Source organism: Ammodytes marinus (assembly GCF_949987685.1).
Source record: "Ammodytes marinus genome assembly, chromosome: 4".
NCBI classification, from domain to species: domain Eukaryota; kingdom Metazoa; phylum Chordata; class Actinopteri; order Uranoscopiformes; family Ammodytidae; genus Ammodytes; species Ammodytes marinus.
In genome coordinates, this window is record NC_137233.1 from 23,971,475 (window position 1) to 24,030,583 (window position 59,109).

Below are 59,109 nucleotides of genomic sequence, written 5' to 3' on the forward strand. Positions count from 1 at the left end.
TGCTGCATTATACTGTATGGGTCCAGCTTTTTCTCCATCGGCCTTGATGCTAATGAGCCGCTGCTATGATAAGCTCAGTGAACATATGTTCTGATCCCCGTGTCACTGTAATATTTCAAAAGGTGCTTGGCTGGTGTTGCTTATTATGGTAATGCACACATTCAACCTCATCATGGGTACTTTGGATCAACATACAGTGGAGGAAATAAGTTTTTGACCCCTCACTGATTTTGTAAGTTTGATTTTGTTCTAATCTGACCACATCACCTACTCCCAAGCATTCCCTGAGTCGTTCAGGTGTTCATTGGCAAACTTCAGACGGTTCTGTACATGTCCCTTCTTGAGCAGGGGGACCTTACGGGCACTACAGGATTTCAATCCATTGCGGCATAGTGTGTTACCAATGGTTTTCTTGGTGACTGTGGTCCCAGCTACCTTGGGATCATAAACAAGCTCCTCCTGTGTAGATCTGGGCTGATCCCTCACCTTCCTTATGATCATTGATACCCCACAAGGTGAGATCTTGCATGGAGCCCCAGACCGAGGGAGATTGATGGTCATTTTGTGTTTCTTTCATTTTCGAATAATCACACCAACAGTTGTCTCCTTCTCACCCAGCTTCTCGCCAATGGTCTTGTAGTCTATTCCGGCCTCGTGAGGGTCTACAATCTTGTCCCTGATGTCCTTAGACAGCTCTTTGGTCTTGCCCATGATGGAGATGTTGGAGTTTGATTTATTGACTCTGTGGACAGGTGTATTTTATAGAGGTAACAAGTTGAGACAGGTGTGTTTTATACAGGAAACTAGTTGAGATTAGGAATGCTTTTTTTAAAGCACAAGGACTAATCTGTGGGAGCCAGAATTCTTTATGGTTGGTAGGGGATCAAATACTTATTTCACTCAATGAAATGCAAAATCATTTATATCTTTTTTTTTATGTGATTTTCTGGGTTTTCTTTTTGATATTCTGTCTATCACTGTTAAAATAAACCTAGCTTTAAAATTATAGACCGCTCATTTCTTTGTAAGTGGGCAAACTTACAAAATCGGTGAGGGATCAAATACTTATTTCCTCCACTGTATATAGAAGATTCAGAGCTGCTGCTGAAAGTCAACTGACAGTTGGCAACACAAGTTGATATGGTATGTACTCTATATGATAAATTAAGTATGTATTTCTCTGTCCGTCTGTGTGTGTGTGTGTGTGTGTGTGTGTGTGTGTGTGTGTGTGTGTGTGTGTGTGTGTGTGTGTGTGTGTGTGTGTGTGTGTGCATGTGCGTGCTCACATCACAGGTACTCCAAGCTGTCAGACCCCGCTAATTGGCTGAAGATCAACAGGACCAATGGTCAGATCACCACCATGGCCCTGCTGGACAGAGAGTCCATGTACGTAAAGAACAACGTATACGAGGCCACGTTCCTGGCGTTCGACAATGGTAAGTCTGGTAAGTCAGGATTCTGTTTGTGTCGTGATTATACACAGTAGAGCACATACAGGACAATCGAAGACTTTTTTAGTCACATTACCAGCATGAGTCCACCACTTTGGTCTAGACTGAAATAGCTGAACAAGTAGGTCACGACCCAGCTTGGTGAAACTGTAGTATCATATAACCAGTTGTATATGGTTAAATTAATGTATTTATTAACAAGGTAATGAGATTATTCATACAACTAAAATATAAGAATTGAACAAAACAAAACAAATCGGGCCTGCGGATGCTGTTCAAGTCAAATAAACAAAAATAACCTAAAGAGGACTCTTAAAGTGAGAGCTACACTCTTTTCTTAGAGGGAGCAAAGAATGAAAATCTTTATGCAAAATCCAAACCGAGGAAACAGCCCCCATGAACCTGGTGAAAGTAACAAGTCAATTCTAAAAGTTGTTGGCCAAATGTCCAAATCGCTCCCTGCCCTGTCCCTAAGTGGGTAACTAGTACCTCACTGAGAGTCGCAGTGACTACAACAACAATCTATCAGCTATAACAAAGTCACACTGAGAGGCACAGTGGTGAGCAGTTCAATGAAAAGCCGTCTCAATTGTGAGGTTAATCATGCACTTGTAGGATTTCAGTCCCCAATTTCATTCTCCAGATTGGAGCACTGGACTAGGTGCCACTCCAGTCAGTCACTGGGAGTCAACTAAGATCTTAGATCTTGTTTATGTGTTGTTTTTTTTACTGGACCACAGAGTGACCCAGCCCTACTGTCTGCAGCTGCAGCCTGACAGAACAGTGGAGGGTTACATCTGAGAACATTCGACAAAGGCTAATGCTAATTTGATATGACGACATAGGTTAGCTCAATTTAACTTGTTAAGACAAAACTAATGAAGACTTCCTGCTTTACTTGGTATAACAATGATCTCATGGACAAAAGCTATACAAAACCAGATCTAAACAGAGACAGTTCCACAAATGAAAGGCAAGGCAAGGCAAGTTTATTTATATAGCACAATTCAGACACAAGGCCATTCAAAGTGCTTTACAGGGGCAATATTAAAATACACAATACACATTGGAAAAGCGAATGAATAAAAGTCTGTTCCAGAGATTTGGTGCATAAAAACTAAACGCTGCTTCTCCTTGTTTAGTCCTAACTCTGGGGACTGTAAGTAGACCTGTCCCAGACGACCTAAGGGCTCTGGACGGCTCATAACGTATGTTAAAGTTAAACATTAAATAGGGCATACCCTTGCTACTATCCTGCCAGATAACTTATAGTGTGGGTGAATTGTGAACAAATGGGATGGTCTGTACACTCAACCATATACACTGTAAATTATTATGCACTGACCTTCATGCCCTGTCACTGATAGAAAAAAAGAAGAAGAATATAAGTCAATGAAGGCCTTGGCAATCAACCCTCGGGTGCTGCAACAATGTACAGCGCTAAAGAACTAAACACTTCAAATAGAGCTACTTGCTCTCTTTGTAAGTACTGGGACCCAGGTGTTTTTACTCCAGTCAGAAATGAGGGATCGGTTGCCCCGAAGCACACCAACTTAAGCTTAAAGTGTTGACTACCTATTGATTCTGGAGCCCAGCGTCAACAAGGGGATATATTCCACTTTGATTCTCTTTACTTATTCTACTCAAGCGAAGCGTAAGAGGCAACATAGCACCAAGCCAATCATAACCGACAAGACGTTCAATGGGCATTGGGGCCTGGGGCAACAGACCTTTACATAGTTGATGCACCAACTTATTGTCTGCTAGAGGGGAAAAAAGTTGAAAAACTACACTGATGAGCTACTGGGGTAAACTCTATCCATCAGGAATTTTGATCCGCTTGCTGACAGTCTATATGCAGGGGGCTGTCAGCAGAATATCAAGTCCACAATCTAACACTGCAGTCTGTTCAACAGAGCAGTGCACATACATCTGTTGTTTGGGGTTGTAATGTTATGATCAGAAGTGGTATCAGTAAAGGGTGGTATTTATACAGAAGTACTGTGGGATTATCCAGAATGACTCTTTCAAGACCGGTATATATGTATTGTGTATTATATTATTGGCACTGGTGATTGTTAATAATTATCTGATTGAATCATTTCAAAGATTCTTTCACGATTGCGGAAAAATCTCCAACTGTGTGCTGTGTCTTTGAAAGCATCAATATTGATTTAATTTTTTTCAGTAATTTGAACCGCATCGCAGTGAAAACAAAGCACTTTAAGAATGAGAGCGATATGCTGATTTGTTCTGCGTAATGAGCAGCACTGCATGCGCCTCCATTTATGCAAGGGCTTGAACAACTCAAAGCCAAGGAAAATGCTTTTTGTTCATTTCACCGTGACATTAAATGTTGATGACTTAATACGCAACAAATTAATATTAAGTTGTCTATATTATTCAACATAAGAGTTAATCACTCAATAGGTAGCATCTTCAGTGGGACTGTTTGGTTGTGCTTCTATCAGATTTGACAGTGTAAATAAAACCAGCGCCTTACTGACGCATTTTGATTCAATTGTCGAAATGTGAGGACTCCAAAAGTGTGACAAACAATCTTGTGTTTCTGTAGGACACAATTGCCCAAAGCAACACACTGATTGAAAACCTGAAACCTCACAAAACCATTACAAATGTTTCCACTGTTTTCGTGTTGCACCGGCTTGCGACAGATCAGCGACACAACTTCACAAGGTCAAAAACAAGTTCACTTTGCTTTTTTTTAAAGAAAGTAGTGCACTCCAAAACAATGAACATCTTATTCCCAGAACCGCGCTGTTAAAGCACCAAGAGTAAGAGAAACCGTGTGGCAGAAAAACAACATTTCAGTTAAAGTGCATATCGGTTACAGCCTGTGCCGTAATCTAGGCACATTAGAGGATTTGCTGTTAATGCATAAAACATAAAAAAAATGTGTCTCCCAAACCTGATGGTTTTTCTTCTGTTCTGACAGTAGTGAGAAACCCTGAATAAGTTATGATGAGCTAGTGTTGCTGCTTGCAGTGAAGGCTTCCCGTATGAATCATTTCCCAGCGGGCTGTGCAGAGTGCAGATAACAGCAATCTTTATGTAAGCCTTTACAGAAAAGCAGCCGCTTCTAAACACAATGACTAAAAAATGTATGTGTCCTTTCATTTGTTCTGGCTCTTTTTGTGTGGCTGCTCCGCCACAAATGTACACAGTATTGTCCCTCCACTTCCAATCCCTCCGTAAACAAAACCTCTGTCTTCCATATTGTTCTCTTTTTTGTTGCCTGAAAGCCTCTTTTTCTCACTGAGAAAAACCAGCGAGAAATATGTAATTGAAATGGAAGGATGGTTTCTTAGTCTTTTGTAGCTTTCTCATCACACTCTCTCAACTCCGCTTTCCCGCTTTTTGCTCTCTCTCCAATCATTTCATCTTCACTCTTATGCCTTAGCGCCGTTTGCTCCTCTCTTGATTGCCACGTTATTGCACTAACAATAATAATACATATTTATTTGTATAGCACCCTTCATACATCAAATGCAGCTCAAAGTGCTTTACAAGGACAACATGAAAACAATACAATACAAGCACCTAAAAATCATAATGCATAAAATAAAACTATCAACTGATGTTGCTGTACTTATTTGTATATAAGGGCAGTCTGTTCCAGGCCATTGGTGCCTAAAGACGCATAAGAACGCTGCTTCACCATACATTTTGCAGTTCTTTTTTGGTGCATAAAGCAGACGTGCTTAACCCCCCATCTCAACCTCTGATCTCTTTGCCTCCTCTCTTTCTCTTCAGGCTCTCCTCAGGCCAGTGGGACAGGAACCCTCCAGATCTACCTGATCGATGTCAATGACAACCCTCCGGTGCTGGTGCCGCGGGAGGCCCAGGTGTGTGAGCGAGCGCGCCCCAACTCCAGGGTCAACATCACGGCCTCCGACGCTGATGCAGACCCCAACGTGGGGCCCTTTGTCTTCGAGCTGGCTTCTTTCCCTGCCAGCGTCCGCCGCAACTGGACCATCTCCAGACTCAGCGGTAAATTAAAGTCTTTACCAGCAGCTACCATTCATATTGCAAATATTTAACCCGTCCTCTTGATGTAACAATCGGGGGAGATGGTATGATATATGGGCATTCTGGTTCGCCCGGCTGAATTAAACCATAAACTTAACAGATGGAATGCAAAAAGCCCCTCTGCAGAATAACTGCCGACATCAATCAAGGGGCCGGGGCTTTGCTGTAAGCTGGTGAGAGAAGTCCGAGTTTAACAAAATGTCTCGCAAAGCTCACAGTGAGCGACGCGGTTGCCATCCCAGTGTTGACGTACGATCCATCGTTTGTGACAAATGAGCTCCATTCATCTCTCTGTCCCCCGAGCAACCCATCTGTCACCTAATCCACCCGGATGGATGTATCACAGCCAGTCGTCTTGAGGACAAAATCTGATCACATACCTTGATTCTCTACTCCCACCGAGGCTCTCGTCTCAGCTTGACTGAGTGATAGATGCCGAAGGTTATGCGTTCTGCGGTCTCTTTGCATCTGTAAAGCTTTCTCTGGCACACACACACACACACACACACACACACACACACACATATGTCAGAATGATCGCTGTGCAGTTTGTGTTTGGTGGCGGCTTTTTATTTGGTATGCCATTCACTGGTACCTACGCATAAGATGACATGATGTCGTGCGGTGGACAAAATGTAATTTCTCTGCAGTACACTGTCTGATCTAATTTTCCCCCTCTCTTCTCCTTCTTTCCCTCCCACTCACTCCCCTCCTTCTCTTAATGTTTCCCCTCTCCCACTGTTTATCAACACTATCTCACTGCCACGCTCTAGGCGACTACGCTCAGCTGAGGCTCAGGATCCCTTACCTGGAGGCTGCGGTGTATGAGATCCCCATCTTTGTGTCCGACTCGGGGAACCCTCCTCTGTCCAACCGCTCCATGATCAGAGTCAAAGTCTGTCCCTGTGACGATAACGGGGACTGCAGCGCCACAGGGGCCGTGGCAGCCGCCGGCCTGGGCACCGGGGCCATCATCGCTATACTCATCTGCATCATCATACTGCTCAGTGAGTACACAACATCCGATCGGTTATATCAGTTATGTATCCTACAAAGGGTTGCAAAATTCTGGGAATTTTGGGAATTAACAGGAATACATTTTTTCCTACATGTAAAGCAACCCAAATGCACTAAATCCTTCTCACTATCTTATTTCAGTCCTGGCCACCGTTCTAGACAGTAAAACACATTTTTCAACTAAGTGTTATAATATTTATGAACATTACATTTCAAATCAGATTTTTTTAAAAGCTTATTGAGACACCCAACTTGATATCATATATTGATTTTTACTAGACCAGGTTTACAAAGGCTTAAACAGTGATTTTAAATATAGTTGGGGAAAATATATTTTGGCATTGTCTAATCAAAACTTAATACATTTCTACTTACAAATAAATCTGTTCAAATGTAATGTTTTTTAATTGTATTAATTTGCATGGATGTCTGCCTATGACAAAACATAGTGTTTTTATGTTTAGATTTATGTTTGGATGTGGAAAAAAAATCTTTCAAATTACCGTCATTTAGTTAATTCCTATAATTCCCAATTTTTAATATTCCTAAAATTTTAGAGCAAAAGTTCCGGTGGAGAGTTTCTGGAAAGTTTCCGGAAATTGACTGGAAACTTTCCACCCCTTTGCAACCCTCATCTTACATCATGAGAATGGCTAAATGTGGTTGGATGTGTCTACTTAAATGCCTCTGGAAGCCTGGTCTAAAATAGCCTAGTAAAAATCAATATATGATATTAAAGTTGGGTGGCCCAATGAACTCTTACAAAAATCTGGTTGAAAGTTGATGTTCATTAATATAATAAGAATGTATTGTAAAAAAAAAAAAATGCTTGTTTACTGTCTAGAGACAGTTTCACAGGATTGTGTGGGCATGGCTGTATCAAACGTCTCCATGGCAACAGTCATTGTTTTTATAGAATTTTGGTTAAGTAGCCTATATCAAACTTAAAGGTGCAGTGTGTAATATGACATCATCAAGTAAATTCTAGAAAGTTCTAGAATGCAACACTCCCTGGGTAACCCCACCCCTTTCGAATAATAACAGAAGCTACAGTGGCCTTCAAGGACAAGAACAATTCTACATTTTAAACAATGCACCTGATGACATTCCAACTATGACACTTTCAAGATGGCGGCACTAGGCCTTGGTCCAAAATAGGCAGAAATATGGACATATATGAGACCCTTTCTAAGGGAAAAAATAATAATTCAAAAAACAAAATTCAGCTATTATGCACTAGATTAAATGTACTTATGGATATTATAATTACTTTCTACAAAATCTGCTAGGAAATACAACCCAAAATTCTACACACTGCAGGTTGAAATGACAGTATCTTTAATTGGAATTTATAAATAGGCCTAAATCTTTTCAGATGCTCACTATCATGCAACTAACACCCCAAATTACACAGTTAGACGGATTTGGGTTTACATAGGCCTTAACTGCTTCTACTGTGTATGTTTTCTTCACAGGCATGGTCCTGCTCTTTGTGGTGTGGATGAAGCGCAGAGAGAAGGAGCGTCAGGCCAAGCCTCTGCTGATCGACCCTGAGGACGATGTCAGGGACAACATCCTCAAGTATGACGAGGAGGGAGGAGGAGAGGAGGACCAGGTAGCGTTTGAAGATCGTTCATATATTAATAATTAACAAAAGTCATGAAATCTGTAGTGGGAGACTAGCTATGTCACCCATGCCTAGTGTCAAATGAACACATATTCCAACAGTACATTAGCATTGTTCAGGAGTCACTGAGTTAAAAAGCAATGCATCAGTAAAATGTATTTAATAGTTATGGCTGCAGTAAATTATTATTTTAATTATCAATTATATCTGCCTCTACATATAATTCTCCCCCGGATCAAGATGTTGTATTTGTGTTGCTTGTTTTATCAGTCCAAAACCCCCAAATATTGAGTTTACAGTCATACATTTATAGGGGTGGAACTCTGTACAAGCCCATTGGGCTTCGTTCCCTCCTTGCACCATTAATGTTAATGTGTGCTAAATAAATAAACTAAACTAAACTAAACATGACCATAATGATGCACATGAAAACACCACCAACAACAGGCAATTAATATAACTTTCAAAAGAAACTGTTACAATTATGTCAAAAATGTACTCAAACTCAAAATACAAGGAATTGTCTCATGTCATGGAATAGCAGCAGGCTCATAGCACCTTCCAACTTGCATCTGTTGTACACCTAATAGTCACTCCCAATCCTTCTTGGAGTATACTAAAACCTTCAAAATTAGGTACAGTTTGAACTCTTTTCCTGGTTCCAAAAACTTTTTGTAATGAGTCTTATGTCAAACCAATTACAGTGCCAGCCTTTATCATACATGTGTTGTTTGTTTGTGTACCTATTTTTGGCAGCAATGCTTCAAAACTAAAGCCAGGCAGAAACACTCTGATGGAAGCCTTTCATAAGCTTCCTGCTGAGCTCAAACATAACCTGGCCTTTGCCTTTAACTGCACACAGAATTAACATAATCTGGCCTTTGCCTTTTAAAGCACACACCGAATTAACATTTTCTGACCAGTTCAATTTCATATCAAAAGGGTTCCATCTGCTGACTTTTGATTTAAGTTGCATTGGCAATTTGTCAACTATAAACTATTTGGCCTTACTCAAAAATGCATTCAACTGAAGCGAGAGAACACAGAAAATTAGTTCCCTTCGAAGAGAATTGTTAAATTAACTATGAACAAGATAGGTTAAGCCTTGTACTGCTGCACTGCAGATAGAGTCCATAGAGAACGAAATGTACTTTTCTAAACACTGAGTAAAGCTTTAGTCTTACAGAGAAGTGCTGGAGCTGAAAATATTGCTTGGCTTTGTGTCCATGTACAGTCCTCTGTTCAACTCTCTCTATATGAGGAGCCCTTTTTTTAATCAGTCATACACCCACACCATCTCTTATTTTTTAATTATGTTTTTCTAGATAAATGACAACCTTCAACAGTGTTGATCTCCGACAGCTTTGATGAACTCAGAAATGTCTGATTTATTATGCATTTATGATACTTTATATTTTCCATCACCCACACACCAGATATCTATAGTGCATAACCACACACTCTGAGATCAGATAGGAATATTTTTTTCATTATCAGGCTCCTGCATGAGGTAATAGAAGGTTCAGTTATTTATCAGCCTCCGGAGAGCAGTTAACTCAATGACTTGCTCTATTTGCAACACATAGTTAGACTTTTTAAATTCACTCGTTTATTTTGTTCCGGTTAATGTAGACGAATTGAAATCAGCAATGAATAGAAATTGAATAGAAAGGCATGTTAAAATAAATAGCATCTCAATTAAAGTTTAATAAGATTGTGTGTGTTTCTCAGAGAGAAAGAGAGAGATAGGGAGAGAGAGAGAGAAATAAATATGCTGTGAGAGGAATTGCAGTTGTTTGTATCATGAATTTAACAATGATTTACCGTACGTATTATCAGTAATGATCAACCCACAGCTGCTATCCGAATGTTACCGTGTTCTTGCAAGCACTTTCATTATTTTGTAACATGTCAGACTTCCCCTAACAATCCTGTTTCTATCATTAGAACACTGTGAATTGTGGGTAATTCCCCCAAGCAAAGATTGCAGCACTGCAGTCTTACAAAAGGTGCTCAAAAAGCGGAGATTTCTCTGCAGGTCAGACAAGAGCCCTTGCAGCCTTAAGAGGAAAGCACATCGAAGTTTGAGAGTCTGTGAGAGCGGATGGTGGGCCAAAGTATATCTACCAATTTGAGCTCCATTCAAAAAAACAATGCATGAACTACATTTATAGAATATCTTGATAGGAAATAGGTTAATCATTTGAGCCCAAGTGTTAATTGAGTCCAACAAAACATGAAAACCTTCAGGAAAAAAAATGAAAGAAAATAGCACCAATGAAATAGCAAGAAGCTACGAATGACGTGTTCCTAATTCTTCCCTCTCTGGCCTTCGTCCAGGACTATGACCTGAGCCAGCTGCAGCAGCCCGAGTCTTTAGACCACATCATCAATAAGCCGGTGGGGGTGCGCAGGGTCGACGAGAGGCCTGTGATCGCCGAGTCGCAGTATCCAGTCAGACCCAGTCTGCCCCACCCCGGAGATATAGGAGACTTCATTCATGATGTAAGTTCAAGAATGCAGGAAAAAAAAATTGGTGTGATGTTGCTGAAAAATAAATTCTACAGTATAAGCTGGACAGGCTACCCGTTTGCTGAGACTCATACAAAGGTGTACAGACAACTATGTTTTGTAGTCTGAAACATTCCCCATTTAGAGGATATTTCAAAACAGAACACAGGGATTGACTTTCTCGTTGTTTTGCTCCCCCAGAACTGTATTCCAGTCAGCAGTTATATGCTGCTAAAAAATGTTTGGCCCCTGTTCACAGCTCAATGTCTGGCTCGGAACCAGCATCCAGACCATGATTAAAAACCTAATGGCTGTGTGAGCAGATGAGACAAGGTTTATTGCAACTTTTACAGTCTGGCCGTCTGCACCTGTTACTGTGTGAAAAATCATTTCCTCCATTTTACTGTTGATGAACAACAATGACTGGCTTCGATCCAGTTATGCTAACGATGGAGTCAGTGATTCAGTGATGAAGGCTTGCTGTCCAAATCACTTTTTTGTTAAAAACAGTGAATATCTCCATATCTCCATACGATTCGCTACCTGTAAATAGGCCTACTACTATACAGTACAGTACACAGCCTAGGCTCTGTCAACGGGCATGTTGCTTGCTACGGTGGGCCCCATTTGTTTACATACCAGTTTAAGGGCCTTGGCTGTGTATTAACACTGGATTTATTTTTCTTTGTGTACAAACAGTACTGATAGGTAGCGGATCATGAGGAGATACTCACTCATTTTGACAAAAAGCTTTTTTGACAACAAGCGTTCTCCAGAATCAATGACTACACCTTTAACAGACCACCTGAATACAGTGCACAGGCCTGGCCACACTGAACAGAAAACACTGTCACTGTCACAAGATCTTACATTTCTTGTCTTTTCTTATCTTTGCCTCTCCGCCAGGGTCTGAGGGCAGCAGACAACGACCCCACCGCCCCTCCCTACGACTCCCTGCTGGTGTTTGACTACGAAGGCAGTGGCTCCACCGCCGGCTCTGTCAGCTCCCTCAACTCCCTCAGCTCAGGGGACCAGGACTACGACTACCTCAACGACTGGGGCCCGCGCTTCAAGAAGCTGGCCGACCTCTACGGAGGAGGGGACGACGACTGAGAGCGGAGAAGGGGCATGAGGGGTGCTGGGTGGGGCTATGGCGGGGGCTATACACAGTGGTTCAAAATAAACCACGGGCAAAGGGCGCCAAAAACATGACGCAGGCTCTATGGTACTCGAGTGAGGAAACAGACCCTCGCAATGGGCTGCGTTCGTTTTTCTCACATCAGCGACCGAGGCCCCGCCAAAGTATGAGTTCCCTGCTGCAACGCAACTGTATTCTGGCTTTATACTTTTTAGTGGCGAGTTCGTAAAGTGATGTTCTTCTTTTTTCTTCTTTTTTTTTCTTCTCTCACCACGCTGCACCCCGGAGCTCTCTGGGGGGATGAATCAAGGCGTTTTCGTGAGAGAGACACCGATAGTGAATTTTGTGCTTTAATTGATTGTTGAAACGAAAAAACCATCTCTTGCTTTAGTCTCACACTGAAGAGAATGTTTTTTTTTGATGGGAGGAAGATTGCTCTCTGACTCTCTCTCTCTCTCTCTCTTTCACTCTGTCGACTTGAATTTTCCTTAGAACAGAAGCACTGTCATTTTATAAAGTGCCTTTTGTGGTGTGTTTTTGTATATCAGACTCCTGCTATCTCAGGATCGGTTGCCATTCGTGCAGTGCAGTGGAGGCGGGTGTTCTCTCGTCGCAACCACCCCCTCCCCCCCACCACCCTGCGCTCCTCAAACCAAGCCCTGCCTGTCACACTCTCTGTGCCCCTACACAGTGGTTCCAATGAATAACCCAGTCCCAGGAGGGAAGGACACAACTATAGGGCAGACTATCGGATATCATAACCCACTGAATTATGGTCTAAAAGAAGCCAATCAAAAGTTGTTGTGGGGGGAAGACGTCCCTCTTCTGCTCAGTCTGACTTTCACAACCATCACCTGTTGTCGACACGCTGACATTGTGCAAGACCACTTTTCTACATGTATGGGGTTTTTCTACTCTAGTGGAGAATGCCTGCCTTTTTTTCCTCTGTGGACTCATGAGTATAGGAGCCTTTATGTTGAGACGCTTGCCTGCCTCTGTACGGTTTTGTGTTGCTTTCTCCACAGTGTAAAGCTTATATTGTAGGCATGTTCTGATTAGTCAGACCGGTGTAAGAAAGCAGAACTTGAAGGGGACTTGGAAAACAAAGGCATCTGAGAACGTTTTTGTTTCTTCCTCTTTTTTTTGTCGCCTTGAACATTCCCGTTTTCTATAGGCCAAACAAAACTATTAAAAGGTGCATGATTCTTTTTTTTCTCCAAAATGTTTTACTTAAAGCACTTGTTACTATGTGGTGAGAATGTGAAAATAGTCAGCGGAAACTATATGAATATACTCTGTATAAAGACACTGAGAAAATAAAAATACCTGTAAGATACCTATTTTTGAAGTATTGATGACATAAAAGTTGCTGCTCTTTCTCTAGCTCTTCGTTGGACTTAGTGGGATTTCGGGCCAGTTCATTTCTTAATATGTGGATAATTTTTCTTTCTTTGTCTTCTGTCGAAGCATAATTCCATTTTCTTAAAGACGCCTGCTTATACATGTTTTGCTCTGTCTTTTTTTCTTTCTTTTGGGATTGTTTTCTATAAAGGCTTTGTTATACTCCTTTTCTATGTGAAAACACAGCCTGTCCCTTTCACTATGTATTGTCTCTGACAGACGTGTTCCTCCCGTTGGCCTCTCTGGCCTCGGGACAGTGTAAGGTTCATTAGCCATGCCTGCTGATAGTTGTTCTATTATTCAGTGTCCTGGAATTCTTTTATTCATTCATCTAGAAACTGGATGTGTGCTACAGAAAATAAACAAGACATGTTTTGGAGATGTGCCAACTTTTTGAATATTCTCTGCATGCATCATCGTCAGGTGTATGCTGAAACTGTTAAACATGGTCCGGGCTGGTTCCGATATAACGTCACGTAAAGCTTTAACATATACCAGGCCTCTATGTTAGAGTATTTATCACAGCTATTACATCTCGACTACAGCCTAGACTCAAAGCCGCCATGTGTTGGATCTGAACATTGAGTTGTTGTGCCCTACAGTGGTGTTATTAAAGAAGATACCGTGGCAGACAGCAATGCATGCCTCTGGCCACCACCCACTCACCCACACGGATCAGCCAGGGAATACTGATGATGAATGGGCTGAAAGCAGCAGTGAGACTGCATTGGTTCTCTCTACGATTGTCTAATTTTTTTTCAAACACTTACACTATCAAAATCATTTAAAACACGCTATATTATCATATAAATTCAACACGGTAGCTTAAAATTCACCAGTTTTCCTCTTAAATTTGCTCATGAAATGATCGGTTTGTAATTGCATACTTACCTTACCTCGCATACATACAAACTGTATATCCCTTCTTTATTTCTTTACAGCGTGTTCATGCTTTTTTTAAGTGTTCAAAAGAGGCATGAAGCGTAACAGACTCCCTTTTGCAATTACGCCGTTAATCCTTGACCCTATTGTTTTGGATGTGGCTTCATTTTCTAATAAAACACTTCGCTATTCGCCCCTTTATTGCACCTCGGTAGAGGAAGAAGAAGTGGGAGTGTAGTGTGTATGGGGTCAGGAAGTATATTTGTGTCCATTCCTGTGATTTCAATTAGTCAGCTGAAGCGCCAAAAAGACCCACTGGGGATTTAAAGGGATTTAATCCTCTCCCGGCTGTGTGTCTATCAATTAGCCACACCATTAATCCCCACGGCGTAATCTCATTAGATAGAGCGCCTTTAATGAGACACCCAGAGAGAGAGAGAGCAGAGAGGCAGGCGGTGAGAGGGAGAAAAATGAGGATGTGGCGAGATGCAGGTAGACCGTGTGGAGAGGTGATTAGTGGGATGGAAGGGAGGGTCAGCACAAAGGAAGTGAGTCTCCAGCACAGCAGGGACAATTCATAACATTTAGAAAATTGGTTTTAGGGGAAAAAAGGTTAACTATGAGGCAGAGAACAAGTGAAAATTAAATAGTGAGTAACTTCTGTCGCCCCCATGAGTAATTCTGAGTAATTACAACAACACTGTTGGTGATCGCGCATGGATTTAATATCATCCGCTGTACATCCAGGTTTTTCCGTAGCCGATGAATCAACAACTGAATTTTTTGGGGGGAATTTCTTGGGATTTTTCTGAGCTCCTGTGTTAGGGGGTTACGCCAGTTTGTAAACGCTGCTATAGAGAGATAGTTTTGTGGAGCTGATAGGCTGAATCAACTTTGTATCAACTCGTTTGGAGATGACTTGAAAGTAACCAAACATTAATTTATATGAAAAAGTTAAGCACTGTTTAATCGTATGTTGTTCACCATGGCCAGAAATCCAAGGAGTATTTAACTGATAAAGGTGAAGAAGAATAGACGGTTAGAAGCAGATGGTGCATCCTGCACTGTTTAATAAGATGTGTTTTGATTCCTCATCTACACTGGAGTATACCAGTAATGAGAACATCTTGTAATAAACCGGGGTTAACATTAACTGTAGTACAACAGTGATTTGGGATACTTGCTCTTCGGGATTGTGGAACTATGTTAATAAGGGAGCCAAAGGAGGTCTGCTGCACCGCTCTGAAAATATAATAATGATGATTTAAGGTCATCTTTGTCATAGCCAGTTGGCAGATAAGGAGATTCATTTCAGGGAGGGTTTCTTTGATGAGCTAAGCTGAAGTTCCCTTAGTTTCCCTGTGGCAGATCGGCAGAGTTAAAGAAGAAAGCAAACTCAAGTTGCTCCCTTGATAGATTGCGTCTATAGACTGAAAGCTTTGCTGCTGGCTTGCAGCCAGTGCCTTGTGTGTTGTAAATAAAACTCTCCTCCTTTAAACATGTCTAAGCTTTGCTCTTTTCATTTCCTCTCCATATAGCTAGTGAGTCTCTTGGGCCAGAGCTGGGAACAGTCCAATCTGAAAAACACAGCCCGAAATGTTGGTTCTGATGCGGTCTTTGTGATCAACTGTTCACAGTCTTGTGTTAATGTTGCTATATTCAACAAAGGTATATCGCCTAGGTCGGGCTGGCTCTGCTGGCTGCTTTTCTGCTGACACCACTCTGAGCCTCATGCTATTTCAGGACTGGGTCTAAAATGAGATCAAAGCAGCAGAATAAATTTGATGTTCCTGCTGCAGGAGGGGGGAATATCTACTGTTTAACAACCAGCCATTTATGATATGGATGGCTGGAGATATTCTGCTTTTACCAAGGCTGAGTTCATACCAGTCATGTCTGAAACACTGTCTGCACTATCAAGCAGCATTTGAAAAGAGCAATTCCTGCTAATCAAGATTGTGTTTTGTAATGCAGTGCTTGTACTTTTCTAAATGTATTCTAAAACATTAGCTGACTCACCAAAGGAAGCCAAATACCAAGCAAGGGTCTGGCCTTTTGGGGTTCAGTGTCTGGCCAAAGGTCACTTTGACAGGAGTGTGTGGGGATGGAACACGACCTGCTCTGCCTCCCGAGCACTGCCTAGCAAGACTGGATTATTAACTGGGCAAAACAGGCAACAGACCAGGGGCCTCACAACTCCAGTGGCCCCAAAAGCCCCAGATTCACCGTGTTATTTAAACTTACTAATTTATTAATCGCTTTATTAAACTATGACTTGTCAAAATACAAAAAAAGTAAAGGAGTTTCTCACAGCGTTTACGATCACTCTGTTATATTGAAGTGTAACTGATAACTGAGCAGTTTAACAGTTACTACCAATAATTAATAACACTACTTAAGTTCATGTTCCTGCTAATACCTATTGTACTCACAAAGTGCAGCTGTCACAACACACGCCTGGGACAGTAGTTAGATAAAGATTTCTGCATCTCCGTCTGTGGAGGGGTCAAGCATATTACATCATTTAGTTGCATTATGGGAACCGAAGGATTGAGTGTCTTTGGGGTCTGATCTATGGAAAACTAAAGTAAGGATATATTGGCCTTCTTCATACTTTGTTAGTTCTTAATGCAACACCTGATAGCAGACCTACCTGTTTTGGAGCATTTTCACATTCTTATATTGCCACCAACTGAACCCTCTTATTATGAGTTCTGACACTAACCTTGGATGTTTGAACAACAACCCAAACATACTTGTCCTTTTCAGGAACACCAATAAAATCACCATGAATAATGCATCATGGGATTGCTCTTGTGGTATTTGTTGACATCTTCAACACAAGTACGTGAAATCTGTGCTTCTGCTAAGCGGCTCTGTGATTATATGCTGGAGTGCGGTTGGGAATTCGAGCTGCATCCTCGAGCAGAGCTGCTTCTCTAATCAACTGGATGTAATTCTTCACCTTAGCCACAGGTTAAGTGCCATCCGCGGGGCACTGGCTGCATCTTTAAACGGGAGGAGATGATTCCCTTTCGCAGCCAACTCAGTCCCTGGTCTCCTTTAGGGTACAATCAAGTTTCCATTCGCATCTGCGCCTCCATTTCCCTCTGTCAGCAACACTCCAGGAATACAGACCCAACACTTACCATGAATAATGGATGTTTAGCACAGTCATTAGTATAAATAAATAATTGGCCGTCACATGTGTGTAACAGTCTTGTAAGTGTAATTATGATATTACAGTAACACAACAGGGAGGAACTATACACCCTGGCCATGTGCCCAATGTAAGCTCATTAGTCTCAGCTTGATGACTCCGGTCTTATTTAAGTGTGTTTTATGTATATAAACCCGCTTTTCCATTTCTATTTCCATTAAAGAGTTTAATTTACATATGTTGCATAGTGAGTCCACACTACAGAGCTGACACTTTTCATACATAATTCAGTTTTTCCTTCCCCTTAAAATGTGCTTCAAGGTGAGATGGCTTAAGGGTGTCATATGGTCATTTATATATACTTGTGTCACTTGTGTCACTTTGGCCAAGACTTAATATCTCAAATACCTTTGACATTGGTGATCACTTGACTTTCACTTTGATGGGCAACAGCAGAGATTCTACTTATCCTGAGAAATATCTGGACTTTGACTGGCTTACAAAAACTTTACATATCACTTATGTTAGGATGAAGTGTTATCGCTTTGGTGGCATCATCAATTGAGCTACTACTTTTGTTTTTCCATTAACGATTTTTATTGTTTTTTTGTTTTTTTTAACAAACAAACAATCACAACCCCCACCCACACCACACCCCACACAATCCTTGGAAAAATATTTTTAAAATAAAAAAATAAGAAAAATAAATAAATAAATTGGGTAGAGACCTAAGCTTCTTGAAATAAGAAATAAAGGGGCGCCACCTACAATCAAATTTGTTCAGAGAACCTCTCAAAGAATATTTAATTTTTTCAAGTTTGACAAAAGACATAACATCACTCAACCAGTAAGAGGACAGTGGAGGCTTGGGAGACTTCCACTCAAAAAGTATTCTTCTCCGGGCTAGGAGAGATGTAACATCTGCTTGCGGTCTTGAGTAGGCAGAAGGCACCACCTAAAAATGGCTGTCAAAGGACATGGCTGAAGATTTAGCTGCAGGACCAATTGAGCTGCTACTTAAGTTTAAGACCAAATACTTGCTAAACAAATGGCAGTCCCATCCGCCTCCCTTTTCCAAATGTTAGAATGCTACAACACTGAACTAAGATAGTGAACATATCAGCCTTTTAGCATTGTGAGAATGCTGCCATGCTAGAGTTAACATTTAGTACCACAGCACTGCAGCCTCGAAAAAAGTCATGAGCACAGGTCTAGACTGTTCTGTCTTTTCAATGTCTGCCGTACACATTTTGATAAGCTTTATTTGGCACATAAGATTGCTCAGACCCTAGACCTGACCAACTGAAGCATTCCCAGATCCTACTTTACACTGTCAAAACAGGCTTGTACAGTAGGAACTAGGCATTATGGGAGCATCACTTCATCCACCTCTCTTCTTACCTTGATGCACCCATCATTCTGGAACAGGGTCAATCTTGTCTCATCAGACCACACAACCTTTTTCCATTGCTCCAGAGTCCAATATGTATGGACGAATTGAAGCATTTTATCCTGATAAGGCCCATTGATAAGTTCTTAAGACTACACATCTGCATAGTCCTTTGCCTTATGTTCTCTTTGCATTATGCATGTGGAAATGCTCTTACTTTCACTATTAAACATAGCCGGGAGTTCTACTGTCGATATTTAAAATTTTAAAATAATTTAATTTATTTTAAGTGATCTACCATCATGGTCATTAAAGATTTTTTTCCGACCCCATTTCTTCCTCAAAGATAACGGTTCACCACTATCTATCCAGGTTTTAATAATGCGTTGGACAGTTCTTAACACGATTTTAGTAGTTTCAGCTTCTCCTTTGTAGTTTTCGTTCTTTTATGTAGGCCAATAATTTCACCCCTCTGAAACAGTGTAACATTTCACCCCTCTGAAACAGAGTTACATCTTTTCCAAAACCACAGCATATGTTTTCTGACATGGTTGTTTAAGAAATAAGAAGCTATACACTGCATCAGTTAGTGTAAAAAAACGTGTTGCCAACTGAAACATATTAATCACTGCAGTTTTTGACCGACAGAGGGCTCTTGCCTATTTGCATAGTAAAATCCAGGTGGTGACCTTTTTTTGGCTGTGTACAACAAAGTACTGTTGTTGACTCCATTAGGCAGCAAACCAGATAAATGCTCAGGGTGTTTGAATACAAAAAGCTGTTTTGACTCGGACTCACGTCAGCCTGTTTGCCTAACAGGCCGCCACCTAAGCTCGTTTGTTCCTGCGTGTGTTTTAGGATGTGTTAAAGTGCATGTCACACATTTCCCCCTGTGTGAACCACAGGTGTGTAGGCTCAACACATTTTGGCGCTTGTCCCGCCTCATATAGGAGATGACTTTGTAAATGGAGATGTTCCCCTCCCATGGGTTGACACTGCCTGCTGCTTGACCTGAATCAGCTCCATTAAAGAGGCCAACAGGCTATTAACCCCCGCATCAATACCTCACAGGTTCAGCCGCTCTTACAAACCCATTTCAGCAGCGGTCATAAACACTGGTCTTATTACAGTATCTCTGAGCCAAAGCCGAGTGCCCCAGTCGACCCCCATTACAAAAGAGTCCTAAAGTCAGCATTAACCTGGGTGGAACAAGGGCACAGGAGGCCCAGGAAATGGACTTCTGAGTGTCTGTGTGTGGGGGGGTGTATGTAAACCAATGAACTGCTGTTGCATGTTAAATTTCAGGCTCTGATTCCTCAGAAAAGGCTGACAATTATTCCCCTTTCATTCCAGGATAAAAGTGGTTATAGGCTACTGGATGTGTGCATCTTAATGGCTGATAAAGTGCAGCGATGGATTACAGTGTGTGCCACATCAGTTCATCTAAATCACATTCTCATGTCCCTTTTATAAGAGAGCTTTATTCATGAGCTCAAAGCTTAATCAACAATATGCAAGGAGGCGTTGAAAGGATCAAATTAATTTACTGAGTTATGGTATTAGTGGTCTCACAGCATGAAGATGGGTTACAAGTGGAAAGTTGAATTCAATAATGCAAAGTAATGTCAGTGGAAAACAGCTGCACAACCTTCTTATTCATCCTGCTATGGGGTCCTCTTACGTTATTAAAGATTCATAACGGTCCGATTTGTGTGAGTAATTGGGGTTGGGGGAGCTTTCATCAGCCTCTAACCATCATTAAAAGTGAGCGTAAATAAGCAAATCATTTTAGACTGGAGATTTATCATAAAAGTAAAGCAAGAACACCCTGCTGGGTAGCAGTATCTGTGAAATCAGATCCCATCTTGGAATCAGACAAAAGCAGCCGTAGTTAAGTACAGACGAGCAGTGACAAGCTTGAGTGTGACTGCACCCACTCAAATAAACTTGCTTTAGATATGGTTGATTATATAATCTCACCCTGAGGTAAAAGCCAAAATGACAACACAGAATGAAACACTGAAAGACTAAATGTAACAAATGAATAACAGCCGCCTCTTTAAAATGTCATGGAAGGAAGCAGTGATGTTACTTGTCTCTCCTTCCCTCTGGCAGGCTCAGGGTGTTTACCCAACACCCTCAGGTGCAGTGACTGAGACGTCGCTAGGCAACCACACCATCCCTGTTGTTGCTCTGCCTCTGGCACTCAAGTGGGAGCTTATGTGGACTTAACTCTGAAAGAGCAGCAGTGTTGAGGAGTGGAAGGGGGATTACCAGCAAAAATATTGGATTGGGATGAGGCGCAAGGCCTTACCTGAATCCACCACCACTAGATAAAGATGCCATGACGGACTGCTGGACAAGCTGCTTCATGTGCTCACTAATGAAAGCCTGGCTTTTATATGGCTTGGTGTGGTCATAGTAGCAGTGCTGTGACACTATTAAACAACCCAGATCCACACCTTTTTTTAAATTATTATGCTAGATGTCATGCAACATGACAGATTGGCCTAGTAGTATTTATTGTGTCGAGCAAAGCAAGACATTAAATAACAATAAAATCAACCACATGTAGCCCATGGACATATAAAGATGTAGCCTGGTGAAATTAACTTTAAAGAAAAACCTGAATAAGTAGTCCCAGTCATCTACAGGAGAATCCTGTAGTGTTGCAAAATGAGCTATTGCCACCTAGTGGCTTCAGATGTACTTTTATTATGGAAAATTAAATGGAGGCTCATCACAACTGCTAACTCCAAATGTACACTTATTGTTCGTCTTTAGTCGGCGCGGATACAAAAGCTGCTCCCAATCATGGTAACATCAGGCTACTGTCCCAGTGGCAGAATGGCCTAATTATTTCCAGCCCATGGTTGCACTGAATGTTTGCAGCTGCTGCCAAAACACCATGTGTTGGGCAGATAATGGAGACAGACTCAAACAAGAAAGCCCAACAAAGATCAGCATAGGCTGGTAGCAGACTGCGTGTGTGTGAGTGTGATTTCATTCTGAGAGCTGTGTGTGCTGCTCATGGGAGTTGTGCTCAATATTGTGCTGTATAGACCCAGGGGATACACACTTAGTACAACATGTGGCTTTACAGATGTGAGAGGATTAGAGGGAATTATCTGTGAACAGGTAGAGTAAAGAGGGAATTAAAGGCATTCAGCTCATTCATGTACAAAGCTTCAATCTCCTCAGTGCCACATGCAGTACACATCCATTTGTTCTAACAATGCAATGCTGCCCCCTAGTGTAATACAAGTAAATACAAAAGAACAGTGTATGATTGAAAGGCCACACAAAACCAGTTACTGTAAAATCATTATTTATTCAAACGTTCCAATAGAGAAAATGCGTTTTTTATGCTGTATTGGTAAATTCTCAATTCTATACAAAACTGTGTGTAAAACTTTAGGTGTAACATTTACAAATATACAGGAAGAAACTCCAGTTCCAGGCTGGAGGACACTGTCAGTCACCATTAAAAGAGTAAAAATGTGTGTAGGTGCACGGCTACAAAAATAGAAATCAGTTTCCAGTAGATGTACTGTATGTTTGGTATAGTAATACAAGTTAAAAGCCTTCTGAAACCTGTTTGTCAAACTAATTTTAAAAAGAACAATTCAACAGATTAGTAAGCAAAAAACAGAGCTCACATCTCGTCGCACACTGAAAACTATACACCCGAGAAAATGTCAAAACTGATTTTTTTTTTAACATATCCAATGCAAGAAAATGCAACAAAAACTAAATGAGAATTTAAGCAAAATAAAAGATCTGAGGAGTCACATGAAATTAAATAAATAACTAAACATTAATTGAAGCTTGAGTTTAGCAATAAATATGCTGGGCGGGGGGAAATCAAATAAAGTAATGGAGATGAGAGACACAGAGCGAGCTACTGCTTCATGAGTTATAAAAGGGTTAACTGCTTTGGGATGACTATATGGCTATATATTCATAGTTAGAAAGGCAACTCAGTAGGTTACACAGCTTGGAGTTCAAACTATTTCGGTTGACAAAACAAAAATAAAGTAATTATTTAGTCATTCATTAGTTGTTGGTCTATGAAAATAATTGTGCTGGGTTCCATTGCTTTAAAGCCTAATGTACACAAAAAGAATCAGAAAATATACCGTACTTTGTGACAGTGCATAATTGTAAAATAAATCAGTTTTTCAAACCAAAAAAAATATGTTCTTTCACTAACTTTCTTGTAAAAGAAGATGCACAGGGTAAATAAAGGGGCATCAGTCTATGACTGCTCTGAAAGAAAATAAGCATTGCTTGAGGAGAGAGTTAGAGGGGCCATCCAAAATGACTACTACCTTTTTTGAGGGCTATCGTGTATATATATGACAGGCCATGAAATGTGCCACGCCTCTTCTGTCTTCATTTAGAGTCTCATTTGCTCTCTCTGTCTGTGGTGGGAGCCACTAGTCTCTCCACACACTCCATCCCTCTCCCCCTCCTCTCCTCTCTGACATCTGGCCTATTTGAGGAAGCCCTTGTAGAGGAAATGGGAGTGACTGGTTGATCTCTCGTTCTCTAAACAGAACAGCAGGTCCCTGAGATTGACACGTGTGATGCGCTGCCGTGTGGGTCTGGAGCCTGAAGAAGCAGCCCCACCAGAGACAGAAGGACCAGATCCTGATCCCTGCAACATGACAAACAGGTGGGGGGTGAATGAGTATGTGATATGTGAGTAAAGCCTGGAAGTATTAAGATATTCCATTTCATTAAAAGTAGTATAACAATGTTAAAGTACTCCACTATAAGTTATAGTCCTACATTCAAAATTCTGCTCAAGATATACAGAAGTAAATAGCTAAATGTATTTGCAGTATCAATACAAGTACTCATTTTCCAGAAAAATCCCCATTAAGACTGTTGTATATATATACAGTTGTGTTCAAAATAATAGCAGTGTGTTTAGAAAATTGAGTAAAGATCAACATCCTAATAATAGCTTTTATTTCCATACGCGCAAATGCATTGGGGACATTGCACATTCAATTCCAACTCCAAATATGAAGAAACATTTGTCAAATGTTTCTAAATCTTTACAGAAAGGGAAAAAAGGGAATATTAGACTGTTCAAAAAAATAGCAGTGTGCATTTTTCTTTACAACTCAAACATTTACTGTATCAACTGAAAAATGCATGAAGATTTAGCTTTCCTATGAATCACTGAAGTAATATTTAGTTGTATAACCTCTGTTTCTGAGAACTGCTTCACATCTGTGCTGCAGGGAGCCGACCAACTTATGGCACCTGTGAACAGGTGTTTCAGCCCAGGACTTTTGGACTACATTCCGCAATTCCTCTGCATTTCTTGGTTTTGCCTCAAAAACAGCATTTTTGATGTCACCACATAGGTTTTCTATTGGATTAAGGTCCAGGGATTGGGCTGGCCACTCCATAACGTTAATCTTGTTGGTCTGGAACCAAGATCTTGTTCGCTTACTAGTGTGTTGGAACAACCATTTCAATTTGTGCCACCTTGCTTCACTGTCTTCAAAGTGTATCGTGGCTTGAATTCAGTGTTTAGGGGTTGTCTGACAAACTGTCTGCGGCCCCTATTCAAGCCACAGTACACTTTGAAGACATTGAAGCATGGTGGCACAGACATAATGTTATGGGGATGTTATTCATACTAAAGGTGTCGGGTCTATTCATCGCATACCATGGATCATGGATCAGTTTGGATACATTAGAATACTTGAAGAGGTCATGTTGCCTTATGCTGAAGAGGAAAAACCCTTGAAATGGGTGTTCCAACAAGTCAACAACCCCAAACACACCAGTAAGCAAACAAGATCTTGGTTCCAGACCAACAAGATTAACGTTATGGAGTGGCCAGCCCAATCCCTGGACCTTAATCCAATAGAAAACCTATGTGGTGACATCAAAAATGCTGTTTCTGAGGCAAAACCAAGAAATGCAGAGGAATTGTGGAATGTAGTCCAAAAGTCCTGGGCTGAAACACCTGTTCACAGGTGCCATAAGTTGGTCGGCTCCCTGCAGCACAGATGTGAAGCAGTTCTCAGAAACAGAGGTTATACAACTAAATATTACTTCAGTGATTCATAGGAAAGCTAAATCTTCATGCATTTTTCAGTTGATACAGTAAATGTTTGAGTTGTAAAGAAAAATGCAGAGTGCTATTTTTTTGAACAGTCTAATATTCCTTTTTCTTCACTTTCTGTAAAGATGAAGTAACATTTGACAAATGTTTCTTCATATTTGGAGTTGGAATAGAATGTGCAATGTCCCCAATGCATTTGCATGTTTGGAAATAAAAGCTATGATAAGGATTTTGATCTTGCCTCACTTTTTTAATCACACTGCTATTATTTTGAACACAACTGTATATTACAACAAGGTTGTTAATAATGCATAATTGCTTAAGCAGCATTTTACTGTTGTCACTGGTGGAGGTGGACCTAGTTTTAACCACTTTATAGTATTGGGTAGTTGATAAAGTGGTTACCAACTCTAGTGTTCCTTCCAAAGAATCACATGTATCACATATTTGAATGCTGCATACAAAGGTTTAAAATGGTTAAAGAAAAGACATTAAAGCAGTCCATTCTCTGTATACTGGAAGAATTGTCAAATAACCATGAAGTAATCGTTTCTTTATAAATACAGCTCCTCACTCCCTGAACCCTGCTAAGGCTCTTTGTAGCCAGCAATGCCTTGCAGATTATTGAAGAAGCCCTGTAGTCACGGCCTACGTTGCTCATAAAAAAAAGCATACTAAAAATCACTCTGAATATCAATACTGCTTTGATAATCTGTAATTCCCATGTGTTCATTTGATAGCAACCTTTACACTATGCATTCACTGCTATAGCAATTTGCATAGTACTTAGCAGAGCATAATACGACTATGAAATTGTTTCTTTTCTTGTAGTTTTTAAAAGATTTAAGGAAGCATTATAAAGTCTACATCCAGAGAATAGGCACAACAACATAATGGTAAACAAGAGGTGGGGAATCTTTATTTATTCATTCTGTCCCTAGAATACGACACCCTTTTCTCAAAGTACTTTAATAAAAGATTAGATATCAAACATTGTTTTCCGGACATCTGTTTTATATAAGCCAATTTTGGCAACATACTCTGCCTTGTGGGTGATATAACTTTTGTCTGGCTGACACAATCACTAGATAAATGTTAGTGCTAACATAAGCCATATCTGTTACCCGTCTTTTATACAGACTAAGACAGTAGGGTGTTAACTGCAACCTGATGTTATTATCGCTATCTCCACTGAAAATTCGCTAAGTATAAAGAAGGAAGGTGCCATTTAGATTAAAGGTGCATGGTGACTTTATGACAGGGGTTATACTTGACTTCTATCACATAATATACAACACTATATGGGCAATGTACTATGATTAGTGTTACCTCAGCTGCAGCAGAGGAGGATGCAGCATCTAGAATGGACCTCTTCTTCCTGGGACCGATGGCTGCCAGAGCAGTCAGGTTGGCCTCCCTCTGTCTCATCTGAGCCAGCTCCTGTTGCTGCATCTGGACAACGCACACAAAGCAATGGGGAAATCCAGCATACACACAACACATAGACATACAGAAACAGAGACTAGTTGACCGCCCTCTTCTCAACCTACCTCTTTAGCCTTCTGTTTCAGACGCAGCTGCTCTGGGTCCTCTTGCCGAGCTCGAGACTGCAAGGCCAGAAGCAAGACACATTAATGACTGATGCTGGTAGGAGAAAAGCCGCATCCCATGTTTGTAGGACTAGAGATAAAGTGGAAATTTTCAGGTGTTTTTTTTTATCTACCTCATGTACTAGTCCCTTGAATTCCCATATAAATCTATATTTGCATGTAGAGCTTATTGAGCCGATAGTTAAAACCTATTCCCTAGTGTACCTTGTTGTGCTAGGCCCGGATGATTTACTACGTCCATGCATCTTTTCATTCTTAATGTCACACACCTACTGGAATTCAATTTGGTGTGATCCATTTGTTCCCAGTGCCTTTTGATAGATCACACAGTACATGTGTAAGAAGCTGTTTGAGCCACATCCCAACAGGCATCCTGAGGGCCAGTCAAAATCAATCTCATGCGACCTTTTGTTCATAACATATAATATGATGCACCTCTGGGGAATGGAATAACTGCAGGAAACCAAAATGCTAAATGTAGGTCAAACTAATCAGCATTCATTACACTCCTGACATTATTAATAAATGGGCCTTGGTTTCATTCAAACATTTAAAGCCTAACAGATGTTACGCAATGGCCTTACAATAATAAAACTGATGATATTTTGTTTGAATTAGAATATTTCAACCAGGTATTTATTACAAAAAGGCATTCATTTTTGAAAACATCCATTTGAGCCTAGGTATCCGAATTCACAGATTCTTATTGACCCCTCAACACAAACCTTTTAGTACAGCTAGTGTTTTGGATAAATGAAATTCCACCAATAGATTTATACAAATAATTTTGGCCGCAAACCTTAGCTGCCTTCAGGAGGATCTCTCTCTCCTGTTCCTCCTTCCGTTGCTTCTCTAACTGGTCCAGCTGCTCAAAGAACTTTAGCTGAGTGCGAACATCGCTGCTCTGCTCATAATGGTCATCCTCCTGTTGGCAGGTAGCATTGTTACAATGTTGTCCCAGAAGAGGCCAAAAGATTACAGGAGAAATTAATGCATATATGTAAACTCGGAACATTAAACTAACCTTGAAATTGCCGTTTTTCTGCTGGGCCACTTGGGAAACTTTTTCCATCAGGGTTTGGAGCCGGTGCTGGGTAGCATGGGATACGTAGTTCACCACCTCTGCCCCCAGGTCAGTCAGACCATACCTTTTACCTAGAAAAACAAACACAGCCTGTCTTTAGCAGGTGGATGGACAGATGTTGTCTGTGGTCAAATAATTTGTGAGTGTCTCTCACCAATCTCCACCATTCTCCTCTGTAGCATGGCACACGACAGAAAAGCCTCGTCCTTACAGGAATGTGTCACCGCCCCCACCAAACCAGAGTTGGTTGCTAGGATATTAGCGCTCTCCTCTGATAGGTTCACTCCGGCCATTGAGGCCACGTCGTTGATGTCGTCATCCTCTCTGCTAAGATAAATGCATTATGGGAAATCAAATCACTGATGGTCATGAATCCAGATGTGTGGATGGCAGCCCAGTGTGGTGAGAATAGCATTGTAATTATTATACATGTGTCCAGCTACCTATTGTCTTTGAGCTAAAAACTAAATGTATTCAAAAAATGAGACTGAATGAACCTTCATTTGTATTTAAGTGTGTTAGACAGAAATGTTCCCAAAGTGATGCTTATACAAACCCCTATGTGATTAAACAATATTGGTGGTAAAACTGATTTGAATTCTGTCATCTTTGTTCTTACTTGTAAGTGCCACCCGCCTCTCTCAGCTTGTTCCTTTGAGCCGGGGTCATAGCTGCAGCATAGACATGTTTCGAACCAGGTTGCACCTCCGACCTCAGAGGACCTAACACAGTCACATGATCTCAATTAATACTACTGGTCAAAAAAACAAAAGACACACACACACACACACGCACACGCACACGCACGCGCGCGCACGCACGCACGCACGCACACACAGAGGTACTATTAGAATGGCGCCCTCACCTGCTTGCAGCTGTTGCTGTCCTAGCATGATGCGGCCAGGGGCCTGATTCCTGAGATTCACCATGGGAGTCATTGGTATGGTTACCTGAGGTCTGAACACTGCTCTCTGCTGCTGAGGCTGGAGAACATTTAGTTTCAAATGGAGATTATGTAACTAGTGCCACAGTATGACATTAATTGTTTCTGTTTCATTGTATAATTTCAGGGAGTGGGAAAGATTTGCAATGGCTTATATTTTATAGAAATGTAATATAAAGATAAATAGATTTAATGTAATGTATTTAATGCTGCCATGTTTACCATTGAGGGGATGTGAACTGGTTTGCTAACTGCAGTCTGGAGCTGGGGCCTGCTGAGTGGGGCAGTGAGCCGGGGAGCCGGACTGCTCAGCACCACTGTGTTGGGGCCCGGTGAGGTGGAGATGACTGGAGTGGAGGAGGCCAGCTGGGGGAGCTGACTCTGCTGGATGAAGGCTGCTGAGTCTGGGGTGAGCTGCCTCAAGGCGGGGAGGCTCCTCTACACAAGGCAAACAGGTGGACAAACATTACAGACATGCACTAAAAAATTACTTGGTGTTTTCTGTATTTCAAGAAAATATAAAAACACATATTACTGATCTTTTTCTGGAAGATATATCAATGAACAGGACGGTGGTATACAAGCTTTCTTACCTTGAGGAAAGGCACAAGGTAAGGTTGGGGCGAGGAGTTCAGCTCTTTGTATAATCTGCTGGTGAATTCCTCAGCTTCCAGTTTGCTCTCCTAGTACAACATACAGGCATAAAGTGGGAGTGATCTTTGCAGGTACAGATTATGCTTCTCTTGAAAGTAGGTATTTCTTGGAGCTTTTATCTGATCATTATCAATGTCAAAGAGTTATACAATATTGCAGTTAACAGGGTTTTGTTTGACTTACCAGCAGGTCCTTGACCAGCTCTCTCACACTGGCTGCAGTCTCTGTTGACTGCTTCCCAGTGGATGCCAGCTTGATCAATGTGGACAGGAAGTTCTTACATTTCTTCACATTCTCCATGGTCTCCTGAAAAAAAAAACATTCAGATTATGAGTCTCACTCATGACCGTGTGCTTTGCCTTCTTTGTAATGTTCTGGTAAAGTAAATACTTTGACTTGTCACAAACTCTACAGTACTCTACAGTGTGTGCAGACACTCAGCTCTTTCTGATCCTTCGGGCTTGGCAAAACTCACTTTGCTCACAGTTATTGGGGTAACTGTGGTCCCAAGGGTTTGGCTGGCGGTCCTGGGGGTCATTCCTGGTGCTACAGCCCCAACTGAGCTCTGTGAAGACACACATGCTATGTCAAAACGCACTTTTCAAGTCATCACGGGAGAGTGTGGGGGAATAAAAGCTATTTCAAAGACGATCAAGTTCATTACATTTTAGGTTTATAAAAGGAAACAGGTGCCTTGCTCCTGCACTGAATTACTGTTGTTTGCTCTTCCTCCAAGAAATCTTCAACATGCTGGTTTTAAGATATCAGGAAATAAGTCAGCACTCCAGTGTTATGATTTAATAATTTAGAGATTTTTTAAACGTATCACTACTGAATCTTTTGCCGTGAGTAACACATAAAACTGCCAGCTTGTAAGACGAAGAGGACTACATGTGCCAGACCTCTTAATGGCATGTCTGACCACATCTGCCTGATCACTCCCTGCTCTCATCAGCACAGTATACACAGCTGCCCCATTGCTACAAAATAGGTCAATCAACAACTAAAGCCAATTATTTTAGTAATCTCTATTAGGACATTCAAAGAAACAACTAACTGTGCAGAAAATGTAAAAGTTTGAAATTTGTCATTTTGTGTCTGAGGTGAACCTGGAGTTGACTCGACTGAGAATTTCGTAATGGATGCAGATTTTAAAGTTTACATCTTCGTCTTTGCTTGAGGAATCCATGAAAGTGCACACAAAGATCAACTCAACTTTCGACATTTACAAACTACATGTATTTTGCTTCTCATCCATTTTGCACAAAAGATGGCATGATACATAATGTGTCAGTATCTCCTGAGACCATTGGCTGCTAGCTTTATAAATAAAAATAAGTCCTTCAAGCCTGGGTCTCAACCCTACTATAATAAATCCTGGAAACAAGGTTCAGGATTATCACTCAACCTGGGCTATTGAAGAACTAATCACACTATGCACCAATTGTATCACCATGTCCTGTACAGAATGAGAGTTTGCACCTTTTTCTTCGTAGTAAAAATGCACTCATACGATCCATTTAGTTTCACTTCGACATATAAACTGGTAATATAATGGTTTACTAGAATTTAATATGACGCTGACCCCATTTCAAACAGTGAATGAGCAACTTAGTATCATCCATCCATCTGCAGCTTGCAATAGACACAACCCAAACATGTCAACCCAAACAAGCCAAGTGAACAGAATCATAAATGATTGACCCCAACAGGCAGGGCGGGTTACCTGAAGCACAGGGGGTCTGTGCAGAGTGGTGGTCACAGCAGGCGGCGTGGGGGTTGGATGGCGGATGATGGTGCTGGGAGCCACTTGTCTGTTAACAATGGTGTTCCCAGGAGCCTGAGAGAAGAAGACACATGGCACAACGCATGGCATTATGTGCAAGACCCAGTTTTATCAAACGAGAAAAGATATCTACTGATTATATATAAAAACATGAGCTCATACATAGATCATTATCTTTCGTGCATACTACTTGCATACATAAAGACAAATCATACAACACAATAACATAGAAGCACAGTACTTCCCACATACCTTCACCTAAGTTATACTGTATCTGATATTCTACTCAACAGGTGCTTCCATCAACAAGCTAAACACAGGCTACATTAGTAAACTTAGGTGAGACAAATAATGGTTGTTTTTATAAAGCTTCGTCCTAGGGAAGGCCGTGGGATCTTACCTGGCCAGGAGGGCCGTTTGTGGAGTTAGCAGTCCGAGGTGCCAGGCCTCCCTGGGCCTGTGCCTGCATCTGGGCTAGAGCCTGCTGAGGAATCATCAGAAGCTGTCCGCTCTCACTGCGCACAAGCACCATCCCTGAACCAAGTCAGAATATATAATTATAACACCCCATGAAACAGTGAACAGCCAAACCACTATCTATGATAAATACATGTTGTACATTTTAGAAAGCAGTCATAATCAATCATAACAAATCAATGATTGGTGTTATTCAAAGTATTAGAGGGCATTAGATTTTTATCTTAAAGCCATTGATCAGAGGAAATGAAAATGAAACCAAGTAGGCAAAGATGAGAGCCATGTGTACAGTAAAAAGTTGTGACTGCACTCACCCGGGGGGAGTTGGATGTTGTGTACACCAGGCTGTCCGGGGGTTGGGTGGGGATGCCTTGGGGCCAACATTTGAGGCGTCAAGGCTCGGATCCCGCCTGGACCGGCTGCTACTGTCACTGCAACCCGGGGAGCGCCTACGGCACCATGAGTGACAGCCGGCTGCGGTGCAGACTGTATAAATGTTGTGGGTGGCTCTGCCTTGATTATGTGCGACCCTGCGGTCACGGACACCGTGTTGGACGTCTGGCTGTTGTTTACAAGCGTGGTTTGTGCGCCGATACCCATCAGACTTGTCGTAAAGGCAGCCGCATTATTGTTCCCATTCAAAGTTGCGCCCGACCCAGCGGTTTGCATAGGCGGCCTGACGAGTGTCACAGTGGCTCCTGTTGCCTGGCTCACGGGCTGAGCTGAAGCGAAGACACCCTGTGAGTTCATGAGAGGCGTCTGAATGACACTGTTAGACGAGGGGGGCATTATGGCACTGGCCAGCCCTTTAGACATCACTGGTCCACTGTTAACAGCTGTGACAGATATCGCGGTACTGCTGCCGTTACCAGTGCCGCTTGTCACTGTCGCCACCCCGAGAGGGGCAGCGCTTCCTGAATTGTGAGAGTTCATCGTTTGCATCCCATTGAAAGTCTGCACTGAATCATTAGGGAGAGAAGTTACACCGCCACTAACGACAAGTGTTTTGCCATGGTCGTTTCCCGCGATGGAGTCCATGCTGGCCGTCGATGTATCCATAGCTGAAGCATGGGGACCTTGTTGTGATGAGACCCCCTGCACTTCAACTTGTTTAAAGGAGCACAAACAATTCTTGAATGTGCTGGGGAAAGCCTCGGACTCTTTCACTGTTTATAACTGTCAACTCCGGCGCGTGCTTTTCGTGTATTCTCGGAGAGACAAATAGGAAAACAATATTATTAGTTACAGCGTACCTGCTTCAGCAATCGTCTTGACCAAGTCCCAGCTGGACATTAGCTCGCGCTACCCCCTTGTCCCGGAACTATAGCCATGTAATTACCGAATGCCTCGTGCCTACCCCAGTGGTTGTTGTGACACAAGCACGACAGTTGTGACTCTACAAACTGTACAGGATGACAAACTACCGCTTTATTCACCTCTGTGTGTAAAAAAGGCTCATCCAGCGGGCCAGGGCCAACCGCCATCTTCACACTCCTGCGAGCTTGTGAGAAGTGAGGTACTTACCAACTGACATGCGCGTGCGCACAACGACCAAACGTCTCCGTGTGGGGATTTTGGCGAGCTGTGATTGGCTGATCCGCATTGGTAAAGGCGGTACCAATGGCTTCAGCTGTCATTCCAGGGGAAGCATGAGACGGAACAACATCGATTCGGAGACCAAATGTTTTCATCAAATGTCACATCCTCGCTGGCGAGTTTTTGCTACCACGATAATTGTTCCGTTGTGGAATTCCACCGTGTGACTCTTGTTATAATTATAACGTGGTTTACAACAAGCCAACACACCTCATTTCAGAGTTTAGTCACTCTCGATGTGCTGTGCAAGATGGCTGCAGCGTTTTGGCCAGCTTGTGAAGTTGTTGTAGTAAAGAGGCTTTGGAGGGCGCCCCACCCTCCTCCTCACAAGAGGAAATGTTGTACAGTAATGTCAACATGTCAAGTCATGGGGTTTACTGTGCTTTTACTCCCATGTGCAATTATACAAAAAATAAATTCAAACTGCATAACTCAAATACTTTCATTTGTGCATTGAAATATAGGCTAGGCTAAATCAGGTGACCTGTGTTAATGTATTAAGTTACAAATGAGTAGCCCAATATTTGAATAAAGCCCCATAACTACAATAGATTAGGCCTACAAGATTTAATTCAAAGGCTATGCATAACTAGAGCATCCTGATCTTTTTATCAATAGCCTATCTCATCTGTGAGGAATTTTGCCTATATACCTACAATTAGGCTATAATTCATGCAGTGGCAATTCATTAGCTTATAGTCCAATCAGGTTAGGCTATATTAATGTTTGAAAGCTTTTGCATATCATGCTATGTTTTAGCCATAATATGCTCCTTTTATTAATCTTTTTTTTAAATATAAAATTCACTCATCGGTCTCGGTTAACCCCGGGGGTATGCCTATATTCTTTGACTTCAATAAACTCCGTCAAGGAAGTAAAAAAAAGTAGGCGGTTTGAGCCGGTTGGCCGAAGAAACGCGCAGTGGACGCCCAGCAGCAGGTGCGTCACTGGCAATCTTACAAAGCGCGCAGGTGCCCGCTGATTGTGCACACCGTTGAGTAGTTCTTCATTAGTGATGTTTGCCGAGGTTAAGTGCTCTGTGATTTAACCGCTGCTTTTCAATTTCAATACACATTTTTACGGCAAACATGAGCACTGCAGGAGGAACTCCTTACATTGGCAGTAAGATTAGTTTAATATCTAAGGCACAGATTCGATATCAGGGAATATTGTCCTCAGTCGACACAGATAGGTCGACGGTGGCTTTAGCCAAAGGTAGGTTGACTGGCCCAGACGACACTTGTTTGTTTTTTCCTCTATGATTAGGCCTATTTCTAGAATTTTTTTATTAACAAAGTATGATGGTGGTAAATGATATACCTTCGCCCCCAACCCCCCCTCCCAACAGTTAAATCGTACGGGACCGAGGACCGGCACTCAGACAGACCAGTCCCGCCCAAAGATGAAATTTATGAATACATCATCTTCAGAGGAAGCGACATTAAAGACATCACTGTGTCCGAACCGCCCAAACCGCACCATGGACTGCCTCGTGACCCTGCTATCGTACAGGTGTGTGGCTCATGAGGCTTGGCTGACTTTTGTAATTAATTTTCTCTTCGCAGATTCATTTGTCATTAATCAGAATACTGCCAACTGATAACACATATTTTTCTTCTCAATTTTGGTCATTTTTAGTCATCTCTTGGCCACTCCTCTGCTGCGTATCACCCACGATGGAGCAGTCCATACAGAGACATGATGCCGACATACAACCAGCTGGCTGCTAGTTCTCTACTCAACCAGCAGTACAATGCTGCACTGGGCCTAGGTACAGTTGATCATATTGTTTAGAAATGTATTTGAAATATCACTTGTAGACTAAGGCTGCACAATTAAGCGAAATGTAATTGCAACATGTCCTACTGAATTTTTTTTTAATCAGGCAGGTGCAATATTTGTTAAAGGCTGAATGTGTCAAAATACCATTTTTAAACTAAATTGTCTTGCTGCAGAGGTTTCCTGCCTATATTTGCAGCCCTATAATGTAGACTCTTCCCCAGCACCATGAACGGTCAGTGGCTGCCTCTTACATGTATCTGCAGTTGGACGAGCCCCATCTTGTTTGTTCCCTTTCCATCAGTTCACGGCATGCCGGCCAGACGTGCGCCCATGGTGGAGCAGGCTGTACAGACCGTGCCATTGGTCAGCGCCGCCCTGCCACGTGGGAAGACTTTAACCCAGCCTCAGAGCAGACAGCCTGTTCGCCCAGCACAGCGCTCTAGCCGGGCAGGGTCCACACCAGTTCAGAAGGAGAATGTATCCACCAGTGAGCAAACTATAACAGTGGCCTCTAACAAACGATACAAAAATCCCCCTGTTCTTGATTTGCTCTACTATGAAACATTCTAAAGTTTGTCATTTTGTTTAGGTCGTGCACAATCTCAGCCAAGTGCAACCAAGGTTCAAGGCCAAGTAACTGAGACCCAGAAACAAAGGCAAAAACAAGGTATCAAAATAAAGTTGCACCATATGCTATTTTCTTTCCTTAAAGTGTAGAACTATTTACTTTGTCTTCACTGTTTCCTGAAACATCTTGCAGCAGGCAAGTGAATAATTATTGCTCTGTAGAAAATCGATAACAAAAGAAAATATCAATAAGAACTGGTTCCAATGGCTACTAAACCAGTTTGACAGAAGTGTTTTGTCATGTTTTTTCCGGCGCAGGCAGTCGCAGGTCCAGGAACCGGAGCAGAGGGCAACTCCTTGTGAAAAACTCAGGAAAGGCCTCAACTTTGCAGTTCGAGTCTGACTTTGATTTCGAAACTGCAAACGCTCAGTTTAAAGATGATCTCACAAAGGAGATTGTTGGTATGTTTTATTTCAATTCAGTTCAGGGGACACAATTTAATGACATTGTATGTTTACAATCAATTTCTCTCTGTAAATATCTGCAGTTGAAAAGGTGAATTCTGGAGAGGCCCATGACAAACCAGGTTCACCACAAAAGCAGCAGCAGCAGCAGCAGCAGCAGGAAGAGGATGAAACTCTTAGGGAGAAGTACTATGACAAAGCCAAATGCTTCTTTGACAACATCTCGTCAGACCTTAAGCCCAGGTAATTACTTTTGACCTTCATCTTTGTTACTTCAGCACTTTCTAATGCTGGACAACATATTTGATGTGTGTGTGTGTGTGTGTGCTTCCTCAGGAGGACCACATGGGCTGAGGAGAAAAAGTTGAACATGGAAACCTTCGGTGTGCCCGGTCGCTTCCTGAGAGGAAGAGGATTCCGAGGACGAGGTGGGCAAAGCATCACCGAGCAGCGACCCCTCCCAAAAATTGGTAGTGGGAGGGTGTAAAGGCTTTTTCTTTTTGTGTTTCTGTTAATTTCTGTAAATATTGTAGTTTTCTACTTATTTAAAAAGTACCTCCCTTTTTTCCCCCCATTTTGAAGATGTATTTTCTTTAACGCAAATATGCATTTAGGGAGTTTTGAACTTTGAACCTTCATATTATATGAAATGGGAGAGCAATTTATTTAAGCAGCTGTGTGCTGGAACAAATGTATTCATTGGTGGTTGGTTTAGTGAAATCCAATGTGGAATTTGTCTTCTGAACAGGCCAGCAGGCGTTTCATTTCTTTTGTGCCAAATGTATTATATTCTTGTCTACCTGACTGTCCAAATTGATTTTGGAAGACTGCTGAACTTTTTTTTCCCTACTTGTAAAATGAAAACTGTGGAGGACTTTAACAGTTGCTATTAAATAACATGATTAATGGAATTGCTTTCACCTTTTTAATTGAAGTGAGAAACGTACACAATTCAAAGGTTTAGATTTTATTTTAATCAAACCTCATAGTAACATCCACATTACAACCAAAGTCTATACATTTTTAAAAGTATTTCCCTACTCGAGAACAAATGTGTTTGGTTACAAAATAACACGTGTTCAGTTTTATATATGTGGCTGCTTGCAAATGGAAGCAAGTAGGTTGAACTGGGGGCCCAAGTCATTTAGTGCTTCCTGGATGGACTGGTCATCATGAATGATGCTCTCCAGTTCTAAGACTTTGTCCCACTCCCCTTCGTCTGCGTAGACATGAGGCTTGCAGTCCTGTAGATCTCGCTCTCTCTCCTGGACAGAGGAGAGCGTCTGCAGGAGGAGTGGAGAAATCAAAGTCAAGTCTAAAGCTGGTTCTTGTATAACTGCTTCAGGTACAAGCATGCATTTGCAGAGCCAGTAGAGTAGTATTATGATGCTCAAAACACACTACCAACCTGACGAAGCAGGGTGAGGAGAGCTGCCTGTTGTACATAGCTTGAGTTCCTTTTGTAGTGGAAATTCATTGTGCTCATGTCCGAGGTCTGTAAACAACAATGTTGAGACGGGGATTAAGTTTCACCAATCACTGCCTCAAAGTTACTGAGCACAAATCAAGCTGCTACTCTACCTGGTTGTGTTGGAAGCCATTTGTGGTTTTCCAAGTCGCCTTTTAAAACAGACATGAGCAAAGATTAAAATATTTGAAACACAGTTGTGGCTGATATAACTAGACCGTCAATGAGTGCATATCACCTGGTTCCAGTTGGCACTGGTTTGGTCGGACACATTTTTCATTCTGCATTCTACAGAGAATCTATGGATGAAGTTTTGCTCCATGTTCTATTAAACAATGAAATGGGCAACTGTGATAAACAGCTGATTTTCAGTTCAGTCGATCCACACGCAATAGTCATTTAGTAATGTCTTCACCAAAGCACATGTGGGAAAAACCTGTTTAAGACCAACTTCATGCTGACTTACTTCCACACACCTACTCAAGTTTTGCCAGTTTAACCAGTGGAAAAAAAAGTATCTGTCATTTCCATCTGTACCTTTCTTAGTTGCTCTGCATCAGTCAAATTGTGCCAGTCGGATGGGGCGTAGTCCACTTCATCAGTGGACACTGCCTGGACAATGTCGGTTAACTAAGAAAAAAAAAACTGTTAGTAATATTTTCATGGCGAGAAATCTGGAAATGTATCAGAGGTCAGTTTGCGGATGTTTCTGAGCGGTTGCCTTGCAGTCTGTTCCTGGTTTCTCAATGTTAAATTTGAGAAGGGTCTCTCCAGATACATCGACACCTTGCAAAGAGGCAAACTTTGTCTTGCAGGAGATGCTGACTGACATCAGCAGCAGGACTGTCAGTGGGAAAGAGAGAACAACATTCAACTTGTAATACATATCACAGTTTACACCGATACTGAAGGCAATGGTGTTGTTTCTTACATAGGATTAAAAGCAGGGAGGTAACCGCCACTGCGCCTAAAGCTAAAGCTCCAGAGGCCTTTGGAGTGCGTCGCCCTTGGCAGTTGGGCGCCACAGAGCAGTCGCACACGGTGACACTGAGGTTGTTAATGCCAGACTTCCTTTGCAAGTCATAAATCTTCAAATGAATTGTGTGCGGGCCAGCATGCACATTGGGCGCCTTCACCAGGCCAGCTGTGTACCCTGTGTGAAATAATCACCAAATTAAGTTTTATTTTTTTCCATCTATAAACAGTATATATATTTACAGCCCTAGAAAAAATTAAGAGACCAGTCTGGATTTTTCTTAAATCTTTATCTTTATATTACTTAATGAAAAAGCTCTAAATGACAATATTTTTGTAAATTTGGTAGAAATGTTGTCAGTGGTTTATATTATAAAATCAAAATGTTAATTTTACTCAAACATATGCCTCTAAAGAGTAAAACAAGAGACAAGAGACTGAACATTTGGAGTGGTCTCTTAATTCTTTCTGGAAAAAAATAAGAGACACTTTCAGTGTGTCTCATTTTACTATTTATATGTGCATGTCAGTATGTAAGTACAGTAGTTTATACCATATGAGGGTTCAAGTTTCCATTTTCTTTCGACATCCCCCAGCAGTTCAAATGTGAAAGGCCCTCCGAAGGGATTTTCATCCGGGTCAAAGGCTGTAATGTTGGTGGTGGTGGGGCCATCAGACACACATACATCCACATGGTCCACTGTCAGATGAGGCATATTGTCATTCTGGTCAGACAAATAGATGTTCAGCGTGGCCGTACCTGTCAAGGGAGGATTACCTGTCCAAGAAAGGACAAAATGTCACGAAGCATCTGAGATTTTACTAAAAACTTTGTACAACGAATAATACCATTTGGTGAGTGCCCATGTCAACTGGCAACACTAGAGTTTTACCATAATCCACTGCATGCAGTACGACAGTGTAGACCCCGATAACATGAGGAGATTCTCTGTCGGGTATCTTGACTGTTTTGATGTCACCTGTTTGGGGATCCACCGTCACCCAGCCAGCCGGATCACTGCCTATTTTATACCTGTTGACAAACACAATTTGGTTTGGCCGTTGGAAGTCCCAGAAAAGAGCTCAAACATGTTGGAATAAACATCCCACTTACACAAAATCACTTGCGTGACTGGAGTCGGGATCAACAGCAGTCACCTTCTCTACCCAGGTTCCTATGGGCGCGTTCTCCTCCAGCAGGGCGTCTTTGACTGTCTCAGTGAATATTGGGGGGTCGTTGGTATCCTCCACTTCAATGAAGACTGTGACAGAGTGAGGCTGAGCTGCACCTTTACTAGCGTCAACTTTCCAAAGGCCCGAGGACGTCTTCTCAATCACTTTACAGGAGAAATATGGCGCCTCGTTTTCCACCGAGATTTTCAACTCCCTCTGTGCTCCCTCCTCAAAGTCTAATGGCTGGAGTTAGAAAGGACTTTGTCATGTTGAATTGTTAAATTATTGTATGTGTCATTGATGACACATTTGTGTTACACTTAATTAAAGGTTATAAGTTCAAACTGGTATTTTAACAAAGGGTATGTTAACAAAAGTGACCCACCGCAGGTAGCAATATGCCAGTTTACAGAGCCTAGGCTGTGTATTAAAACACTTTTTTTCAACACACACAGTACAGACAGGTAGCAGATCATGAGGAGATATTCACTGAGTTTGAATAAAAGTGATTTTGACAACAAGCATTCTGCAGAATTGGTGACTCTGCCCTCAAGTGCAAAAGGTCATACTGTGACAAACATGCATGTGTAAAAAACATGTCAGAGTAGAGGTGGTTGTTACTGTAATGTAAAGCATGCACCCAAACCGCACTCACTTTTACCACTGTCAGGAATCCATCATTGGTTTCTGGGTCAGTTTCTAAGTGATAGTGACCGCCCTTGTCCCCCTGTATGGTGTATCTGGCTCTCCATGCTGGGCTGTTGGGTCTGTCTTTGTCCGTCACATGCAGCCGCAGTGGAGAGGTCCCGGTCTCATATTCTTTGACTTTGCCAGAGCCCTATTGTGTGAATACAGGGTGCAGAGGTCAGGAGAAAAAATTTAGAAGTCTGGAAATAGAACTTGCTACTGCTGCTAACGAACTTGTACTGTAGTTGATTGTTGTCTATAGCTAATCTTTTGAGAATGACTGAAACATCTGTTGTAACCTTTATATTCCATTAAATAATGGCTGGTGTTTTTGTCATGTAATATTTTGATTATATGACAACATGAAATGTGAATAATAATTGAAGACATAATTAAGACATCCATCTTATTGTTTGGATATATTATTTGGGTTATAGCAAGAACATGCAAACTTGCATATTATATTGGCTTAAACAAGATGTAACTTTCACAGCAGAAATTAAGATTAAAAGAAGAGGATGAAATGGAGAAGAAAAAGTAAATGAAATTACAGACAAGCCCATAAAAGAAAAGTTGCATCTGTCTATTTACTGTGAAGCCATAGTGCAAAAAAAATTATTTGTTTGTTTCACTTTTTATCATTTATTTAATGAGATTTTGAGGGTAATGTTCCTACTGTTTGTCCACTTATGGTCGGGAGGTGGTTGTTGCCGTCCTGGACGTGAATGATGACAGTGGTTGAACTAGACAGACTGACTACTTCACCATGGTCTTTGGCCTCCACCAACACTGTGAACCTTTCAGCCACCTTAGTACAAGCAAATAAAGACGCTTAGTTATTCTTCAAATACGAGTGAGTGTATCTTGCATTCGTTTCTCATGTATCAGCTTAATTATTTTGCACAGTAGGTTCATGTTCATTACAGGTATATCCTTTCCGTTGCAAATATATCTTTGGAATATGATGTAAGTTTTTAACCAAATGTCAAGGAGATTTTTTTCTCAAAGAACAGACAACGCCCAAAGCAAGATACCTTATCATACAATACGTTCCCCAAATACCACCTCAGACTATTACTATTATGATTTATTATGATAATGATTTACGATATATCATGTGCTGCGTGACATACGGTATTTACAAAGGGATTCTTGCCTCACGATCCAAACATCCTTTGAATGAGATCGATCCAAACTCATTAATGAAGAATTCTGTGCTTGCTGCGTTTGGGGACACAGATTTTATTTCATAGTGGAAGGTTGCGTTCGGCGTGCCTTGCTGGTCTCTGTCAAAGGCCAGAACTCTTAGGAGATTGGAGCCTGTTGGGAAATGGCAAAACCCTTCAGGCGGTTCAAAAACAAACAGAGGAGTGTAATAAAAAAGGCTTTGGAGGTTAAGAAGGTTGAAATGAAAAAAATAAATAAAAAAAGACGTGGGGTATGGTGTGCTGTATTACCTACCTTGTGTGTCTTGCTCGTGGATGCTGATTTCATACAGATCCCTCTGAAATCTTGGTGGGTTGTCGTTGATGTCCAGTATGGTAATCTCAACTCCTAATTGAGTGTCAACTGATTTATCTTGAGTCTTTATGGACTGAAATCTGAGCTACGGATTGAGAGACATGGTTTCAAAGATTTAAAACATAGACACACATTTTGTCAAATCTGAATTGAAACAGCACTCACATGCCCATATGTAGCTTCCAACAGCTTTCTTGTTTACCCCTAATCCTTTCAAACATGCTGTAACGTGTGTTGGGTCTAACCTTAAGCATTTTCCTTTCCTCATAGTCCAAGGGCTTGTGGACATACACAGTGCCAGTGTCTTTATCAATGGAGAGAACTCCCTTTGGCTCCTCATCCACTCCTTCCCCAAAAAGTTGAAAGTTCACCCGATAGTCCTGAACACTTTTTACCTATACAACACAACACCAAAACACTTCACGGGTCGGCTTTGAGGAGCCTGAAATTTACATGACTCACTCATTCATTTTCATGATGACATTTGGATAGAAGCAATAAAGAGCTCCTCATAGACACCTTTATACAATTAAATGATTGATTGTCATACAAGCTTTGCACACAAATAGTGATGTTTGGGGCCTGGCTTTAATGAAATCAATAGGATTACCAATTGTTGTAGAATTAATGTATTGACACTACATCTGACTAGTTTTCTTAACTTAGTGGTTTTCTCACATTGCCCAGCACGTAAGGGAAGGGCCCCGGATGCTCCTCCTCTATTATGAAGGAGCTAATGATCCAAGCCCGTCTGTGACGACTCAGCAGCTCTGAGCACGTTGAACTTGTCAAAAGATAAACCTGAAAGACAAACAGACAAAGAAACCAGAAGAGCAGCCTTTTCAGAGAGTCCCACTCATAAAAATATGAGAAATGAGCTGGTTTGACAATAAAATGTTGGACATACTTGTTGTACCAGTTTCTACGAAGTGTACACTACATGTAGCGTAGGTCCACAGAAACAATAGTCTCACAGTATATTGTCCTTTGTACAATAGTTTTTAGATATGTTATGTGTATATTAAAAAAGAGGAATTTCACATCATCTATCGCTGAGGTATGAACACACTTCTGTGGGAAGTACTTAATATATAGCCCAGTACAGTGCTGGAAAATTATATTACTGTAACGGAACGAAAAACAAGAATTGACAGATTTGCAAAATTCTATTAACAAAACCTTGCAACCTTATTACATATTTTGAATATGATGTCACACTTTCTTTCCCAAATATGTTTCTAATAAGTAACACAGAATTTGATCAAACATTGAAATCTATAAAATCGAGTGATGGCATTCATCTCAAATTAAAGTAAGTTCAGAAACATTTGAAGTCAGTCTTACTTACCAGGAGAAAGAAGCGGATCATGATGCTTACTCTGTACGTCTCGCTCCAAGTGATCGACAACTGGCTTCTCTGATATTTAAGCAGAGGGAGGCGAGACCCTGCCCCATTTGTACACACCCACACACTTATAGCAATCACAGGTGTGTATGTATGTGTGTGTGTGTGTGTGTGTGTGTGTGTGTGTGTGTGTGTGCGTCTGTGTGTGTGCGTGCCTGTGTGTGTGTGTGTGTGTGTGTGTGCGCGTGCGTGTGTGTGTGAGAGAGATGGTTTATTTAGTCACTATCAATCTATAATGTGTCACTGCTCATGAGGGGTTCTTAAAAACTGAACAATGCTTGCAGTGATTGAGTCTTTTAAATTGCTGCCTTTCAGTGACAGACTCACAATATGTACTAGTTAATCACTCTTGCATTTTATGGTGTCTACAGCATTCTGTGGACTTGCCTTTGTTTGAAGGCATTTCATGACACTGCTCAGCAGGTTCTAGTGGCCCATCCTAAAGCTTGACACCAGGCATCATCAAAACACGTGTGACCCTCCTCGAAGCAGCTTGAAAAAACCCAGGACGTGTGCTTGTAAATTCTCAGAAACACGTGACACACACATTTTTGCATTCTTCCTTTATTGTTAAAACAGAGAAGTCTTGTGAGAGATTCCTTTATTAGAGTTAGAAAAAGGATTAAATGTTGCATTGATAGGAAAAAAGTGGTGCTTTCCAAAACAGATATTGTACATTTAATAATCTGAAGCCTTCTATTGCCAAATGCAGTTAAACTGCATCAAATGATTATTTTTTTTCATTCAAGTCACCGCTTTACTGTCCAAGTGTTGCATCAACACTGTACAAAATATATTGTTCATCAAATAAAACATGCGGAAAAAACAGGTAAGAATTAACTGGAAATCTTCACTTTCACAGTTCATGATTCCCACCTCCAAAACACAAACACACACAGAGAACAACAATTCAAATGAAAGGAAAGGTTGAAAGCAGAAATAGGAGCCAGTGTGAGTGTGAGTAGTGTGGAAGACAGTTGCAGCAAAAGGGGTCTCTTTCAAAAGCTCTCATCCCAAAGTTCACTCTTCAACATCAGGTAAGTTGTGGAGATCTTATTGTGGAGAGTCCTAAGAAGAAGTTGCTGGAGTCTGGCCTTTCCCTTTCTCTGTCTCAGTAGATGCGGCTCTTCTCTTGACTGTGCCGGTGTGCGTGTCCTCATCGTCTGACCTCATGACGGGCGTGTCTCTCCCGTTGGCATTGGAGGCCTGGCTGTCGCAGGAGGAGTTAGAAGACGTGGAGGACACGCGGGACTTGCCGTTCAGACCCTCCAGGACATGGCGAAAGAGTCCATTACTGATGACCTCATCGTTGTTGTTAATGTTGTTTCCTTGCACTGTGAGTAAAAGAAATAAAATAAAAAAGATATGATCAGGGATGCAACTGTGCAGTGTGTCTGTCTTGTAATCTCTGTTCCATTCCTGTGTTTCCATACCTGGCAGTGGGGAGTTGAGTGAGCCCTCTTCTCCCCCGGAGCTGAAGAACACTTCCAGAGCCTCCTGATCTGAGACTTCACTCAGCTCCATCTGATCCAGCAAGTCCACATTCACCTCCATGGACGAGACGCTGCCGATCGGAGCTGCGGGAGAGAGGGCAAACAGTTAAATGATGTACACGTGTGTATTAAAGGTGCAGTGTGTAATATTGGAATATTTAGTGGCATCTAGTGGGGAAAGTTCTAGATTGCAATGCTCCCTTGATAACCCCTCCCTTTCAAAATTGTACAGAAGCTCAAGGACAATAAGCTAGTTACTAAAGATGGCCTCATTCACCACTGCCTCAAGTCTTTGCACAATATCAAGTGATAAGGTGAAGATTTATTTAGTTATTCATTCTATAGTTCTTCTTTATCATCTTCCAACAGGTGCATTTTCCAAGCACACCCACTATAATAACGCATATGGTTGTTAAGTTTGTCTATTCTGTGCTACTGTAGAAACATGGTGGTGCAACATGGCGGCCACCGTGGAGGGTGTCCCACTCCTATCTAGAAATGAGTAATCACATTCTAACAACTTTTATTTTCAAGCGATTATACACTACTTGAAACATAGCCTACTTGTGAATATTATATTCCATTTCTACCAAGTCTGTTCTGAAAAATGGCAATACATTTTACACACTGCACCTTTAAAGTGCATCTGTATGTGCATGTGTTAAGAAGAAGAAACAAATGCCACCAGTCCAACTCACGTCTCCTAAAGTCTCGGATACAAAGGTGCGCAGAGGACAGGTAGACGTCCGCATCGTGCTGGAAGACCTCCTCGAAGAAACGCTGTCTCTCTCTCAACTTGAGCTGCTGCGCTGCGTCCATGTCTGGGATTCTCTGGCCGCGCTCCGTCTCCGCTGGTAACAGAAGCACAGGATGGTAAACAGTAAACACCAAGTTTTATATTTAATACGTGGAGTTTCTTTCCAATCAAACACCATACAGACGGGGTTTACAGACTAGTTCATCCACTCTCATTGTATTACGACGAGACACATATTTTGAGACCCATTTTACAGTAACACAGGTCCAATGTGGGCATAGCCAGAAGGGGGAGACATTGAGCTGTAAGTAAGAGACATAAGGAGGTGGACTAATCCTAATACAGATATCTTAACTGTAAACAATTGTATCGGTCACCATTTGCCACTTAACTTCATATCTATGGATTATAATTTACCTCACTGATAAAACAAAAAGTTATGTTGTTGTTACAAGAACACTAATTAAACAAAATCTCCTAATGTCCCCAGTGTAATAGCCTGTACATTTCCTAAATCAGCCCGGTCCACTGACTGATTAGCAAAAAAAAAAAAAAGAAGAAGAAGAAGCTGTCCAGTTCTTTACTAAGTTAATCCTGTTTGAGGCATCATGCAATCCCATTTCCCCCTTCATCAGCATTCTTGTAATAAAGCTGAGTGCAAGTCCAATGTGTGCGAGTGAAGGGGAGGGGACTGCAGCATTATGACTGCAAGAGGAATGATGAGAGCTATAACTACTGGACACTCAGTTAATTGTTTATAATGTCTAAAACTATTGCGGAGGAGTAGACCTGTTTTGTTCTTCCTGGGAACACACATTGTAACCCATGTCCCTGGCCTCCAGGACTAATACAGACAATTATAAACTGTTACTTGAAACAATATAAAGGTTACTTGAGGTTACCTTGTGAGTATTGACATGTGGCAGAGGTGAGGTAAGCTTGTAGTGATATTCTCTGTAATGGTAAAGATCCACTGAACGGCCTGTTACCTTAGCTCAGCATAAAGACGGTAAACAGGGGGTAACAGATAGCCAGGAGATAACAAAGTTTGCTTACCACCACCTCTCACTAACCCCAGGTCTTTGCCTTTTGCTATTAAGGTTCTAGTACGAATTACAAAGTGCATTTCCATTCGGTTTCCCCTTTTAGAACACTACTCATTAGAGAAGCGTTTTGAAGAGATATTACAAGCTGCAGGCAGCGATTGAGCTAATTGGATGAGGCCCTTCAGCCATGTTTAAACTGGGAATAAGGAATAGATTATCTGGCCTGTGTTAAGAGCTGCAGTCACGGCAGCTCTAAAAATACACCACAGAGTAATGGAGGAGAGAATTTAGACATTTAGCTCAGCATATTTACAGTAAGAGCACTTTACTTGTTACTGGCAATGTGAAAAGACTCCCCTTGACACAACCCTTTCGCATGATGAGCATTGGTCATAATAACCTAAGGATAACATAAAGCTGCAAGCAGTGAAAATAGAAAGTCAATATAAAATGTTAATGTTAAATTAGCTACAGGTTGCCCTCCTCAGAGTGCTGCATCACCATAGTCCTCTCCTCGATCCGTGCCCACTGCCCAGGCACATACTGTATCTGTGGTGACAGAAGGACACACACCTGTCACTGCAGTTTTGTTCTGCTTTGTTTGACAACCTGCCTCCTGGGTACTAGTCCTCACTATAGGCAGGCAGCAGAATTGGACATCTCAGAGCCAGCACTTATGGGTGTACAGTAAGAGTGCATCGACAGGAATATAAACGATTTTCTCCATATACACTAAAAAACACAAAGCCTTAACTGATAGCAACAATGTATAAGTTAACAATATCTGCCTTGACACATGGCCTACTGATCATACTGTAGGCCTATGTCTTTGGTTCAAATCACAGAGCTGCACTCGACAAAGCATTACTATGTTGTTCTAACACTAAGGCTTACTCATTTCATTATAATAATTACATTTTATATCATCCTGCCATGGCGCACATCGTTGGTGATCCTAGCAAGTTTTTTTTTTAATATGATAAAACCAACATAAAAAAATTAAATGATCCGTAGAACTAATGTGATGTGGTTTTCTCCAGCCAGTCCGATAAGATCCAACCCTTTTCTCTGCACACAATTGCTCCTTTCATCCTCATTCATCCTCCTACTTTACAACTTAGGCTTCCTGTCGTAGATTCGTGGTCTCCAATCTCAGATAACCCTAATGACATCATCAGTGTTTTTATCTTGGACTTTGGAAAGTTCCTGCAGAGCCAAACGGAGCCATTTAACAATAGGGACTGATGCCTTGATTGTCTTTTATGTTAAAAGCGTAACACAAGTTTAGCATTGCAAAAACACATTCGCATTCACGATTGACCGTTGAACAAAAACTAAATGTATCAGGATCAATTTTAGAAGAACCAGTTTTTTTATTATGCTTCTGTCTTGTTAGAACCTCGAAAATGAATTCCGCTTTAAAATGCCTTAAAAGCTACAATTGCCATTACCCTTAGTAGACTTTAGACTTAAAGCTCACCGTGGACCCATGGATATGTTAGAACACATTTAAAAAGTGCATTTAGCATAATATGTGACCTTTAAGCAGAGTTGAGGAGGGGTTTGGTAAGCTCACTTCTTGAGGCAATATATTAGACAAAAGGCTTCATTAAAATGTGCTCACACATGCACACATTAGTGTCAGTCATCGTTTTGGCATCTTGCCATTGTAGCATTTCTGTCTTTGTGTCGACGTACAAGGATGTAAGTCTGCTACACTCTCTTCTCCGTGCACTGTTACACAATCACATACTCTAAGTCAAAGGGAGCACGCAGCGCTGACCAAGCAAGATGTCAGTCCCATTCAGGAGCTACCTGTTTGACATGTGTGACTGTTGGACTGTGTGTGTGTGTGTGTGTGTACGTGCGTGTGTGCATGCATGCGTGCGTGTGTGCGTGTGTGCGTGTGTGGGTGTGTGTTTGAAAGGAAAAGGGGCTCCTCGTTCCATGTGACCAACTCGGACATCATGTCAAACAAAACCCCCGGATTTGTGCTGGGCAAATGACTTTCCTTTCTTTTCTTTCAAAAGGATAGGACTCTAATAGCATGTTTGTGCAGCAACCGTCTCTCCCCCCCCCAAAAAAAATCATGCTTCTCATTAGAGGATACAGGTTCAAACAAACTGCTTATCCTTGAGGTTTTTTTTTTCCCCACTCGGTTAAACAGTGATTGATCACAGCATTGATTGTCTCTACTTAAGGGCTAAGGCCCGTGGAGACCCAAGGGTTAGCTACAGATGCATATCCTCGCATCGATTTTGCTTCCCTATCCAGTTCTTTTCTTTCTTTTTTTCATTGAATCACCTGGATCAATGCTGCTCTCCTGGCCGCGCTCGACCCCTGTGACCTCTGATTAGTGCCAGCGCTCACACAGGAAAATCAGAGAGAGAGAGAGAGAGAGAGAGAGAGAGAGAGAAAGAGAGAGAGAAAGTAAGGCCCCAAGCAGCGTCCACTGCTGAGGAGATCACATGTCTGCTCCGCTACAACAGACACGCCGCAACCCACAGTCTACGGTTTCATTCCACAAGATGTCTGAAGGCTCTGTGGCCACTCAAGAGAGATGAAACACCTGCAGCTTGACCTGATGTTCTGTCTATCTTTCTCTCTCTCTCTCTCTCTCTCTCTCTCTCTCTCTCTCTCATCAGCTCTCTTTTTATGTCTCCTATTGTCTCTTTTCTTCATTTGTCTGTCCAACTATTTTTTCTCCCTTTATCTGTTTTCCATTTACTTCTGTCTGTTATACTTCTTTCTTTCTTTCTTTCTTTCTTTCTTTCTTTCTTTCTTTCTTTCTTTCTTTCTTTCTTTCTTTCTTTCTTTCTTTCTTTCTTTCTTTCTTTCTTTCTTTCTTTCTTTCTTTCTTTCTTTCTTTCTTTCTTCTCTCTTTTTCTGTATTTCTGTCACTCAGTACGCTTCCATGCACAGTTAAGTCAAGCTACAGTTAAAGCTCGACTAGGGAATGTAATTGGACTTGACTGTCCTTGTCCCAGTATACAAGCAGGGAAGAGGAATCGATTTATTGACTGAAGTATGTCCAACTCCAGCATGCGGCTAACCTGTCAGCAAGTAGCAAATTGGGACCATCTTGAGCGCTGATGAAGATAACTTAACAGCCCTGAACATTTTGTTCAGGTGCACGGCTCACTTCTCCTTCCTTATTTCCTTCTGTAAGCATTCAATGCTGTCCGACTTCCAGGTCAAGGCCCAGTTTTCCAGGTCAATGTCCAGGTTTCTTTCCTTCTTTCTGTTATGCTTCTTTATGCCCGCCTGCCTGCCAGTCTCTCTCTCTGTCTTCCCCTTCTGTTGTTTCCTTCTCCCCCTACTTCCTTCCTGAGAGCTCTGGGATCTGAGAAAGAAAAGGTCATGTAACAGGGCTCGGGACCAGCTGGACATGTGGAATGACTGGTACAGACAGACTGACAGACAGACAGACAGACAGACAGACAGACAGACAGACAGACAGAGCGGACCGGACGTGTGTGCATGTCAGTCTGCCTTCCCACATAAAGACAAACCCAGATCCTCCACTGAGGGGGCAGAGAGATAAAGAGCCCATTCAGAGAGCCGGACAAAGGCGGAGATGAAAGGGAATGGGACTGGCCTGCACTCCTTAAACATGATGCCATTTACAGGAAATCCTTCTGGATGCAACAGAGGCTAAATTCACCTTAACTCACCTTTTCTCAGAATGACATCCTTTACTTAATAGTGCGTAACTTTTTTATGTAAATTAATGACGGTTACATTCAAGCAATTGCAAAACATGTTGACACAAAGTTGATTAAGCCTATCGGCTAAACAAAAGTCTCTCTGTATTTCTCAGTGTGGCAACGTTTGCAAACTGGTGTCGCCCATCGACACTGCCGCAGGATCGCAGAAAAATTCCGAGAAGCCCCCAAGAAATGTTTCAGTTGTTGATTCTAAGAAAATACCTGGACGTACAGTACAGCAGAAGATATTAAATCCATGCTGAAGATAACTGAAGGATAGCCTTAACATTAAACGTTTGTTAGATTCCTTCTAATCTGTTGTTTGCAATTTTTTTTTGCTTGCTTTCCATGAAAACTGTGATCTCATCAGCCACACTTCTCAGAAGACCCGACAGGCACAGCATGTCAGCAGATATAATGATACAAAGACTTTTCAATACTCTACTGTCTTTAGATGACTACATCTCTTTTTCTAAACAATGAATTTGCTATCGAGTATCTTGCCACTGACACATTTCCAGGGACATGACCCTTAAATGCCGGTTCAGAAGCATTAACTGCACAAGAACACATTGATCTGGGGGCTAAATGAAGGGATTGTAGGGGCTCGGTGTCACCCACAGGCTGCCATTAGCCCACTATCAAAATGTGAGCTCACCGGCCTGACTCCCCAGTGACGGGGGAAAAGAGAAGGTCAGGGCAGAAAACAGCAAACTACCACTCCAGATGATCTAGTTGTTTTTACACTTGTTGGTTTAAAGGAGCAGCTCTGGCTATGACCCTTTCAGTAAATAGTTGTTCCTCTGGTGGGAACCATCGTTTCCCCCTTTTGCCTTTGATTATAGAGCGGTTTGCCAGACTCTCAATTTGAAAAACTATTCATCCAAGCCAAGACTTCTTTCTGGGAAGTGGTTTGCTTATACAAATGGATGAGGTAATTCCTGTTTAAATGGCTCTGGTGGTTGGACATACTTCCATGCGTTGCCACCCAGCCATTCCCACCATCAGATAGCCAATAAGAATCCAGGGAGACAGACAGCGATTAAACAAACAGAGGTTTAAAAGTCTAATTATACATTTACAAATAAATGCTCAAATTAATACATATTAAAATCATTCATAATTAGAATAATATTTGTTACAATTAATCAGGAAGTAAAACAATTAATCAAATAAAATATATTCAATCATGCATGAAGTTATTTGTGCATTTCTTTCAGTTTATATGGTTTTATTTATTAACTTACTAATGATGAATATGTAATTTTTTTTTCTTCCATATCTCATTGCCAGTGCAGCTCAATTACCATGCTGGCCCTGAGCCAAACAACATGAGCAGAACTCTTAAATAGCAGGGCCGATCTGAAACTGAGGTAGCACTTGTTTGACCTAAGGCCACTGCCAATAGACTGGTTGCCCTATTCAACTACACCATGTTTTACAGAGCAAAGGGATTTTTATCTCACAAGTATAGGTTCCCAAATACAACAAGAGAAAAGAGAGCCCGTGCAGTAGAATGTACTTATTGGCTGTAAACCCAAAAAAGGCCCCAAGAAAAGTGGGATAAGTCAGACAGGATGGAAACACTCCTCAAAAATGAGGGGGAGGAATAAAAGGAAAAAATATAGGGTATGAAGGGAGTAGGGGTTAGCCAAAAGTGAGTCAACATAAGGGTGTGTGGATAGAGGGAATGGATTCTGCCCGGGCTTATTAGTTAAAGAGGAGTCTTTTCCGTACCTTCAAGCTCTACATTGACCCCAACAACAGGCTGATAACAGTCTGTAGCTGGCCATTAGTGGATCAGTCTCCTTGCTCTGGCTGTTACAGTAATTACTAGTGTCTCAGTGTTCATGAAGAATGGTGAAGTGACTGGTTGGCTACAGGTAGAGCATTTATCCTGCTTTAACAGTAGGAGCAGAGCTGGAACCCTATAACTACTTGTGCCCATTTATCACTACCATTAAAAAATGTTGCCGAGTGCTACAACACATCCTGGGAAGCACATCCTGAACGCCACCAGTAAAAGTTTGTCCTCCTGTTTAACAGTTTTGTATTTTCTAGCTACCGCTGTTTCAATAGTATTATATCGCTTGTGTCCTTTTCTTATACAGCACAACAGAAAATACTACTAAAGTGTAACAGACAGAGGGCCACACTATTAAATGGAACAATAATATTGTTTGGTGTCTGGCACTTATATTTTTGGTTTGGTTCCCTATTTCCCCTCCTAAAAGCTGCCATTTACCGGGCTCCAGTTGCAATAACACTAAATAATTCATAGCGGCTGTTGATGTGTGTTTTTAAGTGTCTGTCTGGTGGTCTATATTTTCAGTGCATGCAAGTATGTGTGTGTGTGTGTGTGTGTGTGTGTGTCTTTGTCGATTTGCATATTAAATCTGTCTGTTTTGGTTGGGACAAAGCTGTGTCCAGCTGACAACAATGACATCAGTGTTAACCCTCTCCTTCCTGCCCTCTTGCTTGGATTGCACCCAGCCTGACAATAGGATAGTGTTTGTGGGTCAGTGTCCTGTCCTACTGCCCTCCATAAGCCCACAAACACACTGTCATGCGTTCTGATTAACACAATCACCAGTTGACAAAGTGCCAACATACACGTTGTTGTTTTTTTCTACATTGAGAAAATCCTTTCATCAAGAATGGCTACCAATGACACACATATTCCACATATTTGTAAGGGAGCTGGAGGAACTGCAGGAATGTTTGGTTTAAATGCCTCTATGGACAGGGTGGCCTACAGATGATATACTAGCTAGAGAATTTTTGAATAATTAAATCATGATTTATTGTACCGCCTATCCAGAAAGATTCAGAAAGAAATTTGTCTGATCGTTTGTGCAGTGTTGAACTCCAACAATAATTCATTTGTTTTTCTTTTTGTTTCATTCAGTAGAATCACTAGCACTTGTTTGAATTGTGTTTCTGGCCACCTGATGAATGTATATCCAATATTCTCTCTCCCTCTCTCTTCTTGCTCTATTTTTAGTTTGACCAACTCCTGTGGGAAATAACTGTTTCTGTAGCTGCTATGCTACTTCAATACCCAGTGGCTAACTTTATTTTTCTGTTGTTTGATGCTATAGGCAGATGGTGTACAGTGAATTTTTAGAGCTTTTTTTGCTTTAAAGCGTTGAAAAGTTGAAAAGTACACTATGAGAGCCGTGAAAGTCTACCAATAATTTCTAAAAAAAAAAAAAAAGGCCAGAGGAATGATGTTTTTCGTCCTCATATGAATATCGGTGCATACACTTCAAATCAGTAGTAGACCAAACACAGGACCAGTTGTGCTACATTGTTTACGCATGTGGAGGAGTTTTACCATGATTATTTTGCTTGCTTTTCATAAAGTGTTAGTATGTTTACTGGAATCTACAGTGAGAGCACAGCTGCTCAAGAGAAACAAATCAGTATGATAAGATTGTGTGAATCCAACTGTCAAAATCATCAATTCAGTAGAAGAAAATCAAACCTATAATGTGGTTCATAACTTCCTCATCATGTTCAATGTTTGGCCCTGTATGCCCTCTATCTCTGACAGTAAGCTCCAGTGACAAGATTCTGATCTTGTATCTCAGATAACACAGATACGGATTTCTACGCCTCTAATTTGCTCATTAAACAGAATCTACTCTTTACTCCTATCTGGGTCATGTCCAGTGGGACTGAGCTAAGAAGACAGGGAGAATAGAAACAATTCCTCCTGCACCCAAATATCCCACGCTGTCTTTACTGTCCGTACCGATATGCCACTCTCGGGCACATAGCCTGCAGTAATCATGATGTGACAGCATCAGGAGGCACACAGGGGCTAAGGTCAGAGCAACAATTGTGAAACATCTTGTCTGGTGACTTAGCCCTGATCCTCTTTGGCATAGTGAAAAACACACATACAGTGATCTCCCTGGGACTACAGTAATTCGATTACAGGTCTGTTTGTCCAATCTTGGTTACTATGCCTGTGGAACGCGCATGCAGTCTGTGGCGCAGTCAGCCCACTCTGATGAGATCTGCAGCCACAATCCCATTAGAAATAAGAGATCTTTGTCAGGAGAGCTCTGTGTGGTGGCCCCGATCCAAGCCCCTGCCTCAGTAGGTGTGTGTGTGTGTGTGTGTGTGTGTGTGTGTGTGTGTGTGTGTGTGTGTGTGTGTGTGTGTGTGTGTGTGTGTGTGTGTGTGTGTGTTTTTCCCTTGCAAAGAGTTTGACATATTTGCTGGCTATTAGCGAACATTAGTCAGGGTGATGATTCAACATTCCTGCCTGATTTGTGGCTGGCACAGCACTTGGTCCAGTCACTTCAGGCAAAAAACTGAAGCTATATAATGGCTGAGCTGTCACGCTGTCATCTACATTACTGTTTATCTGACACACACACACACAAACACACACACACACACACATACGCACACAAACACACACACACACACACACACACACACACACACACACACACACACACACACACACACACAGCTTATGCCTCATTGTAAGGGCAGTGAAGTGTTCATTGGTGCCCTTTTCCTAACTTACATGACAAATGTTTGACAGCATTGAATATAGTATTGACACCTTTATGTTGTTTATGCAACAACAGAAATAATCTGACATATTAACAATGAAACATACCTTGGAAAAGCCTGAGGGTTTTACCTTTACTACACCCCTCCACATTACAGACATTTGGTTGCTTTCAGTGCGGCTTTTGAGTTACTTGCCTTCAATGATCAATCTGTGTGCATGTCTGTGTGTGTGTGTGTGTGTGTGTGTGTGTGTGTGTGTGTGTGTGTGTGTGTGTGTGTGTGTGTGTGTGTGTGTGTGTGTGTGTGTGTGTGCGCGCATGTGTGTGTGTGTGTGCGCGTGCGTGCGTGCTTGTGTGTGTGTGTGTGTGTGTGTGTGTGTGTGTGTGTGTGTGTGTGCCTGTATGTTTGCTGTACTTCTGACCAAATATGGACATATTCTACATCTTAAATAAGAGTGTTCTACCAAAAGGTTAAGAAGTTTTAAAAAAATAGACTCACATGGAAGACGTTTGTTGTGAAGGTTGGCTGATGAGGAGCTCATGTTGCCGGAGAGTCACAGGAAACACACAAATAATCAGTCAGAAGTGATGGGTGTGTGTGTTTGAGTGTGATCAGCCCTGTGACAGTTCAGCATAGAGGCTACCGGTCATCTCCCACCTCCTCTTGCTCCTTCAAAATGCTCCTAGGTGCCTGATGCCGCTGCCCTGCTTCCCCTCTTTACCCCTATGTGCACTGTGAACCACTTGGATGAGGCGAGAACAAGTTTGTGTCTGTGTGCAGCCGACCAGCTGACCAATGAAAAGGGAGGGAGGGAGGAGCTGAGAGGAGAGAGACCGGGCGAAAGGGATTGAGAAGGAGGGATTTTTATGTAACAGAGTGGAAAATACCAAGGAGAGGCAGACACATGCCTTTGTTATTTTGGTCTCCTTAACAGCCCCTCCGCTCTCCTCACTTCCCCACTGTTCTGTCTCTCGTTTCCTGCCTCCCTGTTTTGTTGCAGATTTGAAACCCCTCCCTCCTCTGTGTAACATTCAGGGTCGAGTGTTGAGAACAAACATAACATTAAAAACCTCAAAATGTCCCTTTAATTTGTTGTTTTGTTATGTTTCATAATGGTTTTTGAATGGCATTGAGGCCTGGACAATGTAAAGGCTTTTTCAAGTTTCCTCTTGGCATAAACATTTGTTTCTTACAGAACAATTCATTCTGAATGAAAAATCCATAATGACTATTACATTTGGATATAATGTGCAACTATATTTTAAATAATAGATTTCCCACCCAAACAACGAAAGCAATTGTTTTACACATAGCAGTATTGAATTGTTTAAGACAAATATCCTACAGAACACATATTACACATCAGAGATACAAATACCTATTGGTCCCCTCTGGCTAAAGGGAATTGTGATGGACACTTTTCACTGTGTTGTGACTTTTTACAGACCAAAGAGTTCATTGTTTAAAGGTCCAATATGTATTGTTTTTGCATTAACACTTCACAAAATGACATAACCAATGTTATAAATATTGTTGAGTTGTGTACTTGAAACACCAAAGATGTTACCATCCATTTTCAAAATCAGAGATATTATTAAATTTGATAACTTACTACTTGAAAATGTGAAAATGCGAAACCATTGACTGCGACACAAGGGGATTTGCAGATATTGAGAGGGGAGGAAGTCACTCAACCACCGCGCTAGCAAGAAAAATAGGTAGTAACTTCATAGCATTGTACTGTTTTTTGCTATATTGTATTGTTTCGTATACGCTATCATGATGGACTGTGATTATGCCTTGCAAAGCATAATCTCAGTCCATCACCAAAGCTGTTTCTGTGACCCACAAAGTCAACTCCTTCTTTGGTTATTCTATTGTATGTTACATCATGTGCGTTTCATTGAGAATTTCACATTTCACATTGCTATAACTTTCAGCAGTAATAATCTATTTATTTTGTTTCAAAACAATGTTGAAATTGAAACTTAACATGTTTTTAATGTGTTTGATCACTGATCATTGGCCTAAACACCCTATAGTGTCGGGCTGCTCTGGTTTCCCAAAGGTTTAAGGCTCTGTAGAGTCTGGCCAGTTGTTGCATGTCATTCCTTTTCTATCTCTTATGAAGGCATAAAACACTAGACACCAATCATGAACTTCATTTTTTGATAAGATTTCTCAAAAATCCTCACATTACCTCAAGACATCATTTGTATTTCGTATGTGATGCTTAGAGTGAGGAAATGAAGACCACAGTATGATATCAGATTATGTGTGTTGCCTGGACACCATCTAGTGGACACCAGACCACAGTTCCAGTTCTCCTAAGCCTGATTTGCTGATTATACAGTATTTGCATGCAGAGGCTTCATAAAGCAGCATTACATCATCGTTTTTTTTCCAAAACACTGCATCAGCATTTGAGAGAGGCTTTTAAATAGTGCCTTGCTTCAGTTGCAGGCAGGAAAAATTTGCTGATGTTAGTCATAGCAAGACTATGTTAGTGGTTATCAGCACAAAGTGTGCTAACCTGTTGATCATCCACACAGCCACTTTGATCAACAGGAAATGATTGTTTTTTTTTTCGAGAATAATTTGAGAATAAACATTGAAGCACATAAAAAACTCTTCACACAACACAACAAGTTAAGCTTTATATGCTCATGTATCAGAACAATAGCTTTCACTATCGGAACCCATACTTGGCGTCTGTGCCAAACTGAAAGGTGAAACCGCAGATGCAGGCTGTAATGTAGCAGTTGGGAAGTGGTGGGAGTGATTGGCGATTTCTATCAATAAAAACACACTCTGTAAATGTCAGTGGTTGAGGTGGTTTCGCCTAAATGCGCAAGTTGTGAACTTTCTCCAGCATGTATGTTTGTGTGTATGTGTCTGAGAGAACACAGAGAGACCGATACAGAGAGAGAGAGAGAGAGAGAGAGAGAGAGAGAGAGAGAGAGAGAGAGAGAGAGAGAGAGAGAGAGAGAGAGTGGGCAGAGGAAGCATGATGTGACTCAAAGTGAGAAATCCTCTTCACCTCAAACTCAAGTCCTGCGTGGGCTTTTCTCATGACTGGGGGTTCACCTGCTGAGGCCCTGCAAAATCAATAGCTGAGACTTAAGCTGCTTTGCTGCTGAGGTAGCCATGACTCTGAAGCCATGACTTCTTTCTTGTGTTTTAAAATCAGATAAAAGGAGGGAGCCAACAAAGGCAGCTTGAAGAAAGTGAGGGAAACATATAGAAAGCGAGCAGGCAGCGGGGCGTGGGTGAGGCTGAAGGGACGTAGTTCATGTTGTCTGCACATCCATGAAAGGCTGCCGTGGAGGAGGATTTGCTTTAGTTCTAAATGTTGACCTTTGCTCGTATACAATCCCAGGCAGCTTCAGAACATTCATACAGTGTGGCTCCATTGAGGATGCAGCATAATAATAAGTACACAACTGCCCACTGAGGTGAGCAAAGCAGGAAGAACAAGCAATAACTATTGGCTCTCAGGCTGCAAGATGTGATAGCAATATATCTGTTTTGCAATCCCTTTCTTTGCCTGGTGTCAGTGTGTGTGTGTGTGTGTGTGTGTGTGTGTGTGTGTGTGTGTGTGTGTGTGTGTGTGTGTGTGTGTGTGTGTGTGTGTGTGTGTGTGTGTGTGTGTGTCTAGGCTATAGTCAAAAGCAACGGTTACCCGCCCTCACTACGCCGGGCAAAGCGCCAAAGCCATCAGGCAGTCATACGCCTACCATCAGCTGAGGAGCTGCACAGCAGTCTCATTTCTAATTATACACCCAACCAGGGAGAGCTATACGGAGCGAAGGGGAGAGAGTGGAACATGGCAAGAGGAAGAGGAGTGTGATTACAAGTGGAAGAGAGGCTGGAGAGTGCCACTCAGCAGCAAACACAGAGGGTGAACAAGAGAGAGAGAGAGAGAGAGAGAGAGAGAGAGAGGAAGAAAGTAAGAGAAGGTGTGTGTGTGTGAGAGAGAGACATCAAATCTGTCTGAGAAAGGTTAACAGGACCGACTGACTAAGTAGAGTGGGAGTGTAAAATGTAAAAAGTGAGTGGGAGGGAAGAGAGGAAGGAAGAGGAGAGGAGAGGAGAAAAAGAAGGAGAGCGTGTCTGATAGACGGTCTGTTGAGTTATAGTCTGAATGCCTGTTCCACCTGCAGCATGGGAGGACGAATCAAGCCAGACAGGTGTGTTTCTCAGTGTGTCGGTGTGTGTGCAGCTTCTGTGAACATGGATGGACATAAAGCCCAGCGGATGGACACCTGGAGGAACATGTGAGTATTAGTCTCTAACTTGAAGCTCCTCCGAAGAAAACGGTTTGTCTTGATTTATGTAACACGTTTTTAGTCCACTCAGCTTCTTCTTATTACATGCATTGGTCTAACTATGAATGTACGGTTGAGGAACTCTCTGTGGGATTCTGCAGCAGATGTTAATTTGGGTTGTATTGTGCTGCAGCGCAATAGATAGATAGAAACATTTAGCTGACTAAATGCAACGTTGTCACTTCTCAAATGCAAATGATCCCATGCTCAGTGCAATTATGCTTATCATGATGGAACCAAACACACTAAACATTCATGTGTGTACTTTTCATGTCCGCAGATAAGTGCCCTGTAGTGAGCTGATCACCTCATAAGGTTACCCAGCAGGGAT

At 41.7% G+C, this 59,109-nt stretch overlaps 5 protein-coding genes across 5 annotated transcripts in view; 2 read left to right on the plus strand and 3 right to left on the minus strand.

Annotated features, from left to right (window-relative positions):
* cdh4 (cadherin 4, type 1, R-cadherin (retinal)) overlaps nt 1-11,769 on the plus strand; it is a gene marked incomplete at its 3' end in the record, with an annotated part of 190,531 nt that extends 178,762 nt beyond the window's left edge. The window contains exons 12-17 of the mRNA XM_080025452.1: nt 1,294-1,445; nt 5,226-5,462; nt 6,275-6,508; nt 7,994-8,133; nt 10,486-10,650; nt 11,563-11,769. Coding sequence (XP_079881578.1) covers nt 1,294-1,445; nt 5,226-5,462; nt 6,275-6,508; nt 7,994-8,133; nt 10,486-10,650; nt 11,563-11,769 — 1,135 coding nt within the window. The remainder of the gene's footprint in view (nt 1-1,293; nt 1,446-5,225; nt 5,463-6,274; nt 6,509-7,993; nt 8,134-10,485; nt 10,651-11,562) is intronic.
* A 10,231-nt stretch (nt 11,770-22,000) lies between these two features.
* On the minus strand, nt 22,001-32,756 carry LOC307248827 (transcription initiation factor TFIID subunit 4-like). Its single transcript, XM_080025342.1, has 15 exons — nt 31,587-32,756; nt 31,196-31,329; nt 30,736-30,849; nt 29,485-29,574; nt 29,193-29,315; nt 28,949-29,038; nt 28,578-28,793; nt 28,278-28,395; nt 28,032-28,134; nt 27,567-27,739; nt 27,353-27,483; nt 27,128-27,253; nt 26,269-26,325; nt 26,048-26,170; nt 22,001-23,287 (listed from the first exon to the last, which is right to left on the minus strand). Exons 1-15 carry the CDS (start codon nt 32,329-32,331, stop codon nt 23,123-23,125), a joined length of 2,508 nt encoding a protein of 835 aa, XP_079881468.1. The 5' UTR covers nt 32,332-32,756; the 3' UTR covers nt 22,001-23,122.
* Nucleotides 32,757-33,956: 1,200 nt separating this feature from the next.
* LOC307249339 (protein LSM14 homolog B-like) lies at nt 33,957-36,169 on the plus strand (the record flags this gene model as incomplete). Its single annotated transcript, XM_080026005.1, has 8 exons — nt 33,957-34,083; nt 34,217-34,380; nt 34,507-34,639; nt 34,952-35,137; nt 35,240-35,317; nt 35,536-35,679; nt 35,766-35,925; nt 36,019-36,169. The coding sequence occupies 8 exons, from the start codon at nt 33,957-33,959 to the stop codon at nt 36,167-36,169; spliced, it is 1,143 nt and encodes a 380-aa protein (XP_079882131.1).
* Nucleotides 36,170-36,767: 598 nt separating this feature from the next.
* cdh27 (cadherin 27) lies at nt 36,768-42,875 on the minus strand (the record flags this gene model as incomplete). The annotated part of the gene is made up of 15 exons (XM_080026601.1): nt 36,768-36,965; nt 37,091-37,177; nt 37,688-37,780; nt 37,872-37,993; nt 38,082-38,303; nt 38,679-38,903; nt 39,019-39,158; nt 39,240-39,541; nt 39,954-40,136; nt 40,662-40,793; nt 41,142-41,305; nt 41,447-41,591; nt 41,752-41,901; nt 42,185-42,307; nt 42,855-42,875. The coding sequence occupies 15 exons, from the start codon at nt 42,873-42,875 to the stop codon at nt 36,768-36,770; spliced, it is 2,307 nt and encodes a 768-aa protein (XP_079882727.1).
* A 595-nt stretch (nt 42,876-43,470) lies between these two features.
* LOC307249348 (dysbindin) lies at nt 43,471-55,193 on the minus strand. Its single transcript, XM_080026017.1, has 4 exons — nt 54,949-55,193; nt 45,103-45,255; nt 44,345-44,488; nt 43,471-44,245 (listed from the first exon to the last, which is right to left on the minus strand). The coding sequence occupies exons 1-4, from the start codon at nt 54,989-54,991 to the stop codon at nt 43,980-43,982; spliced, it is 606 nt and encodes a 201-aa protein (XP_079882143.1). The 5' UTR covers nt 54,992-55,193; the 3' UTR covers nt 43,471-43,979.
* Nucleotides 55,194-59,109: the final 3,916 nt, after the last annotated feature.

Bases quoted from the DNA above. Each gene is read 5' to 3' on its own strand.
- LOC307249348 (XM_080026017.1), bottom strand. From the start codon at position 54,991: ATGAGCTCCTCATCAGCCAACCTTCACAACAAACGTCTTCCAT. The intron at 44,489-45,102 runs GTGAGTTGGACT...TCTCTCCCGCAG, and splicing joins TATCCGAGACTTTAGGAGAC to CTCCGATCGGCAGCGTCTCG. The intron at 44,246-44,344 runs GTATGGAAACAC...TTTTACTCACAG, and splicing joins ACTCAACTCCCCACTGCCAG to TGCAAGGAAACAACATTAAC.
- LOC307248827 (XM_080025342.1), bottom strand. From the start codon at position 32,331: ATGGATACATCGACGGCCAGCATGGACTCCATCGCGGGAAACGACCAT. The intron at 26,326-27,127 runs GTTTGCGGCCAA...CTGGCCTTGCAG, and splicing joins TCCTCCTGAAGGCAGCTAAG to TCTCGAGCTCGGCAAGAGGA. The intron at 26,171-26,268 runs GTAGGTTGAGAA...TGCGTTGTCCAG, and splicing joins TGAAACAGAAGGCTAAAGAG to ATGCAGCAACAGGAGCTGGC.